This window comes from Macaca mulatta, chromosome 6, assembly GCF_049350105.2.
Source record: "Macaca mulatta isolate MMU2019108-1 chromosome 6, T2T-MMU8v2.0, whole genome shotgun sequence".
Lineage (NCBI taxonomy): Eukaryota > Metazoa > Chordata > Mammalia > Primates > Cercopithecidae > Macaca > Macaca mulatta.
In genome coordinates, this window is record NC_133411.1 from 99,031,892 (window position 1) to 99,103,980 (window position 72,089).

Below are 72,089 nucleotides of genomic sequence, written 5' to 3' on the forward strand. Positions count from 1 at the left end.
GGAACTTTCTTGATAGATTCATCATCAGGATTATTTATGTTGCTTTGTGACAGCAAAATATTGAACTATAAGCATTAGTGGAAAGAACATACATTGAAGAGATCATGAAGATGATGACTGGTTTCTCTGCAGAATTGATGTTCTTGTGAATTATTTTGCTTAAGGAAAATATTATTTTTCCATTAGTAAATTAAGAGAGGAAAAAAATAAATTAAATTAAATTAAAAATTAATTTGGAATTTCATCTTTTGTAAATCTTTAGAAATGGGAGATTTACCCACTTGCACATGATCCTCACTTGTTGAAGAAGAAAGTCTTACAATTACATGCTATGACAATTGAGAGAAAGGAAGACTCAACTAAAATCCCTCTACTCAATCACTCTACACTTTTACAGGCAGTACCTATGTTTTACTCTCTTCATTCACCAGGGCCTGACAGTAGAGAATGGAGCTAGGGAGGTAGGGGGCAGTGGAGAAGTAAAGATATAACCTGCTGGAATGGAGGTATAGACATTAGAGAATGTGTTTTCCTGTCTGTAGTGGCATTTGACAGAAAAATTAGAGCAGGCACCATCTTCGCTTTTATCCTTCCCCTCAAATAACCTCTTGTTACACTATCTTCACAGGGTATGGGGACAGAATAAAGAGGATGCAGGATGGTAGTGATGGGGGTTGGACAGGGTCTTGCTAGAGCTGCAGATATCAGCTTCACAGATCTTGCTGCTTTGCCCCCTTTGAAGATCTCTATTGTACAAAAGGCTTGTCAGTATCCCTGATAACTACTAGGTTGATCATTTAACCCTCTTATCACTTAAGAGCTATCTCTTCCTTTAGTGCTGAATCATCACAGTGTGCAAGAACAAGACACGCCATGTACATGGAAAGGGGGCACAATAAATATGATGTTTAGAGGAAAGCAAGAAATAGACAGTTTTCATTGATCTTCAGTCAGAAATACAGACCTGAAAGGAAAAAAACAGGGATGTGAGAACTCTAAATTAATAGCTATAAAATTTGAGATGTGGTCAGATATTGAACAAGCTCCCCTGTGAACAGAGAAATCTACTCTATGAGAAATACATTGTTAGGCATAATTTGGCCAATAATCAGCACTCTGGATAATTTAGGGGTTTGCAGATTCAAATTTTAGATTGTTAGAAATTATCTACGTTCATTATATAAATAAGAAAATTGACTCAAAGAGACCAAACTCCCAAACTCCTCTAAGAATCCAATGTCAGAGCTGAGAACACTTTCTGCATCTATCTTCGAACTCAGTCCACCATGTCACCTCACCTGTTTCTAAACCTCAACCAGATGTCATCTGAATTGGATCCAAATTATAGCCTTTACCTAGGAAAGTGTAGGTAACCATGACACATTTTACATAGGTTACCAATAAATCATTTCATATAAATAATACTTTTTTCTACCTTTTGACAAAATTATTGTTGCAAAATTGAATACCTTCAGAAAGTAGTTTCTTAGAGGCACAAAACCACTAAGCTACCTTTAAAAGTAAAGCAATAACTAGAAATAATTTACTCTTTTGTACACAGTACTTCTATGTTATGAGAAGCTATGAAGAGTTTGGGAAAAATGATAAGGTTCTACTTGAGAATACTCTGTGTACAATGTAAATGTACTACAGCAATTTAGAAAAACCCTGGCAGGGGGAGATCGGGCAAAGTATCTTATTCCCAGAGTTACAACATAATATTATTATACTAAAAATGTTCAGTTTTCAACCCCCCCTAAAAAATTAGAAGGCATGCAAAGAAACAGAAAAGTATGGCTTATAGACAGGAAAAAAACAATTAGTAGAAACTGTCCCTCAAGAAAACCCACGCATTGGATTTACTAGACAAAGACTTTAAATAAGCTATTTTAAATATTTTCAAAGATCCAAAGGAAACCATGTCTAAGAATTTAATAAAAGTATGAGAATGACATTTCACCAAGTAAAGAATATAAAAGAGATGTAATATATATGCATACATATGTGTGTGTGTGTGTATATATATATATACACACACACACACATATGTAATACACAGAGAAAGAAATTCTAGAGTTAAAAGTTACAAAGATTGAAATGAAAAATTGTTTTCAGGTGTTCGATAGCAGATTAAAGCTAGCAGAAGAATAAATCATTGATTTTGAAGATAGGTCAATTGAAATTATCCAGTCTGAAAAATAGAGAGAAAAAAATAATTTTTAAAGGTACAAAAAGAAGTTAAGATACTTGTGGGACATCACCAGGCATAACAACTTATATATAATGTGAGTCTCAGAGATGAAAGAAAAGGGACAGAGTATTTTTTTAAAATGACTGATGAAAAACATTAATCTACACATCCAGGAAGCCTAACAAACTCCAAATGGGATAAATTGTAAAAGAGTCTCAAATCATAATCAAACTCTTAAAGACAAAAAGAAAGAATCTTAAGAGCAGCAACAGAAAGGGGACTCAACACATACAAAGGATTATCAATAAGATTAAGAACTGACTTCTCATCAGAAACCATGGAGGCTAGAAGACAATGGAGTAACATACTCAAGGAACCAAAAGAAAAAAACTGTCAATCAAGAATTTTATACATAGCAAAACTCTTTTTCAAAAATTATGAAGAAATTTAAACATTCCTAAATAAACTAAAACTGAGTTTGTTGCTAGCATATGTGCCTTACAAATTGTTCTTCAAGCCTACATAAAAGGACAATAGACAATAACTTAACTCTATATGAAGAAATGAACACTGGTAAAGAAACCAGCACAGGTAAATATAAAAGGATATAATATATAAAAGACAGTATTAATGTATTTTTGTTTGTAAATCCTTCAGCAAAATTATGTGACACAATATTGATACTCAAAATTTAGATGTACTTCTATGTGATAGCAATGAACAATCTGAAAATAAAATTAAGAAAATAATTCTATTTATCAATTATTAGTATAATTCTTAGAATCTCCTGCTCTTGCCCTGGTGGGAGTGCAGTGGCTTGAACACAACTTACTGCAACCTTGAACTTCTGGGCTCAAACAATCCTCCCACCTCAACTTCCTAAATAGCTGAGACTACAGGTGCACACCACCACACCGAGCTAAATTTTAATTTTTGGTTGAACCCAGGTTGATCTTGAACTCCTGGTCTCAAGCAATCCTCCTCCCTTGGCCTCCCAAAATGCTGATATTACAAGTATGAGCCATAGCACCCAGCCCAATTCCATTCATAATAGCATCAAAAGGAAAAATATACTTAGGAAAAACTTCAACCAAATAAGTACAAGATCTGTACACTGAAATTTATAAAACATATGGAAAGATGCCCTTTGTTAGTAAATTACAAGGCTTACTAATTAAGACGGCAGTACTTCCCAAATGATATACAGATTCCATGCAATCCTTATCAAAATTCCAAGCGCCTTTTTTTGGCAGAAAAGACAAGTGATCTGAAAATTTATAATGAAATTCAAGTGATGTTAGACAGCTAAGACAATCTTGAAAAGTAAGAATAGTTGGAAGACTCAGACTTCCATATTTTGAAACTTACCGTGAAACTACAGTAATCAATACTGTGTGGTGCAGGCATAAGATTAGACATATAAATCAATGGAATAAAATTGAGATTCAGAAAATGATCCCATTCATCTATATTTAATTACTTTTCAACAAAGGTACCAAGAGTATTCAATGAAGAAAAATAAATTTTCAACAGATGGTGTTGGAAAAACTGGATACTCTTGTGCAAAAGAGTGAATTTGTATGACAACCTAACATAATAAACAAAAATTACCTCAAAAAAAATCACAGACCTAAATGTAAGGCCTAATACTATAAAATTTTTGAATTAATAGGTGTAAATCCACAGGACTACTGATTTGGCAAAGATTTCTTAGATATGACACCAAAAGCACAACAGACTAAAGAAAAAATAGATAAATTAGACTTCTACCTAAATATAAAAATTTTGTGCATCAGAAGACAACATTAACAAAGCCAAATGATCACAGAATTAAGTGAAAATATTTGTAAGTCATCTATCAGATAACAGTCTAATATCCAAAATATAAAAATAACTCTTACAACAGAAAGAGAAATAGCCCAATTACAAAATTGGTGAAGGACTTGAATAGGCCTTGATTCAATGAAGATTTGGAAATAGCCAATAAACACAAAAATGCTTAACATCATTAGTTATTTGGGAAATGCAAATCAAAGCCACAGTGAGATACCACCAAACACCTCCAAGGATGGCCATTTTAAAAGAGAAAGAAATAAAAAATGTTGGTGAGGATGTAAAGTTAGAACCATCATTGAAGGTGGGAATGTAAAATGGTGCAGCTGTGGAATATAGTTTGGCAATTCCTCAAAAATTTAAGCACAATTACCCTATGTCACAACTATTCTTTTTCTCTACGTATATACCCAAGAGAAACAAAAACATATATGCACACAAAATATGCACACAAAATATGTACGTAAATGCTGGCAGCAGCATTATTTCCAATATGCAAAAAGTGGAAACAATCCAAATCTCCATCAACTCATTAATGAATAAATAAAATGTGGTATATCCATACAATGGAATATTATTTAGACAAAATTAATGAAGTACTGAAACATGCTACAACATGAAAGAAACCTGGAGGTATTATAATAAATTAGTGAGTGACAAAAGACTACCTACTATATAATTCCATTGATATGAAACGTTCAGAATAAGTAAATCCGTAGAGACAGAAGGTAAAGACTTGTTTGACAGGGTAGGGGGGAATAGAAATTGGTCGTCGTTGTTAAAGGACATAATGTATCTTTTAAGGGTGAAAGAATTAATGGTAATGGTTGTACACCATTGCAAATACACTAAAATCCACTGAATTGTATAGTTTAAAAAGGTGAATTCAGGCTGGGCGTGGTGGCTCACGTCTGTAATCCCAGCACTTTGGGAGGCCAAGGCGGGTGGATCACGAGGTCAGAAGATCGAGACCATCCTGGCTAAAACGGTGAAACCCCGTCTCTACTTAAAATACAAAAAAATTAGCCGGGCGTGGTGGCAGGTGCCTGTGGTCCCAGCTACTCGGGAGGCTGAGGCAGGAGAATGGTGTGAACCCGGGAGGTGGAGCTTGCAGTGAGCCAAGATCGTGCCACTGCACTCCAGCCTGGGCGACATAGCGTGACTCCGTCTCAAAAAAAAAAAAAAAAGTGAATTCATATTGTATGAAAGTTTTCTCAATAAAAACGACAGAAAAGGAATTATGGAACCTCCATTCACCTGGATTCCCAAGTGACTATGAAAAGCAGAATCTTCTTGTCAACCACATAGACAATAAAGGGGAAATTAAATTTATTTTGAACCACTGAAATTTGGAATTCTTGTGTTAGCACAGTATAAATCAATTTACTACTAATACAGCTAATGAGTAGGAAATGTCCACAGATTACTTGAGAAATCCATGCCCTTGGTGGCGTGCACCTGTCATCCTAGCTACTTGGGAGGCTGAAGCAGGAGAATCGCTTCAACCCGGGAGGCAGAGGTTGCAGTGAGCTGATATCGCTCCACTGCACTCCAGCCTGGGAGACAGAGTGAGATACAAAAGCATCAAAACAACAACAACAAAAATTCATGCTGTGTTAAAATCTCCAAAATCCAATCACCTGACAATATATAAGACTACCAATTTATTTAGCTTTTAAAGGTCAATCCTGGTTTGAGATCAACTCTATATGTCATTGAACATACGGAACTATTTAAAAGTGACGTAGAACTTAGTGAAGACCGTAAAACCAAAAAACAACCTGAAAATCGTTGGAAAATAAATCTATAAGGAGTATCTGTTAGATGTTTCCAAACTTTTATTTACTTATTTATTTTCCTTTGACTTTACTTTTCTCATCATCTTAGAGGACCAAAGCAAGAAGATTAGATACTGGGTAATTACTTTCCTATACATCAAATAATTTCCTTTTGCTGTTTTGAAAAGTAAACCTTTCAAATAATTGTAATATCGTTAATATTGATGTATGAATATCACTGTGTCACATTTAAAGTGAATAAAATTGATACAAATTGAAATTGCAGCAGGTTAGTGAAAGACTTACTATATAAGCATCTGCCAAACTTCAATTTTTGCAAATCACTTTATAATTTCAAAATGTATCCTTTTTCCGACTTTCAAAATCTTTACCTGTCACAATAGTACTATTAGTACACTATTTGTTTAAAGTTTTCTAAGAATTCTCATAAACGTCAGTGTGTTTACGTTAATTATGTGAGGTTCACATGAGATTGATTTTGTAGCTTAATTTCCTCCTTAAGGCTCACAGGAAGATTTCTTCTTGGATTGTATATATGTAGATGAGGATTCTATGCCTCAAGAAGACCAAAATTATGTCCCGGATTTTTCATATATCCTTGAAATGGCTTTGCTAGTGTCACAATTTTTATTCCCAACAAAGAATAAAATTATCTGTATCTGCCATTAGTATCCTAAATTATTGTTGATGTAGTCATTTGTTTGACAAAGCAACTGTAATGAGATATTTAAATATAAATTTGCAAATAAATCAGTTTGCATCACTCTTTTGCTTAAAACACTTCCACGTGCTTAGACTAATATCCATAAAACTTAACATGGTTTACACAAATCTGTGTGTTCTGTCTCCTGCCTGTACTTCTGATCTTACTTTTCTCCAGAATCATGAGCTCATTCAAGCCTCAGAGCCATCCCTTTTCTAGTACATTGTTACCTTCACTCCAGATTTCACATGCTGGGGTCTCACCTTTGTGATCTCAGGTCAAGTAACACCTCTTCAGAGAAAGAATTTTCTCTAACAATGCCAGGAAAAATCCTCCTATTACTTTAAATAACATTATACTGTTTAATCAGATTGATTTACTTACATAAATGTCCTGGGTTATTTATTAGTTTACTTGTTTACTGTTGGTATTAATATTATGCCTCTAGAATAGAAGTCTATGAGGGCAGATGATGTACACTATGTGCCTTGAAGAATGCTAAAATTGTGGGAAGAATAAAATAAATGAATAATGCCTTGGATAACTCTGACATTAGATTTGATGCTCCCCACCCCACTACCTAACACATGCATATCTTTGCACACAACATTCTCCAAGTCGTTCAGCAACTCCTTTGTCAAGATTAATCTTGGACATTCACAGATTAAAGAAACCTCTACAATCCAAGTCACTTCTAAAATATATTAATAACCATTAATTTATACCATTCAATATTGTGCAAATAGCAAAAAAAAAAAAAAAAAAAAAAAGTCTGATTTTGGACCATGGGTTGTTGCATGGAGTCTGCTTGTTTTCCTGGACCTCAGTGAGCATTTTCTATGCTTGTCTAAGGGCAGGATTTGGCCATGTGTGGTTAGTTGATTACAACAAACATATGGGGAAAATGGCTGAGAATGCTCAAATATTAAAACCATATGTTACTGCATAGGAAACTATGCCTTATTAAAAAACAAAATAAAAACTGAGAATCCAGTTAGAAACATACAGTTCAAACCTTTTCTTTCGAAGCTTAACAGCACTCAATTTATTAAAGACTTTCTTTTAGATTGAACAGAACCTTTACATGTCAAACCAGCTACTTAAATAAAAATATTTCCTTTGACTACAGAAGGTTACAAAAATCAAACATCTTGCAAAATTTTCAAAACTGTTTAAAAGTGCCTTGAATCCTGTGAGATTTTTAATATTCTATTTTAAATGCCATGAAGACTTCACAGATTTTATATATACTGTTTATATAAATGGGAAGTTTTTACTATTTTCTCAATTACTATCATACCATCTTCATAGGAAAATGGTGCAGACAAGGAACTTGACTGTCATGCTTAGAAAAGATATTAGTCTTGTAATTAAAGACTAAGAAAATTTAGATCAGAATAGCATTTATACCAGAAGTAATGCTGGGTATCATTGGAAGACCTTAGACTCACACACATTTTCTTCTGATCCTCAGATGAACCTTATTACTATCCTTCATCAAATCTAAGGTGCCATTAATTATAAAATGCACCACCATTAAGAAATAAAAAACGCTGCCAATTTAGCTATGATATAATGCTAAATGTAATATAAACTCCTGATTTCGAAGAGTTTAAAATGTGAAAACATATGCATGTTCAAATCAATAAAGTATGGTGGTTATACAAACTTGAATTTTGGCTTCATGTCTTAAAATAAAATATAAAATATAAAGCACTTAAAGAAATTTTCAAAATGTTGTTTTGGTCCTCTCACATTTTCTTTTTCATTTTGAGGTCTGTTCTCTTAGCTAAGGAGCTCAATGTTTCCTCCTTATTTTCACTCCACACCACCTCCCAGCCCTCTCCATATTCACACAGCCCTTCCTGCAAACAGTCTTTTCTGAGCTTCCTCTTCCAGGTAGGGCCAGTACTCCAGAGTTTTCCATATCACTTTCTCCCTCTTTATTGCCACTGTTAGATATTGATCTGGTAGATTACTGTGGGCTAGGAAATTTGATAGTCACAGATAACCACATGTTAGCGGTTTAACAATATTTGCATTTTAACTGTGGAATCCTAGATTCACAAATTTTAGCTCAAATAAACCAGTCTTTTACAGTGTGTTTTGAAGTATAATTGCAGGCTACATTTTGAAATATACAGACACTTAATCCATGCAAATTATATCCTCATTTTCATTCATATCTATAGGGAGGCAACATGTTATAATACAAAGAACATGATGTTTATGACTCATTGAGACCTTTTTTTTTAACATGCACTATGCAATCTAGAAGTTGCTTAATATCTCTTAATTTTATTTTCCTCATTGTTAAAGTGAAAATCATAATACACACATTTCATAAATTGTATAAGCATTAACAAGATACCAATTATGTAGGATATTTTCTAGTATATAACCATTCTCCAACAATGTAAAATGATATATAGTGATATAACTATATAACATATAAGCATATATTATATATGCATATGTTTTAGACCTATATAATATATGCATATGTGTCTTAGTCTGTTCTCAGGCTGCTAATAAAGACATACCTGAGACTGAGTAATTTATAAAGGAAAGAGGTTTAATTAACTCACAGTTCAGCATGGCTGGGGAGGCCTCAGGAAACTTACAATCACAGTGAAAGGGGAAGCAAACGTGTCCTTCATCACACGGTGGCAGCAAGGAGAACTGCAGAGCAAAGGGGGAAAAAGCCCCCAACGAAACCATCAGATCTCGTCAGAACTCACTCACTATCACAAGAATAGCATGGAGGCAACCACCCCCAAGATTTAATTACCTCCCACCAGGTCCCTCTCATGACATGTGGACATTATGGGAACTACAATTTTTTTTTTTTTTTTTTTTTTTTTTTTGAGACGGAGTCTCGCTCTGTCGCCCAGGCTGGAGTGCAGTGGCCGGATCTCAGCTCACTGCAAGCTCCGCCTCCCGGGTTTACGCCATTCTCCTGCCTCAGCCTCCGGAGTAGCTGGGACTACAGGCGCCCGCCACCTTGCCCGGCTAGTTTTTTGTATTTTTAGTAGAGACGGGGTTTCACCATGTTAGCCAGGATGGTCTCGATCTCCTGACCTTGTGATCCGCTCGTCTCGGCCTCCCAAAGTGCTGGGATTACAGGCTTGAGCCACCGCGCCCGGTCTCGGGAACTACAATTCAAGATGAGATTTGGCTGGGGACACAGCTAAACTATATCAATATCTAACAGGTAAATATGTATTCATATACACATAGTTTCTCTCTTTTGAAACCTCCATCAAATTGTCAAATTATGCCTAAGTAACATTAAACACCTAACCTCTACTAACTCTACTATAAATCACTAGCTGTTATTCTTGATGGTTTTCTATCTAACTTTGCATGTGCTGTTTGTACACACATAAAAATCTTCACCTAAGGATCTAGGCAGCTATAGAACTATTTCGTGTCATGTCAATTTTTTGAAATTATTTTATTCGTCCTCATATAAATAAAATGAATTATCTATATCACTAAAGTATTTTTGAGTATTTGGTCATTATGCTTTTCTTTCTATGCGATTTTTTCTATTTTATTGTAATTCAAAACTGTATTGCTTTAGTAATAGCACAGCCCTACAATGAGACTGTCAGACCTTATGAATCTGTTGATTTATGAATTTCTCTGATAATTCTCCTCTTTCCTAATTTGTTCTTTTCCCTCTTCCCTTTATTCTCCATGTCTTCTGTTTAATTTTGCCCTTAAAAAAAAAAAATGGAACTCCCTTCTCACCTTTTCATCATCTCTCTTCAAAATTCCAGGGTTTCTTCTCGTACTCCAGACTATAAATCCAATGAACATGCATTTATTTCTAACTTGCATTTTAGATAGTTAAGAATTAAAACATATCTATTGATTAAAAATTAATTTTGCTCATCCCATACTTAACTGTATCTTTCCTTATAAAGTTCTATAAATAATTTTTTCAACTTGTTTATGTTCTCTGAAATTGGAAAATTTTTAAACAAATACAAATGCTAAACATTTTAAAAGAAACATATGGACAACTGTAGCAAACTTCTATTGCATGGAAATCCCACTATCTATGGAGAGGTCATTAGATATTGAGACACAGAGGGGAATTGCCAGAAATGAGGGAGATTGGTTTTGACCAGATACAACAACCAGAGTTCCCCCAACAAACTTGGCTGCTCAATTGCTGTCTTTGGAATTGGACAGAATAAGAGAGCATGGGACATAGGTTTAGAGAGTGATTTGATGGGCATTCTAGTATATATGAAGGTAATATGATGTTTAGTACAGCTTAAAGGAACCAAGAAAAAAATGTGAGTATGGATGTAAATGTGTATACATATTTTATATCTATATCTATATCTATATCTATATATATATATCTCTCTACAGTTTTACCATCCTGATTTCTGAAGTATCACTGTTACTTTAAGCCTCAAACCGGTAAGAATAAGCTGACTAATAATAAAGGCAAATACCTTGGTATATTTTTATGTATGTTCTTTAAAATACATTTTGCTTATAAATAAATAAAACCTTTCAGCTTTCTCTGTATCTAAAACAATACTTGTCTAATTATCAAATATTTAAAAACAGTTTTTGGAAAGAAGGGTAAGTCAGAGCTTTGCTAAGTGACATAAAAAGCTGTTTGAGAAGACAGGATATATCATTTTTTAAGTTATATTTTAAATATGATGAAATTTAAATATCTGCAGTACATTTAAATAAATACACATAATAAGCAGATGTTGATGTATTATCAGAGCTGGAGGAATAAGAAAACTAAACAGGTGATGTAGGCTAGGGAAGCTTATATCTAGTGTATAAATTCAAAGTCATGAGGCTATATGACGTTTTTAAAGACAAGAGACTATAGAAAGATTTACAGGGAGTGAATAACAGACCTTGGGCAAGTATTCACATCAAATGATAAAAACATAGAGGAAAAAGTCAAGTTATATAGAGAAAATCTAAGACTATACAGGCAATAGGAAGAAAAATGAAACATTGTTAAGTAACATTGGAAAAAAAATAAAGCATGAAAAATGCAAAGAAAATGGTAGTGGCCAAGGGTCTCAGATTCTACTGTGAAGTCTAAAGAAATGAATATTGAAAAAATATAAATGGATTTGTGATTAGTGACCTTGGGGAATTCAAATTCAATACAATTGTTGAGGTGATATAATATGCTTAGGAAGTAAAGGAATCAAGGAAAAGAGAAATAAGATGGAGCAAGACTGCATAGTAAAGTGAAATCCTTTTAAAAATGGACATACTGGAGAACTATGTAGACAATGGTTAATGTTCAGTGGTTAGAGAAGACTTACATTGTAGAAGGAAGAGGGTAATTGATGGAGGAGAAAGGACAAAATTATGGACTTGACAGTCAGTTTAAATGTTAATGGAGAGTTCCTGAGTGTGTAGGAGCAGCTGCTGACAGGAGCTCAGCATATGCCAGTTTTAACTAGCACCCCTAGTCAGATGAGTCCCAAATACTGTCTCTTGACTTGACCTCTTCCCTGAACTCCAGTTGAGTGGGTGGGCTTGTCACTCAGGGAAACACCACAAGTGATGCAACTATGTTCCTATCCAACTCATTCCATTATTAGTCTACAGACACACATCTATTTCTGTCTGCCAATTTGTCTCTGTTAGCTTCACCAAACCCGTACTTTTCTTTTCACACTTGCCTTCCAAAAATACATGACTTAATACATTGACAGTATCACTGCATGTGATTTGAAACGTAGAACCTAGAAAAGGAAAAGTGTTGAATGGATCAATGAACAAATGAATGGATGGATAGATGCGTAGGTGGGTGGGAGGATGGATAGATGATTAAATTTATTGATTGCTTATTATCTACCAAGTATTATTCTAGTCTTTTCTTATGCAGGAGTGAAAATGAAATAATTTTTCTGCCTTTACAGCCAGATATATACAAAAAAAATGTATATTAATTTGTAATAAACACTAAGAAGATCAACAATGCTTAATGAGAGCATTGACAATTGCAGACTGCAGGAGCTATTTTCTATTGGTTGATCAGGAAAGACCTCCATGAATAGCTGACATTTGAGCCTAAAACTAAATGAAATGGGAGAACAAACTACACTTGATACTTGGGGAAAGAGTTTTGCAGGTACAGGGAAGACCAAGTGTAAAGGTCCTACAGTAAGAATATACTTCACCCGTCTGAAAACCAACGAAAAGGCCATATTAGCTTGATTAAGAGGCGTGAGGAGGAAAATGAGACCAGAGTGACAATGGAAGGCCAGATCATGGAGTACCCTTTTGACCAAGATGTAGTTTTGCTAGATTTAGGACATAAGGGCACAGAGTGTCCAGTTAAATTTGAATTTTAGATAAACAGCTAATATTTTCAATATATCTATGTCCCTCATATTGTATCACACACAGGCATTAAAAAAGTATTTGTTGTTCACTTGAAATTCATATTTAACAAGGTATCCTGTATTTTATCTGGAAACTTTAACGTGGTGACATCTTTGCATTTTACTCTGACAAGGAATTGTGCTGAAGTATTTTGAATGAAGAAGTAGAATAATTGCTTGTATGGCAAATAAATAATAAAGTGGTAAGGATAATCACATGAAGACTGGCAAGAGGGCTATTGTTACAGTCAAGGCAAGAGATGATGGTAGCTTGCCAGAGCGGTAGTGGAGAAGAGAAGGTAGCAGTAGAAAGTAGTGAGGAAGTTACCAGTAGTAGAGGTGACAGATTAGATTTGTGATGAAAAAGAAAGAAAAGAGTCAAAAAATATTCCCAGATTTATTGCCTAAGTAACTAGGAAAACAGAGCTGACATTTCCAGAAATGGAGATGATTAGAGGAGGAAAAAAATTGAGGCATAAGATCTTGAGTTAAAAATTTTGATTGATGTGTATTTTCCCTACCATAAATTTCATCCATTTGAACAATAGCATTTCATGATTTTTAGTAAATTTAGAGTCGTGCAACCACAAATACAATCTAATTGCAGAATATTTTCACCCCCGCCGAAAAAATTCTTTTAGCCTATTTGCAGTGATTCCGTGTATCCACCTCAGTCCCTTGGCAACCACAAAATTACTTTCTGTCTCTATAGATTTGTCTTTCCTGAACATTCCATGTAAACGTGAAACTAGGCCTCATAATTCCTAAGCCTCATAAAATTTAGAAAGCTTGGCCATCATGAAACTTAAACCCCAGATGGCCACGGATAGCCCCCCGATGTTCCCAGAACCCAACAGAAAGACAATTCCGGGAAATAGCCTCATGAGGTCCCACCCTGATAACCTCATTGGGTCCCACCCTGACTCAATGTCCCCAATGTTCCCGGAATCAGCAATTCCAGGAAAGAACCTCCTAAGGTCCCACCCCAACCAATCAGAACAAGATACCTTGCTCAGGCCATAGACAGACCCAATTACCACGCCCCTAAAGCTTTGTTTGAATTTCGCGCCCTAAGCTGTGTTTGAACTTGTGTTTGCCTATATAAACAACCTGTAACAAGCACTTGGGGTCCCAGGGCCAACTTAGAGCTTGGGACCCTAGCGCGCTAGTAATAAATAACTCTCTGCTGTGAATCTCGTGTCGGTGATCCTTCGCGGCGACCCCTGCCCAGGAGGGAATCGACAATTGGGTTCCAACAAACGGAATCTACAATATATTGTCTTTTGTGCCTAGTTTCTTCTACTAAGTATTATGTTTTGAGGTTCACCTATGTTATAGCATATATCAACTCTTCGTACCTTCTTATTGCAGAATTGTATTCCATTGTATGGATAGATCACTAATTGCATTGTTTCCAGTTTGCAGCTATTAGAAATAATGCAACATTGAACATTCATGTACAAGTCTGCATATAGATGTATGTATTTACTTCACCTGGGTAGATTCCTTGGAGGAAAATTTCTGAGTTATAAGGTAAATTTATGTCAATAGTTTGGTTTTGAGCTAATCTCCAGTAGAGATTTTGAGTGGGTACCTTCCATATGGATCTAGAGTTCAGAAAAAAATGTAAATGTAAAATTGGAATTTAACATCATAAACATGATTTTGAAGTCATTGGGCTGAGTAAGGTAACATAAATAGTGAATACAATTAGAAAAGAGAAAAGGTCTAAAGATTCACTCTTGGCACACACTAATTTAAAGGTTAGGAGATAAGGAAGTTTGATGAAAAGAGAAAAAGAGCAAACAGAAAAAGGGTCTAAGCAGATACTTTTTGTGTCCTATCATATCTCCTTGACCAATTTTTAGGCTCAGCTGAGCTGTGGTGGACAGTTTCAGTACATGCTAACAGCCTTCCAAGTTTTTCTGCTTTACTGCCTCCAGACTTCTTACAAAGTGGAAAAGCTCACTCAGCTCTTGTGGTGGTGTATGGAATCAAAGACCACAGAGGTAATTCTTGGTAAAGAGAAGATGGGATACGGGGATTACAAAGGCCTCAGTCTCCTATTCTTTGGCAAGATAATTCTGAGACTGGCTCAGCCCATAAACGATCCAGGAGATTTTGCTGTAAGCAGTTTCAGAATAACAAAAAGACTGACTGGAGTTGATTCAAGAAAAAAATAATGGAAAGAAAAGAGAGGAAATTGAGATGCCTCTAGGATCTATTTCTAGGAGTTTTGCTGCAAGGCAGAGGAAAGAAATGGCATGGTAAGTAGACAGAGATAGGCAGTGAAGACAGTTCAAAGGAAGGATTTGTGTTAAAGGTGGAGGATGTTACATTGCATTTGCACAGTTTAAGGGAACAGTAAAGATGCAGGAGATAGAGGGAGAACTGCTGGAGTGATATCTTTGAATAGATAAGAGATGTGATGAGGGTGCAAGTGCAGAGTTTTATCTTAGAAATAGGGAAAGGCAGAGCTTTTGGATATAGATATGAATATACTGGTACATTTAATAGTGGAAACATGTGCTCGCCTCTTGACTCGAAGAATAAATTCCTGTCCAGATAGTGGATAGCCACCTTCTATTTGAACCCACCAACAAGAAGGAATTTTTATATTTTAAAAAGAAGCCATTCTATTTCAGACAGTCCTAGGGTACCACAATTTCTTCTCCATAGTATTGAGCCAATGGGTAGACAGTAGAGGTATAAAGTCTTAGGAATGGATGGTAGAGGCACATTTGTTACAGAATAAGAAACAACAATTATAGCAGATGAGGAGGGTAGGGCAAATATTCTCATCTACCAGCCAAGACTAAGATTGGAAAATACTAATGCAGGAAAACAAAATCCCCTGGGGAAAATATAGTTTTGGCAGTCACAAGTATTAACAGACAAATTTAACCACAAAGCAAGTACAATGTAACTTCTTCAGCATAAGTAAATCTATTTTATTTTATTTTATTTCACATTTGAAATTCTCATTCAACCTTATTGAGTTGGGTACTGACATAAAGATTTTGATTCACAAGTCTTATTGGAAAGGTGTCTCAAGTAAAATCACATAATAAATTGTTACAATAAAGATTAGAAAACTGCTCACTTTAGTTCTATTTCTGCCAGTCTCAGGCTGTATAGTAATTCTTGTCAATTCTAAAGAAAATAATGACTTATGTTAACATTTAATTGTTACCTGCTATGGTCTCACGTTGATAGGTGACAGAGGTAAAAATGTCTCCTTCCTGATGGCATCATTTCGGCGAAGTATTCTTTAAAAACTCTGAGAAAAAGTATATGACAACATACTAGTATTCAATGACTTTATCTAAGAGGAGGCGGTGAGATCATGACAGAGCAGGAGTCCCAGGAAAGGGGTGTTAAAGTATAATGAGGTTGAGTAAGGGGCAAAATTTCAGACAAGAAGCCAAAGTCCCTTCACTCCTTGTAAATTTAGTCTTATGTCTGTACAGTTGGATTATATCAGGGCTTTTCAAACTCTTTTCATAGATTTCTTTGTAAGCCACATTAGCTGGAAAGATCTTCATGGAGAAGGAAGTCAAGATGAATGATCAGAGCTTTAATACTCTCACTTATATTTCAACCACAGATATCTTTGGAAAAGTAAAAGGGGTTCCATTAATTTAAAAAACTTATATGTGGAAAATCACTGTTTTATATGATCTCTAAAAGTCCTATCAAACAATTCCATGAAAAGTCTCTAAGGGCCCATTGTACTCATTGGTGTGATCCAAACCGAAAATGTGTCCTGGGGACTGCATCACAGATGCCAATTTAGATGATAAGTAGTGGGAAAGGGGCAAAAGGAGGCAGTGGTCTTTGTAGGGACAAAGTAGACAAAGGCATTGGATGAGAGAAAGACAATTTGCTGAAATGTAAAGGCAGAAAGGAAGTGGAAATATATTGCAGACAAGCTGCCTAAGATCACATTTTGTCTCTGAAATGCCAATTAGAACATCCAAATAAAACACTATGAAGTTATAATTATAAAATATGTCTACATATATACAGACATATTCATATATTTATGTGCATGTTTTATATAGGCACCCACACCTTATAAAATTATATTAAGAGAGAATAGTGAAAACTTATCTAAATGTGTGGCCCATGCCATCTAAAAGTAGTCCAGACAAAAGATAAGATAAATACAGCTTATAATACACACCCAAAAGAATCATGATTGTGGGGGTAATTCTAGTATTCCTTTTATTTATCATTTAATCCAATTTGAAGAGTCAAACCTGTCGACTGAGGTTTGACTTTTCCTCCCCATACACAGTATTAAACTTAATTATAAGTTGATTTTTCTTGTTAATGAATTCTCCTTTGAACAAGCTAGCATTTTATTTAAAGCAGTTCTCAAAGCTATCAATGATATCTCCAACAAAACAAAGTTACAAAAGTTTTCTCATTAAAAAAAATAGGTAAACTACTGTTTAGACAAGCCTGGAGGTATGATGTAGGTTTTTGCATTGCATAAATAAATGCCTTCGTTTTCCATGGGTTTCTTGCTCAGATTCTAATTTTTGATGCCAAGGGTCATACAGTCTGTTTTACATGGATAAGTCAAAAAAAAAAAAAAAAAAAAAAAAAGGCGATATGTTCTATTCTTAGAACCCCTACTTTTCCTACAAGTAATTTTTTTTTTAGTGGGAAGAGAGTAGAATCCATCCTTTCCCTACTCACCTTACATCATTTTTTTCTGACTAGATAACAACAAAATAATTACCTTTACAAAAAATACAGATTTTTTATGCTAAATACAAACTTTGGTTTATCTCATGTGTATACAATTAGTGTGTATATCTTTGGAATTATGGTCCAAAACATAAATTTTTAATGTATTTTATAAAAAACATTTACACTTTAGCCTGCTCTGACTACATTCAACTGGTGCTACTGTGTTTCACAGCAAGACTAACTTTCTGACTTTGAAAAGTGTTCTTCATGTTGCTTTTTATATGACACCAATTTCATTGTGCACCAAAGGTGACTGAGAAACATTTTATTGGTTAAAAATATTACAATAAGTGACTGTCCTCCATGCAATTTCCAAATAAGAATCAATCAAATCTTGTGTGGCGATGTGCAAATTTTCAGTCAATTTTAACTGGCTTGGTTCTTCCGAAGGTTAAGGTAGTTTAATGGTTGAAAGCACATTGCAGTGCAGCTAGCTGCAAAAGTCAAAGGCTAGAGGATGAGGATTTTATTTCCTTTTAGCTTTTGCCATGTCTGTTTTCTGTCCAATCTGCCTCTTGCTGCCATTTAACCCATGCTTTTAAAGACAAGAGGGGTTGAGATCTTGAGGGCCTCTGGCTTCATTTTAACAAGGCATCGCTAGCACTTTGGTACATAATTTGTCATAAATGTCAGAGGTCACTGGGTGTTCGAAACCTACATCCAGCACATGGTCATTATGACAGCAGTTATGTTTCAAAGGCAAAGGATGTTTTGTAGTATTTACTTTAGTGTGTTGGTGCTATACCTCAGAGTATATCTGAGAAGATTCTACTTTAAATGAAATCATATTTGTGGTTATCTGACTAAGAAGCAGTAACAAAAAACAGATGAGCTTTCAAAAGATACTCTATTTGGTTATTCTGAAATAAAATGTACACCAAGTAGTACTTTTTCATTTTTACCTCATGTTCAAGTGCTGATAATGAATTTTCCAGCTTCACATTTCTGAGAAGAGTTATAAAAATAAAATTAAGCAAATTATTAAAATGTGCTAATGTGAATTTCTATACCTAGCTTAGATCATTTAAACTGCCTAAAATTATAACAGCTATAGATGAATCTCTATGCAACAGCTAAAGATCATTATCTAATAGCATCATCAGATGGAACAAATACAAAGTAATAGATTTCACTATACCTCTAAATTTATTAGTTTAAATTTTAATAATTTCTTCATTATTTTACTCTATTTTTTACTTATGCTATTTTATACTAAACATTTTTCAACAGGACCTGACACCTAAAATTGAAAAGCAAGATTCAAATCCAATTATATTTTTATGAAATAATCCCAGCAGAATTGGTGAAGAACTAACACTTTATGTTAAATGAAGAGGTTCATGATTTCTCAAAACACACTGAATTTTAAGGCATGAGTTTAGCAACAAGAAGCCCTGGACATAAACTAGTCAGGCACCTATGATAAAAAAGATAAAAATGTTCTTAAAACTGGTTGAAAATAAAAAGTGAGAGAACTCTGGTGCCGCCCTGAGAGAAGTGTACTATTAAATGTCTGAGCCTGTAGGGAATGTGAATGATTATTTCCTAATACAGCTGATAAAATGGGCTAGGAAAGATGCTGATACAGCTGTGGGGCCTGGATCTATCCACATAGCTGTGGGGACATCAACTCTGTTAAAAATCAACCAAACTTCCTGGGAGATTCTTCACTAGTGTTGCTCATAATTTTATCTCACAAAATATAGAAAGGGTAACAAGAATTGTTACTCTGAACTTCACTTTGAAACATAAGGAAGAATTGCTTAATGATCTAGCAGTGACAGCAATCTTGGGGGAAATTAAGACATCTTATAGTTAGAATTAAGTTTAGCTGCATGCAACAGAACACTCAAATTAACTAGTTTAGTGCATAAGATTTCATTCTTTGCTAAAAGGTACAGAGGTCAGCTCACCAGGATTCGTGTAGCGAGATCCCAAGTGCAGGTCCCAGGCTCGTTTCAGCTTTTCATTCAGAGTAGAACAGGTTAAGAGCACAGATAGCCCAACTTCACCACTTCCTAGTTATTTAATCTTTGGCAAGTCACTTCATCTCCCTCTGCCTCAATTTCTACATCTGTAAATAGATTTATAATCACTAACTATAAATTACTTTAATGAAAATTGTTAATTGGAACTGTGGATAGTAATTTGTAATAACTACTCAAAAGTAATAGTAGCTAATGTTTAATGAGTGCTTCTCATTTTCAGACTCTATTCTTAACTCCTTACTTGCTAAATAAGGTACCAATTGTATAATGCAGGATCAAAATGCTGGCCCAGGCAATGCATCTGCATGATTCCTGCTCTTAAGTACTATTTAGGATGAAGAAATTGAGATCCCTAGTTTATATGATTGTTGAGAAGCATGTATAAATTAATACATATAAAGTGTGAAGAATCATTCTTGCTACATAGTAAGTACTAAATATACTGCTGGCTATTACTTTATCTTCTTTATTACTACTGCGTTTCTGATGTGTTCATCTTCACCCTAGTCCAAGATGACTGCTAAAGCTCCAATCATTTCATCCTCATTAAAGAAGCTTATGTCACCTTCCTTTAAGGACACTTTCTGCATATACATAATCTCTATTTACATTAAATTTGTCAAAATTTAGGCCCAAGAACATGCTTTGCTACAAGAGGCTGAAAATATGGTCTTTATTATGTGTTCTGGTAAAATTTGTGGACTTTTTCACTCAGAAAATAAAGAAAAATATTAAATACTGGGGAGACACAAGCAGCAGTTTCTGCCATGTTACCTATGAGTTCATAAAAGTATAAAAATTGTCTATTGGAGATTCTCAAACAGACATGTAGGTTTTTAGAGCATTTATTTAAAAAGTAGGCAAAGTATAGGCATGATGTGATGTCTAGAACCTCCTCCTTTGCCTTTCCACCCCCAAAAATATTTTTAAGAGAAAAAAGGATAAACAAAACAAAAATTAAACCTATGTATAAATAAAGAATAAATATCTAAGGGAATAAAGAAGGAATATCTAAAGAAATTATATGGATTTTTTGAAGAGCTCATCTTTATAAATAAAAGAGAATTTCATAGACCTCTAAGACTAACACTAAGAAATGAATGTCAAAGGAGAGATAAAGTTTTATAGATAATATTGAAAACAAGAAAGTCAGCTTTAGCTGTCCTTGGTATACAAAAATGAGCCAAAAGACAGAATCACTCGGTTTGGGAAGATGGAGGTGAAATCCACAACTACCCATCTGTTATTCTTTATTTTTAGCCTCCAATGTAAAGACTCTTGATATTGAGAAGAGCATAACAAACATCATCAAGACAGTTACATGTAGCTATTGTGCCTTTCGTGCATGGTGCTTTGCACATGCTGTTTCTCCAGTCTGGAATACCTTTCTTATCTTCTTCACTCAGTTAACTCCCACACAACCTTCAAGAAATAGTTCAAACAATTCTAGAAAGCTCAGAGTGAGTGGGAGAGTTTCAAGAAGACACTTCTGTGCAATGAGATCCAAGATCCTTCTTACACAGGGGTAGGGTAGGGCCAGTTGAACTCAACCAGATAGGTCAGACTCAGAATTTTGGTTCCATATGCCAGAGCTCCTCCTAAACAAGGAGGCCAGAAAAAGGTACATCTAGCATATGAGTAAATGTCAAAATGAGGACAAAATGGGAGACAAATTCACACATCAAGTCCAGTGAGCTGAAAACAGGGCATAAGTAACCCTTCATATTAGGTAGAAATGTCAAAAAAAAGTAGAGCAATTAGGTAATGAATCTACTTTGAGTTTTAGCGATTTCCACAAATGTCTTTGGATGTCTTCAAATGTCTTTGGATATCTTAAGTTGTCTTTTCTATTTGTCAGTTTCAGTTTTCTCAGCTATAAATGGACTTTCAGGACAGGTTATGACAATTAACTAAGATAACACATACAAAGCACCCTGCTTTGTTTTTGGCACAAAGTACTTGTTCAATACTATGTAGCTCTAAAAATCATGAATGATTGAATACCTTGCCTAAAATAAAGAGTGGAAATGAATCAACAGTTTCCCAATTTTCAAAAAGAAGATGGCATTATCTTCACTTGAATAACATGCATACCCAAATTTGAAGTAACTATGCTTTCTTTCTACTTGACTCCCAAACCAGGTCCTCCTGAACTCTCTGCCAGTTTCTTCACTTTTTCGTCTCTGTCAATGTCTTCACCTTTCTGGGTTATACAGGCTCAAATATTTAAAGCCCTGTTTGATTCTTTCTGCCTCATCCTTGCATTATTCACTTGTCAAGGTTTATGTAGATTCTAAATGCTCTGTGTCACTCACATCCATTTCCATTAACGGAGTTTGAGCCCTCACTCCTTTTCTCCTGAACTGTTTAAAACCATCCTACCTGCTCTTTCACCTCTTTGCCACCCCCATAATAATGCATCCTCCAGAATTCTTCCTGTCGAATGTCATCTCATTTACTTTAACACATCATTTCAATCTGTCAGTATCATTGCAAATCCTAATTCTGTCATCTACAACTTATTATCCCTCCCTCACTGTATCCCTTACCTTTGCTTTCTATATTGTTTTCCAAATTATATAATTTAAAAATATGCAATAAAATGAAGTAAACTATTTGCCCCACATAGTTTGAAACCATTTGCAAGAGTGATATCAATTCAAACCAACTTAATAAAATAAATATGTATATGTTTCCTTCCTTCTCCAAGGTGGTACAGTGTGACAAAAGTATTTTACAGTCTTGCCAGGGATACAGGACTGGTTTACATTTCTAGATTTTCACTTGGTAGTTATTTGAAAAGGTATTTTAAGTTCACTGAGTAGGCAAAATGGTAATATTGATAACTGGACTATGTTTTAATGTTAACAAAATTATTGGTAAAAGCAATCCAGCTCAGTGTTCAGAATATGAGTGCTTAATACATTACAATTCAAAAAATTTAACCATCATACTAAATCTACAGAAATACAAAGAGCGAGACACAACTATTGTTAGAAACTTACAGCCCAGTTGAGAGAGATTATCGATGTGATAAGAAAAATGCACATATATTAATACAAAAAGCTGAATGTAATAAATCCTAGTGAAATGCAAGGGGATTCAAAGCATGGAGAGGTCACACCAGTCTCGAGGATAGGCACTAGTTGATTGTTCTTGAAAGGGACTTAAGGGCAATTGATTTGAGGGGAATTGGTGAAAGTTTTTAAAGAGGGAGTTGAATGATTAGAGCTAGACTTTAATAAAACTCGACAGAGAAACACGTGGGTTATATCATAGGCTTAGGAAGAGAAAGCCAGTAAAAATATATTCAAATTGCATTTTTCTCTTACTTGACTCCTAAGCTGCATTTGAAGCTATTGACATTACTTCTTTTTTGATCGAGTTCCCAATCTCTTCTTTTTTCTTCAAGTTACCTCTCTCTCAAGTTCTTGTCAAAAATCTTTGGTTATTTTTCAGTCTTATTTCTGACACCTTTTTCTCTACTCCTGTTTAACTATTGATGTCTCCAAAGTTCTTCATAAGCCTCCTTTTATATCATTCCATTTACACTCTCTTTACATAAATTTATCTGGATCAAGGCTTCAAATCCTGTCTATATCTTGGCAATTCCCAGCACTAAATATCTTTGCAGAATGCTCTTTTGACCTAGAGATTTGCCTTCATCTGGCTCTTAAACTTCCACAACTGAATATTCAAACACCTCTAACTCAAGCAACTCACCATCTTTAAAATGAACTCTCATTTATTCACTTATTCCACAAATAGTCTCTGAGCTTGTATTCTGAACTATGTGCCAGTTGAAGGTATTAGTATTTGGGCTTCACCATCAAACAGAGAGATCAATCCTTCTAAAATGGCATTGAATTCACACAGCCAAAGGTTTTTCAGTATGGTAATTCTGATCTTGACTCCCCTCTACTACCTTTTTCAAATCCTTCATTTGCTTGCCAATGTCTTCAGGATAAAATTCAAACTTCTTAGAACAACATTTTCAAAACCAGGACAAATAAGTGATCTAGTCCATACTTACCTACTCAGATCTTTTTTTGTTTGTTTGTTTGTTATATTTTGCACTTTATGTAACTTGCAATTCACATATGAGCAATCCCAACAAGTAGCAAGGGCAAGTCTTAATCTTTGCCCTTGCTATTTCCTCTATCTGAAAAGCTTTCTCCTCATGATTCCTTTCCCATCTAGCTAATGCCTACTCACTCTTTGAAACTCAGCATTGGCTCTTCCACAATCATTCTTTTATTTCTTTAACCTGAATTATGTGCCCATCTCTATACTCCTATGAACATTTTGTATACTCCATCATAGCACTTACCTAAATCTATGACAAATATTTACTTTTTAATCTCAGTTCGAGTTGTTTCTGAGCTAATGGAAAATGGGGACTTTGCTGTTCTTCTCTCATTTTCTGTGCTACTTATCATGTTATTCTTTCTCAGTTCCAAATCCACTCTTCTTTCCCTGCTTGGTAATATTATATATAGCTGGACCATGTCAACCTTTCTCCTTTGCCCAGTGACTCAGTGTTAGACCTGCTAGTACAGAGGTCTGCAGGAACATAAGCAAATATTAGAAATAGACTTTCCTTAGTGACCAGCCCATCCATATCCTCCGACTGTTTTCTTGACCACTTGGTAAGCCTGTTGTAGGGACCAGGTCGGGCTTGTGCCCTCCAGCAAGTCTCTCAGTCCCTCAAAAGGGACATTCCTAAGGCTGAGTGACACACTGCCCCACAGGTTTCCCATCCCTTCTATGGATCACTTTTTTCTTCAGCAAGTTTCTTAACCATCAGCAGGCCATGTGTTTCTGTGATAGTCATACTTTCTCCCATAAGGTCTGAGTCTGAGTTAAGAGAGAATTCCTCTTGTAAGTTCTTAGTTTCTTCTTGTTCCCTCTCCCTTAGCCTTAGATATAGTAGCTGCTTTCTGCATTTACTATTTCACTTGAATTGGAGTCCTTTTTTAATCGTATTTATTAGTTAACAATTCTTTATTTTATATATACCCTGTTCATATTATGGGTGTAGTTTTCTTCCCCTGGCTGGACTCTGACTAATATATTTCTTGGCACAATGCTGAGTATGGATTGAGAGCCAAGGAAATTGGGGTTAGATTTCTGACATAATGATCATTGAAAGGTGCTAAAAGTCTAAACTGCTAAGTCAGCTGGAAGGGCTAGATGTGAGGATCATTGAGAATTCAGACTTTACTGAAGATGGTAGCTGACTACAGATGAGGGGCAAGATGGAGCTAGTGATAACCAGCACCAAAATTTTGAGGCTGAGACACTGGGAGAATGGTCTTACTGTTAAAAGAAAGAAAGAGGCAGCTAAGGAGTTGGATTTCTTTAGAGAAAAAGATGGTAATTTTCAGTGACTTATTTTTTAAATAACACGCTTATTTTTTGAGAGAATAGAGTTTATTTTTTTGCAGTGGACGGAGAATATGTGATCATATCAATCATTTTACTCCAACTGGTAAAACACAATCTAAAAAGCTCAATAAATGTCTTACTGGGCAAGATGTCTCCTTCTTGCTCACATAGCAGCTCAATGTCAGCTTTTGGCTGAAGAGCTCCGACATGGTGATTTGGGGACCCAGGATCCCTTCAGCTCATGGCTCTACTTTCTCTCTGGGAATCCTTGGTTAGAGCTTCTGCATCTGCTTGCAGATGGGGGAAGAGAGTGAGAAAGAAAAGTGGCCAAATTCAAATACCTGTGGCACGATCAAGTGAGAAAATAAAGAAGAAAGAAGAGCCCATACCACTTTAGTCTTTTTTGATTATATTAAATATCCAGGTTTGTGTGAAGCAATCCCAAATGATACTGATATCACTGTACTATGAGCTATAAGAGAAATGTTTTAAACTTCCCATTTTAAGGAATAGTTTTTTTATTATCATGGCTTATAATTTGGGCTTGTTTGTAAAATTAGTTAATTAGCTTGTTTTCAAAACAAGGGCTCTATTCAGTGATTGCCAGGTGTATGCCATGAAATTTAGAAGAGTTTGCCTCTTTAAATAAATGGGGGCTACTGACAAGGACTACTCAACTTGTGAAAGTCCAACTTGCAAGCATCCTTAACATCATTTCAGGACAAAAGTCACCTAGCCAAATTTTTACATATATAACAATATAACAATAACAACACTCACTGAAACTTCACTATATGACACGTCATGTCATGAAGCATATGGATTATTTCACTTAAGCCTTACAACTGCCATGAGAAATACTGTTTTAGTCTTTATTATGACAGTTGGAAATGTACTTTTTTCAAAACTGGGAACAGACAGAACTTCAACTCTGTATTCTACTTGAGCCTTTTTCCTTTCTCCACTTAACTCCTCATTGCACTGTAGCTTATAGAGACTTCTTTGGAGAGTTACTATTTGGAGACAAGTTGTAAAAAAAAGAATGTCACAATTTTTCCTGCTGAGAACATGCTTTTGGTTTTGCAAGTAAAAATTCAAAGTTAATTCCCACAAAGAAATAAACATTAAAATAAAAGTTAATCTGCCTGTATTACTGTCATAAATATAATAATATTTTTGTAGAATGAGACTTGATGAATATTTTCTGTATAAACACAAATAATAATGACTAATTCCTATAAAACATCTATGTAGTTTCCCTTTGAATTTGGAATTAAATATAAACTCTTTAAGAGGAATTTTTCTGTTTAATATGGCTCTTGAGCCATATCTCCAAATTTACTTTGAGTTGTTCTCTCATTTTCTTATTTTGCTTCAGTTGTAGTGGTTGTGTTGTTTCGTTTTCCTATGAATTCTAGAATTTCCAAGCTCTTTCCATTTCAGGGACTTATCACATAGCTGCTCCTTCTCGGAAAGTTCACTCTTTCAACCTTCCCTTGGCTGTTCCTTCCCATCTTTCAGGCCTGACTTAAATTTCACTTCTGAAGTGAAATCTTCCCTGTACGCTAGATTCTTCTAGTATTTGTGTTTCATAACACTCTTTTAGATTACTTCATAGTATTTATCAAAATTTATTATAATATATTTATTTTGCTTATTTATTTAACATAAAAGCTTGTACTTGTCAGGCCTCTGAGCCCAAGGCAAGCCATAGCATCCCCTGTGACTTGCACGTATATGCCCAGATGGTCTGAAGTAACTGAAGAATCACAAAAGAAGTGCAAATGCCCTGCCTCACCTTAACTGATGACATTCCACCACAAAAGAAGTGAAAATAGCCAGTCCTTGCCTTAAGCGATGATATTATCTTGTGAAATTCCTTTTTCTGGCTCATCCTGGCTCAAAAACTCCCCCACTGAGCACCTTGTGATCCCCACTCCTGCCCGCCAGAGAACAACCCCCCTTTGACTGTAATTTTCCTTTACCTACCCAAATCCTATAAAACGGCCCCACCCTTATCTCTCTTCACTGACTCCTTTTTCGGACTCAGCCCGCCTGCACCCAGGTGAAATAAACAGTCATGTTGCTCAGACAAAGCCTCTTCACACGGACGCGCATGACAGTACTATTAATTCAATCTTATATTCATTCATTCAACAAATCTAGAGAAGGAATGAGAAGGATAAGATTATAATTGGATGTGAAAAGTCAAGGATTTTAATATGTGTAAAAAAATGAACATATTTGTTCCAGTTTTTTCCAGCTCTGTATTGTTATGTAATAAATTATCTCCTAAATTAGTGGCTGAAAACAACAACCACTTTATTATACCTCATGTTCTGTGGGTCGAGAATTTGGATGGAGCCTGGCCAGGTGAATTCGTTTTTCCATGTTCCAGGGATGGCTGTTACTTGGCAACATTCAGCTGATGGATGGGCTGTAGCACCTAGATTGAGAATAGAAGATGGAGGACAAGGCTCACCTGGACTTGGCGACTGGATCCTCTTTAACACAGAGGCCTCTGGTTGTTCAGGCTTTTTATATGGCAGCTCAAGGGTCCAAGAACAAGTGTTCAGCAAACAGAACAGAAATATCATGGCCTGTTGTAAACTAGCTTTGGAAGTCCTAAGTGTCATTTCTAGCATACTCAATTGTTCATAGTAGTTGAAAACCCAGCCAGATTGAAAGAGAGGGGAAGTTGACCCTATCTCTCCATTGAAAAGTGTCAAAGAATTTGCAACCATGTATTAAAACCTAAATAGTATTCACATTCTCAAATGCTATGCTAATTGAGCTCTGGATAAAAGAGATTTGGAAGTCATTGCTATTCTAATTGAGCTCTGGATAAGGAAGTCATAGCCTTACTCCTAAGGGGTATATAAGAATAATGGGAAATTGGCCCATAACAGTTACAGTTCAAGGAAGCAAAACATATTCCACAGAGTGTAAATACATCTTTACATGGATATCCGAAACATTCAAGAAAGAGCATCTCTTTCCCTCTCTTGTCTACTCATAAAATCTTATTCATTTCTAGATTCCAGATTAAATGTCAATCTTGTAATCTAAATTAATCACCAATTCAGATTAAATAGTAACACTTTTAATTTGAAGTCTTTCTAAATCTGTCAGTCAGAACAAATCTACCATTCTACTCTTCTCCTAGAACACTATGAAAGTATATTTACTATATGATTTATCATCATATATTCAATGATTCCATATTTTTTTTCTGCTAGACTGTGTGCCTAATAATCATAGTGCAAGCTTTTGATGTGGCAGAATATACACTATATAAATGGATATTCAATAATGAGTACTTCTTTTTAAAGTTTTTTTTTAAGAAACGAGATAAAAGTGAAAATAATGAGTACCTTATAAAACATAAAACACAGCAAATACGATCCATAAGTTTAGCACAGAAATCTGAACCATCAGTTGAACAGATTTTTGTGAACTACAGAGTGTATTTATAACAGCAATACCAGGAGTTTGAGACCAGCCTGTGCAACATAGTGAGATTGTCTCTAGAAAATAAAACAAATTAGCCAGATGTGGTGGCTTGCACCTATAGTCTCAGCAACTCGGGAGGCTGAGGCAGGAGAGTCACCTGAGCCTAGGCATTTGAGGTTGCAGTGCGCAATGATCATGCTATTATGAGACCTTGTCTTCAAACAAACAAACAAACTCTTAGAGCAATAACTGGCACACGGTAAGCATTTATCAAATAAACCTCATGGTTCTTTGTATTTCAATCAGAGCAATTGGCACACTTAGATATGAACATGCCTGACTTTTTTTCTGTATTTTGAGATCTTAGAAATCAGCAATCTTGTCTCATACAACTTGCTATCCCCTATAACATTTTAACAATACTTTATAATTACAATTCGCATTTGGTTTACAGAGTTTTTTCATGTTTATCATTTATACCCTTTTAAAAGATGCTTAAAGCAGTGGTCAGATGTTTCCACCTTGTCAAGATGAGATCTGAATATAAAGTTATCCATTCAAAAAAATAATAACCTTTTGGGAAATCTATATAAGTAATTCCCCAAGTAATTTCTGAAATTCTGTGTTTCTGGGAATTCTATACAATTTTGAATAGGATATTCATTAAAATAAAACATACATACTGAAAAAGGCACAAATAATAAAGGTCTCCTAGACTAACTTTTATAAATTGAACGCAGCTGTGTAATCACAACCTGTATTATATATTGATAAAATTATTTTATAATTAAAATATATATTTGTATTAACACATCTTTTCAAGTGTAAAATTACCTTTGTTTTGGCATTTATATTTTAAAGTCAAAAGCAAACGCTCTTCAAAGGCAAAAGAATTAAATTGCTAAAATATAGTAAGTATATCTGCTCTTCCATAGTCTTGCCAAATGCATAATCGGGAAAGGTGCTTTGTGTCAGAGTTAAGTGTTTGCTTTAGAAGTCAATGACTAAAATGTTTTTAAGATTTATCACTTGTTATCTCAGAAGAAAAATCTACCATTTCTATAAGGCCTTATCAAATAAGCTGTAAGCTATATAACACATGTATTAACATATAGTAGTATAAATAATGATAAAAATATGCTTATATTCTACACTTGGATTTTCAGTAATTAAATTCACTCATTGTATTAATAGAGTTTCCCTAAGAGGCTAATCACCACTCACAACACTGAAAAAGTTAATAATGGAATTTAAATGACACTTTGAAATTGTGGTTGAATCCCTCATGGACATTCAAGTTTTATTTCCCATCAAGACATCTACCTAGAGAATCTTCAAGATTATAAAACACACGTACCTTGATATTTAGTGGGGAAAAAATATGTTTTTTTTCTTTCTTTTTTTAATACTTCCTCTTTCCAACCCGCATTTGGTCAACTTTTTTCTCCTCATGTAGTGTATACATTCTGAATGATACCTCTTCAGACATGGATTTTCTTTTTCCACATAACAGCAAGGAAAATAAAATGGTATGCAAAAAAAAAAAAGATATTCTGCCTAGAAATTTAAAGTTGGTATAAATTTAAAGTTCGTCGGAGTAAATTGTGTGTGAGTTTGCATCTCACGTAATGCACATGTTCTCTATACAGCATGAGTCTTATAAAATAAACAGTTTTTCTTCAGACTTAATTAAACAGAATCAAGTTTCAGCCATAGCATTTAGTCTTGGATTTCAGAATGTTTCTTGTAGAAAGTACTAGGGAAACAGAACGTACAGAAAAATCAAGGAATGGCAGGTAGGTAGCCACTAATTAATGAAAAAAGGCCCTAAATAACTCTAAATATTTAGGCTTGATAGTTTAAATGTGCTTACAGGGGTGGCTATTAGCCTGTTTGAGAGATGGTCAGTTCATTCAGGGGACAATGCATGTCCCTCAGAGACACCGCTGTGAAGAGGAACAAAGAACCGGGGCAGCCTCACCCTAACCCATTCTCTACTGCAACACCCCTTGTTCACAAAGCCTCTTTCAACTGTCCTTTATTCTAGATGTTTACTTTTTCTGATTCAGGTCTCTTTTTGCTATCTCATGCATTGCATTTCTAACCCTCCAGCAGGCTGGACCCCAAACATGAGCTACCCACAAAGGCTGCCATAGAAGAAAACAAATCTCAAGACACAAATTCAATAATTTTGTATAAACACTTTGTGAATTTTTCACTTTTTACAAAACAATAACCAAACGCACCCTTGTGCAAGCTCAAATAAAGCTCTTGGAGAGAAATATACTGTAATAACAAGTTAAAGTTATAGTATAAGCATTTAGAGGATTCCTTCATCTTAATATTTCAAATAATCACCTATTGGCAAATATTACCACCTGAGTAATAGAAGAAGGGTAGAGCCAATATTTGTTGTGTTATAAAATTGCTATGTTTGGTTTTGAGTTTGATTTTTAGGTTTTTGTTTTTATAATTCAAAAATTTTTAAATGTGTGAATGTGAGATAAATGAATGTGTATATATGATAATACCTTATAGAATTATTTGTACACATAATATTTTCCTAGAATATGTGGTTTTATATATATAAAGTTATACCTGAAAATGAGTGTGGTGTGGCTTTTAATTAAGGCTTCTTCTAAGTTATTAATTAAAAAAAGAACCAATAAAACAATGAATTTCTAATTTTTTGAAAAATATCATCATAATCTGGTCAAAAATATTTACAATGCTATTGCCATTGACAGTTGGAAATGTCAACAGTAGCAAAGATTTACTACACAATTCTCTGAAACATTTATATAAAATTGAATAGATTCTATTCATTCTCAACATTTGAGAAGAAACTACAGTATAATTTAAAATACATATTAAATAATAAGAAAACTAAAGAGTGGTAAAACCTATGAGAAAACTTTATTTTTAATTTGGATTAAATTACAGGTCATTGAATCTAGTAAAAATTACTGACTTACTATTCCATATTTTTATTTTATAAAAAACTTGCTAAATTAAATTTGTTTTAATAAGAGGCATATTTCAAGCCCTATAGGAATCCATATCATAGTAATCAAGATTTATAACAGCATTATACAGCTTTAACGCTGTGGATTTCTTTCAGGCCCTTTGACGTAAAAAGTTAAAACAATTTTCTATATCAAGGGGAAATGTTACTATTTCCCAGACGACCACCTTTACTTTAGAAGGGGAACATCACACACTGGGGCCTGTTGTGGGGTGGGGGGAGGGAAGAAGGATAGCATTATGATAAATACGTAATGCAAATGAGGAGTTAATGGGTGCAGCACACCAACATGGCAGATGTATACATATGTAACAAACCTGCACGTTGTGCACATGTACCCTAGAACTTAAAGTATAATTTTAAAAAAAGAAATAAGTAATAAATCATTATTAAAGATTTCCTTAAAAAAAAAAACAAGAAACATGCTCATATTCAATCTATTATTTACACATTTGTTTTAAAATTACTTAAGATTTTATCTCCCTAATCAATAATAAAAGAGTTACATAAACACATTTTTAAATTTCCCCGTTTTCTTTAAACACATAGCTCATGTATGTATTTTTAATTGAGACAACGCTGCTCTTCCAAAATCTCAAACACTTTTAATAAAGTGCATGTGCATGCAAGCAATGATGACCCTTAAAAGCAGTCATAAATTTAGTCGCTGGGAAATGAGAAGGCTTCACAGATGACTTAATTTGCTGTGGGAACCTGTGCTTCCTCCATGTGTAACCTCTGCATTTTGCTGTCTGTGACCTTCAGCAACATCCACCTGCTGGAAGCCATGTTTGATTCTCTGACCAGGGAAACGCCTGCTTGACAGCAGAATGGTATCATAGGACAGTGTGATGGAATTTTTCTTTCTCTGTCATCATTAAGGGGGTTCCCCCTATGGTGAGGGGAATGAAAAGTACGATTTAATGTTCTCTGGAGAGTGGCGGGGGGAAGAAAGGCTCAAAGCTTCACATGCTGCTTTCGGAGTGGGTCATTTCAGTCCTTGTGGCGAATGGGATGTCCCAGTGGAATTTGCCATAGACTGGTCTGAAAAGAAAGGGATTAAGACCCTTTTAAGGATGGAAATGTAACAAAAGGACCACTTTTATGATGTAGCAGCATAAAATAAGGGCTCTATTGTACAACTGATTGCTAAAGATCTTTGAATTGGGTAGCCTAGCCTGGTAGGCCCTGTTTCCTGAGGGTTTAGAGGCTTGTACAAATGATATGTCTATACTAGAATCTGAGTTCTGCTCTCATTTAGGGGCAAGTAAGAGATTATCAGTTTGTTCCTACATGATTTTTTTTTCTACACCTACCGAAAAGTGGCCTGTAGGGAGATTATACTCTAGTGAAAGTTGCTGCTAATTAAAACAAGTAATTAGTGTTCCTCCAGGCTTTGCGGTTTCACTCACTTTTGCCCGCCAGACAGCATTAGTTTAAAAGCAATCCAATTTCTAGCAATAACAGACTGTAAAAAAAGTCATTTAACAAGTACATAAGTGTAAGGTTACAGTTCAGGCATTGATTTATCTTTTCTGGGCTATTTAGAAATACTGTAGCAAAGTTGAAGAGAAAGAAAGTCAAATAGCTTTAAAAAAATAATGTTAAGGAAAGAAAAAAGACCACATGCCTCAGTCCATTCACCAAAAAAAAAAAAAAAAAAAAAAAAAAAAAGACAAGCAAAAACTGGGAGCATATAAGACTTCCTAAATTGCATTAGGAAACCAAAATTGGATTTAATGCTGTTTTCTCATAGAACCCTCACTTAGCATTTTGTAAACAGATCATTTCATTAAGTCCTTTTGTTTCTTCTCCCGCCTTTGCTGAAACAGGGACTTTTTATTGACTGATTCTCATTGAAATGAATTGGAGCAGTAGAGTTGAACACAACACGCTATTACCTCCTTTTTTTTTTTCACAATTCCAAAATGACTAGCATGGTTTTATTTTGCATATCTGGTGGGAGGATTTAGTTAAACTAGAGAGATCTTGAGAGAGATTAAAATATTTTATTATAAAAAGATATAACAGAAATTAATATTAAAAAAAAACCATACCTACATTGAATCATGCCCTGATAAATTCTTGTCTAATTGCTCAGTTTTTGTAACCTGACATCCTTCTATAATTGCTGCCTTTGCTGCTTGAAATGATCTATTTCTGAGGTTGGTATCATCAAAGACATGTGTGCTATTGTGCAAGCAATTCAACATAGCTCATCATTAAAATCAGCTGTAACTCTACTTTCCCTTTAACAAATGAATTCATAATACTTTAATTAATGCAAAATTTTCAGATTTGTAGTTTCTCCAATGCTTATTTTTTAAAAAATGCTGACTATTCCTCTACAAGATAAAAACTTTGCTATGTATTTCAAAGAGCGCTATTGATATAAATAATATTGTATGTGTGAAAGTCATTTATTATAAACTGTCAATGCCACAAAAATGTTTGCTGTTATCCCCTTTTCAACTGGTGGATTCCAAATTTAGTGATCTTTTTCAATTAATTACAATTAATTATTAAGTAGCCTGAATTTTATCATTACAGGTTAATATAAGACTGTATACTTATTATATTTTAAAAATTAATTTTAGAATGTAAAAATGTTTTTCATAAAGACTGGCAGCTTTTTAAAATTAATAAAATAAATTTTCATCATGTGACTTATAAACTCTTAACTGTACTTTAAAGTTTTAGTATATGCTTTTCCTTTCCTCAAATTTATTTCCCATCGTATTTATAGAAGAGTTTGGAACACCAAGCTTAAAAAAGAAATTTTGCATGTAAGGGTCAGTAAGTAGACTTTATCTGAATCTCTGCTTAACTTTTAAACATACTGTGAGAAGAGAAAATAACTTGGTGATAACTTATTTTCCTAGGAAGGAATATGTGAAATAATGAAGATGACTTTCATTAATAAGTGCATTCCATGTATAGATCATTTCCCCGATAGAAACTTAAAGTTTCCGAAAATCTAAAATCAATTTATAATTCTTGTAGAATGTCAGCCATAGTAAGCTGAAAATGTTTCCTTCATATTATACCTTTTTCCTGATAATTAGAGCTATGCTCAACTGGCATTTTAAGATAGTTTTTGTTTTTTGTTTTTTTTTTTTCTTTTTGTTTAATGGTAGAAAACCTTCTTTCAAAACCAGTCTTTGACAGTATTTGATTTTCTGAAATTGAATTCAGGCTACTTCTATCAAGTCTCCTTTTGAGCTAAGAACTTGCTTTTCATTTCATAGTTGATGAGCTGGAGAATGCGACTGGCAGCACAGGCCTAGGGCACCAGAGGGCAGCCTGCACAGATACCTGTAAGAATGGTCAGCACTCTTCATGGATGGTGATGGAACCATCAGGGACACTACAAGAGCGTTCATTTTATGTATTAAGCCAGATTTGCACAACAATACCATTATAATACAAATGTAATCTTTAGAAGTAATTTTAAAGCAGCAAATGTATAAATGCCAACTCTCAAGTAAAAGCAAACAATTTTCCTAAGCCAAATGTCTTTTATAAGAGATTTCAATGGTCATTTGAATTTAGTTTAAGGATCATTTGACCTTATGATTCACCCGATTCTTAAAAGCACATCTCAAATATAATTGTCTTCATTTGGAGTTGATGTATAGAAAATAAAAACAGTGAAATAACCCTTAGTGATTTGTTCTACTGCTGTGCAGTGCTTTTGTCTAACTACAAGAAACTCTAAGTACACAATTATCAGTATTAAAACTGATGTCTCCAAGAGTTCAATGTTAATTTTACTTAAAAAATGTATACTGAAAAAATGGCTTCTCCATATTCCTTGTAATATGGCTATTTAATCTAAGTTCACCCAGCTCAGCCATACAATCTTTTGAAAACAGAGATGATTAGATCTTTATATAATGTAATAAAGATCAAAAGTGTTTATGAAATTTAATACAATTAAATTTCTTTGAATTTTATTAATATTTTACTAGATATAGGGGTAAGTATAAACTTTTATTGTACCAATAATTCGGGAGTTTCTGTAAGATATAAGATATGTAAAAGATTGGACAATCTGTTGAAGCATGCTATCTAAAGATCAGTCTTGTGTCATTCCATAACAGGAAACACCTCTACCATCTGTGGAATTTATCCTCTACACAGAAGAACTGAGCAGGAAGACTAGAATTAGCATTTATGAAAAGCTGCAAAATGCCAGGCATCAGGCCAAGCACTTTACATATATTGTCTCATTAATTATAACAATTTTGAAGATAAGCACTCAGCAGCTAAGACAGATTAAGTAAAATACTCCACAAAAGTTAACTGAAGGGGATTTATTTTAAAAATCAACATATTTGTTGAAAAATATTTATGGAGTACCTACAATGTACCAGCCATTGTGAGAATCACACTGTGGGCAGCTGTGGACAAGAAACATGAGCTCCCTGCTGTCTGGAAACGTACATCCTAGTAAGGGAAGAGATGCTACACACATGTAGACAAGCAGGTAAATAAATATACAATATACTGATAATTATATAAAGGAGTTTAAGATATTTTATAATCAATTGTTAAATAAATTTGTTCACAAACTGATGCTGAGTTTTTCCAGATTATTTTGACTTTTGCAGCCTAAATTTGGACTTTTACATTTGGTTCTATTTAATTCTGTACATTTTAGTCAGTTTTTCTCATACTTTAACTTCTTTTTGATCCCTGAGGTTTTCATTCACTGAAAAGGTATGGCCATGCAGACCATACCACTTATGTTATGCAGACCCATGCCAAATGGTACTCACTTTTTCCAGGTAAACTTTCTTCTTAAGAGATTTTGAACGCTACTTCAACCCTCACCCTAGAGAGAAGTTTTGGTGCCAATTTGGTCTACTGGCTTTTGTCCCATGCTGTCTTGACTTGCCCCTTTTTCTCTTATGTAACTCGTCTGATTCTGTTTTATGAAGGAACCCTTTGGTTCCTTGCATTTTTTCATCTTCAATATTATAGCCACCATTCACTAACTGTCTCCTATGTGCCTACCACTATTCTAAATATGCATTTCTTTACAATTGGGTCTCATGTAATCCTCCAATTGACATACAAGAAAAAGTATTGCTGTTATCACCATTTTGCAAATTAGAAAAATGAGGTACAGAGAGATCATATCCCCAAGATCATACCTTCAGTAAGTGATAAAGCCAGGATATTTAGAAGAAGCCAGTTCAGTGATGTTACTCTTCATTTCATATTTCAGAGTCTTTATAGCACTGAATCCATATTCCAATTTAAAATGAATAGCCATGGAATCCAGACTCTTTTTCTCTCAACATTTTTAAAATGTTACCCTGAAGTCTAGGGTACAGGTTAAATTATGTTCAGTGTTTGTTGTCATAGTTGTTATAAATTCTGCATTAATAATATCACAACATCTTGCATTTCCAAACACCACTTTTCCAAATCATGCTTCAATAGCAGGAAAAAGGCAGAGTAGAAAGGGCATGGGCTGTGCAGTCAGTTATGGTTGCATTCAAATCTAGCTCTTTTGTTTTACCTATGTCACTTTGGGCAATTTATTTAATTTCCCTTAGGCTCGGTTACTTTTTCTTCTCATTAAGGATAATATCTGTTTTGGGGGATTGCTATGGGAATCAACTTAACACAAGTAAAACTGTTTGGCACATGCTTTGCACTCAATAATTTTGTCTTTATGTTTACTTAGAATTGAGATTGAACTTGTGATTCTTTTTATTTTTCCGCAGAAGTTTGAGAGAGATTTTTTTCCCCAAAAGTTGAGTCATTTTGTCAGATGCTCTGTGTTTAGTTTCATGACTTACCATAGTCTGCATAGAGTCTGCCATATATTCACTCATCATTCATTCACTCATGTATTTAGCAAGTAAGGCAGCAAGCAAGCATATGTAATAGAATTATTATGCCAGACTCTGTGCTAAACAGTGATTCAGAGGTATGTGAGAGCAATCTAGAAGTTCACAATCATATAGTGACAGAGGTATGAGAGAAATAAACAAGGGAGCTAAGTTTATATTAAAATCTGAATAGAGACAGTATTATCCAGATCTTCTCCCTGCTAAGGTGATCTGTACTCAACAGCTCCTTACATTTGGTTTCATCCATAGTTACCTAAATGTCCTTATAAGATTCATTTCTTCTCTGAAATGCCATGCCTCTATAATCGTGTCATGGTTGGTTCTCTTTTTAAATTCTTACTTAAATGACATTGACTACATTCCCTCACTAAGGTTTATAGAATTTATTGGAAATAGAATGCCTAATTTACAACCAGTATCACTTTGCATCCTTTATAATAGGTCAGGTTTGTACATAACATAATGTTTTCAGTGTGGCCAATTTACCTGATACCTAGCTGGAAATTTTTGTAACAATCATTTGCCCTATTTTTTTCTAACACATTTTGGGGACCTCCTATAACCCCTTTTATTTTTTCTTCATCATTTCCTTTGTTACTCAAAGTATCTAATAGTTTTATCTGGGCATTCCCCCACTAAAACCTTCTATTAAAGTAATATTTTTAAATACATATCACATTGACCTGAATATGTTTGGATACATACAGCAGAATACTCAAGCAGCCGCAATGTGATACACATTAATACACACTTGAAGACACACTTGAACTTCAGTCATGATATCCTTGGGTTGAACCTCTGTAAAGAATTAAGGTAGAAAATTTGGCATACTCTTGCCTGTTGGGAATAAGTTTACATAAGCAAAGACAGAGCTTTGGTGGCAAACTACCACAGTCAAACTTACAGATGACATAAAGAAGGCTTCAATTGTTGACCTTTTCTAGCATTCTCTACTTCCAATATTCTGTTATTCTTTCCTTTCAGTGTATTTATACCATATTCTTTGTATTATCACCTGCCTCTATCCTAGTATGTAAGTTTCATGAAGAGAAGAAAGTTCGGTAACTATTGTGTTACCAGGATGTTCCTCAAATAAGAATGAATGACATGAACTGGTAATATAGCACTGAAAATATAGTAAGAGTTAAATGTTTTAGTTAGTATCATATAGTATTTGGAGAGACACTTTCTTTCTTTCTTTCTTTGGAGGCAGAGTCTTATACTGTTGCCCAGGCTGGAGTGCAGTGGTGCGATCTCAGCTCACTGCAACCTCCGTCTCCCAGGTTCAAGCGATTCTCCTGCCTCAGCCTCCGGAGTAACTGGGATTACAGGAGCATGCCACCATGCCCAGTTAATTTTTGTATTTTTTTAGTAGAGACAGGGTTTCACTATGTTGGCTAGGCTGGTCTTGAACTCCTGACCTTGTGATCTGCCCGCCTTGGCCTCCCAAAGTGCTGGGATTACAGGCATGAGTCTCCGCGCCCGGCTGGAGAAACATTTTTTCAAGGCGAAAAGATGTATTCTAAATTAGAACCACATATGGAAATTAGGATTCTTGCCTCCTCCAACTCTAAACTTACGCAATTGTAAAACCCCTTTGCTAGAAAATGCCAATATCATATCTCTTTTGGAGAGACACTTTCTAAAACAGATATGATATTGGCATTCTAGACCAAAGGGATTTTACAATTGCAAGAGTTTAGAGTTGGAGGCAAGAGTCCTAATTTCCATATGTGGCTCTAATTTAGAATACATCTTTTCGTCTTGAAAAAATATTTACTATCATGGAAAATTTATTGCTATAGCTGTAAAATAATGATCAAGCTGTAGAATGAAGACTAGGAAGCTCAAGTTTTCTTTCATTCCATCTTTACAACAATGATTTTATTTATTCATGAGTGGAAGGTTATGGCACTGAGAATAGAGATGTAGATGCAGAGAAGAAAAAGGTTTAATCATTGCTCTTGAGCATTCTCTGGCAAAATAGGATAAGAAAACTTACAATTGAATCAGAATGTATGAAGGACTAGCATCTAACTAAATGTGGCACAGAATTATGCTCCTAACAGAGATTGGAGTAAGGGAAGATAAAGTAAGTAAATCTCCAAATGGAGACAATTAATGAATTGAATTTTTAAAAAGTAAAGAGAAGTAAGGCAGGATGTTCAAAATGATGAAATTCTAACATGCTCACAATAATACTTTTATCACGTGGACTAATACTTTCCATGAATTAATGTTGATTCAAGCAATTTAATTCATGATTTAATGTATGTGTTCTTTGGTCCTATACTAAAGAACAACTTGCAACTCATGAACTTTAAGTATAAACACAAATAATACTCTTGTTTCTTATTTAGTTCATGCAAATATTTCAGCAGCACAATGAGAGCAACGAACCATATTTTGAAGCCTCTGCTCCCTACAGGTAAAAGTTTTCCTCTTTATTTCCTTAATGATTTCAAACCTGCAAAAGTGTCATCTGTATTCCTTATGACCAGTTTCCTTTGGCTAAATTCAGACTTTTTCCTACATAAACTGTTATCAACATAGCCACCAAAATTGTACTCAAAAGAGATTCAATATTCCTCCACATTTTCCTATTTTTATGACTTCCCTTGCTACCACACACAATTGACCACAATCTCCTCGTGGACAATTTGTATAGACTTACCTTTATAAACTTCCTTGTTTTCCTAATGTTTTCTAATTGATTCTCACTAGAATTTAAGCTCCAAGAAAGCAGTGTTCTCACTTGTTTTGTTCACTGACATATCCCAAACTCTGAAACAGTGCCAGATGCATATAGGCACTCAAAAAATACTTGAAAACAATACATTGTTCACTTCCCACTTTGTAGGAAAACAGGTAGAGACTGCTAAAAACATGAACAATGTATTTTTAATCCTTCCTGTCCTTTTCACTAGATGTCAATTTCTTTTTTCAATGACATTATATGAGAAAGATTGTTTAACGTTAGGATAGAAATACATATTCATTGCAAAAAATTTAGAAATAAAACATGTATAATTTCACTCTACCAAGATAAAACTACTGTTTATATGTGAGCATATATAGTTTCAGGGTTTTTATCTATGTGTATAGAGTGGATTAATATTTAATTAGATCACAGATATACAGTTAGGAACATGATAGAATAAATGGTGAATACAGAAAAGTTCAACTGAGATCAAAGAAAGAGACATACTTTTTCACATGCTAAGTGAGATTTAAAAAAGATCAATTTTAACATTGTTAACTAAGCTTGTAAAGACATTAAAATCTGGTTACTTTAGCTAACTTTCCTGGTAGGATGTATGACCTCATTAATCACTTTAGAAATCTGAAAATTGATTTAAGAGGCTGTCTCAGAAAGGCTGTCTTAGTTAGTTCAGGTTACTATAACAAATTACCCTTGGCTGAGTAGTTTAAACAACAAACATTTATTTCTCACAGTTCTGGAATCTGGAAATCTGAGATCAGGTGCCAGCATCATCTGGCAGTGAGGGCCATCTTCCACGCTGCAGAAAACCAGCTTTTCCTTAAAACCCTCTGCTAGTTCTCTGGCGTCTTTTTCTAAGGGCACTAATCCCATTCATGAGGGCTCCACCCTCATGACCTAATCACTTCCCATAGGCCCTACCTCCAAAAAGCATCACTTTGGGGATTATATTTCAAGATATGAAATTTGGGGGGGAGGGGGCACAAACAGTTCATAACAAAGATAAAGCAAGATGTTAATTTATCCTTCCCACTTAGGATGATAGGGTTAACAAAGAAAATAGTGCACCTACTTAAAATTTTTTTTTAACTTGCTGTTGTAATTTAAAAGCCATTAACCACCTACTCTTGTCTCATAATCATTGGAATTGTTGTTGATTAACCAATGAATGCATAATTTATTCTGAAAAATAAGCTCACATGGCCAGTTTTCAACATGTTTATAAAAATTGTATTTATTAATTTTGGCTGGGCATGGTGGTTCACACCCGTAATCCCAGCACTTTGGGAGGCTGAGGCAGGTGGATCACAAGGTCAGGCATTCGAGACCAGCCTGGCCAACAGAGTGAAACTCCAGTGGCGGGTCTCTGTAATCCCAGCTACTCAGGAGGCTGAGGCATGAGAATCACTTGAACCTGGGAGGCAGAGGTTGCAGTGAGCTGAGATCGTGCCACTGCACTCCAGCCCAGGTGACAGTGCAAGATTCCATCTCAAAAAAAAAAAAAAAAAAAAAGTACTATCTCCTAAAATAACTCAAGTCTCCTCCAAACTTCCCAAAGATGTATTTTTCTTCTTATTTCTATGAAAGCACCCATAGTTACCTTGAAAGCAGGACTGAAGCTCCCTCAGCATAAAGAGCACTACAATTGAAACCCACAGGCCAAGATCGAATGCCTCGTTCTTTATTTTTTCACCATATGACATTAAACAAGCAACCCATTTTTCCAAGTTTTCCTGAGCCTGGAGCTTCACCAATGAGAAAAGTAGGTGAGGTCATCTCTAAAGACCCTATCATTCTTATATTTTATAACCTTATAATAAATCACTTTATATTACAAAGATCTTTAGGGTTCTGTGTAGTTAAATGTATTTCATATTTTAAATTTTTGTTGTTGTCATTTTTTTTTCTGTATGTTTTTCTATAACCACTTTGATTGACAGGAGTCTCTTTACCTGTCCTTTGCAATGCTGCGTAATCTTTAGCAATTAGGTTAGTCAAACTGACATAAATCATGACTTCCCTCCTACTACAAATTTTTATGTGAAATGTGTACAACTAGAAACGTGGGCTATGGAAGTTTCACACAATTCAATTTTTCCATTATAAATGCAATCTATTTACTTTAAAATTTTTCTAGCGGTTTAAACTTTGCCTGAACCAGCAATTTAGAGCAGCCTCTAAAAAAAATAAAATTAAAGAAGGTAGCATTCATATTTGTGCTGACCTCCAACTCACACTGTGTGTCTCACAGTGAGTCTTAGCATGAGACATGTGATTGAAGGATACTCCCGTGAAACAGCTGCTCAGAGGGAAGGATGTATGATCTGAGTCCAGTTCAGAAAAGACAGATGTCCACCTGGAAATCCCTCAGTCTAGTAGAAATGACAATCCTGTGTGTTGTTGTTTCATCCAAGAAGCTCAAAACCGAATGGGCATACAGGCAATATTAATCCTTTGAACCTTCAAAGGGGCCACTGCTTTGTGATTAAAGATAGGTCCTAGTCACCTGGTCCCATTAGTTCATGAATGATGATGACCTTTTTAACAAGACTCTGAAGTCAGCTTTAAAGTAAGGCACCAAAATGGAATTTAATAAAACACAGAACCTAGAAAATTGAAAACAGGAAAAAGTTAAGGTACTCTAACATTACAGGACTTGAAAGCATTCTTCTTCTTCTGCCATATCAAGCAACCTAGTTTTAAAAGACCCAGTAAAGAGAAAAATAACAGTGATAAGGTAATGAATATTTTTATGAAATGGTTACTGTACGTTAGAAAATGTTTTGAGGTCTTTATTAGACCAAAACAGAATAATTCAGTTTTAATGCCATAACAAACATTACATTTAAAAATGTAAGTTGAGTTCTGACAGGGTGTAGCTTTATATAATCTGTAGGTACTTAATACATGCTTAGGGAGAATGATGAGAATATTGATCACTATCTATCAATAGTGATAGAATATGAAAACAGAATATGGCAAAAGGAAGTTCTTCCCTTCTGTTTATGTAGTCATACTTATTTACCTTATTTTAATTAAGAAAGATATGTTAACTTAGAAAACCAGAATGAAACTAATATAACTTTCAGAATCATCAGTATGAAGAAAAACTTTGTTGAGGGCTTATTTTATTCCCCAAAATTCAGAAGATTAAAACCATTTTTAATTTAATGTGGCCATATTATTTCCAACCTGAATTTCAAATAAATTATATGACCTATTTCAAGACATATACAACTGTTTCAAACACACTTTGAAACAATTAAATAGAAAGTTTGCGCCTTCTTTGAAGAATGTGGTGTACACTTCATTTTTTTTTTAGTTTAAAATTATGCCCATGGTTGAAAATTAATAAATAAAACTTCTAGATTTTAGTTTAGTAACCAACTGTGAAAAATAACCTCTCAGAACTGTATCAGGTTTTTTTTTCCTTCTTTTGCTCTTTCTTTCTTTTTTCTTTCTCTTACTTTCAATTGTATGATAAATTCTGGATTATGTCTTACTAAGGCTTCAACACTACATTTAATGAAGTTGTTGAACTTTTAACCTTTGAGTTCAACACACTTGAAAACTACCACCAATATCTACTGCACTTTTTTCTGTAGTTCTGTGTCAAATATAGTGAGGGTCTTTTCGTGTAGGGGACTATTTACACAGGTTCTTTGTAAAAACAAATGGAAGGCATTTCATTTTTACTGGTCTTTTTTAAAATTCTGGAAGAAAAACATGCTGGGGTTCCCTAGAACAACCTCCTCCCCTATCCTGCTCCTCTATTGGTAATTGCTCTACAAATAAAGAGTTCCTGAGTGTCAGCTTCCAGTGAAAAGTCATTTATTCATAACCAGACATCCAGCTTCCCAACAGAAAGGATTGTTTTTTCCGAGATCGTCTCATATCTTTCAAACTCATCCTGTCTATTCAGCCATGCATTCTGCCTGCAAGGCAGCACAAGCAGCATTTCTTAGTTTCATAACCAAACAGTAGCAATGCTTTCAAAGGAATCAAAAGGAAGGAACTTTTTTTTTTTTAATGTAGGATTTATACTTACCTTTTCCTCTTTGTGTCATTAAACCGTTATAAATGTTGGCCCAAGCTCCGTCCTTCGATAGGGAACCAAAAAAAAACAGGCAATTCTCTGTCTTATTTGTTAGAGGAATAATCTGATGAGCAGTGAACACTAGAGGGGGAGCTTACCCGTTCAGGAGCGTGAGTGAAAGCTTCAGACCCTCTGGGAGAGGATCAGAGTGATACCAGAGCTGCTGACTTAAACAAGGCAAGCTAAGATTTGGTCAGCAGAGGTTCCAAAGTCAAAAGGTCAAGAATGGTAGGTAGCCAATTTATTGTCACTTTCCAAAACGGCAAGAAATCAGTGACATTGAGAAATTTAACTGCTGCTTATACCATGATATGGAATATTTTAAAAATCTCTCTGGAGGCAGCTATACCATGAGGAGTAGGATTACAGAGGCTTTCTCCCCTTGACTAGGACTCTCTGTCATTTAAATGTCTAAGGAATGATGGAATGAATTATCATAAAATTTTGACAAATTTGATGGCTCAAGCAAGAGGGGAAAATAGGCATTCCGATTATTAGGTTGTAATAAGACATGGCATTTAAAATGAGTTTACATGGCAGTTAGACAGACCTTTGCTTTTTTCCCCTTGGTTTAAAAACACTGGGATCCTTTTATTTGGAAAGGAATTAACTTATTTCAGTTTCTCTTCTCTCTAGTTTATCAATTATGAATCCTATTACACCAATTATACATTTCCATCCCTTGTAACCATAGTCCAATTGCTTTCCACAATTTGCCTAAATTTAAAAAAAAAGAACATACCTTGAAAGCAGTAGAATATTTAAGTAGAGATATTTAGTATAATTTTGGTAGAAAAATATAAGAAATATAAGTTGTTTTTTCATTTGTTATTAGGTTATTTTTTTCTGTATCATCTTAAAACATCTAGATAAGATGCATTGATTTAGAAGAACAAACTATACTTTTCAAAAAGAAATAAAGCAGTAAAAGTGATTAATCAAAGAATGGAAAAACAACAGTAATTTTCTCTGATGCCACTCACCCCTACTTCTTTACCAAATATAAACTTCTCTTTCAAATAATCTATCTCTCTAAGTCACATGAGCAATCCAAATTATTATGTTTATATTATTTACTAAAAATGTTTGGCTTAAAAAAGATAATTCAATCACAATCTGCTCTTTGGAAACATCGTGAACTTCTAGTTAAAAATTAATAGAGTCTGTGGCATTTTAAATCTATGTACCATTAGTATGTTAGAAAACAGATATTTCTGTAAAAAAAAAAAAAAAGAAGAAGAAATAAAGACTTTTTTTAAGAACTATGTTTAGCATGATTTTAACTTTGTCAGACTCCAACTACTAAAAGCGGAAAGAAGTCCCCTGACTTTAGAAAGTGAGCTCTGTATAGATGGCCTGATAACTGATCACCTGACTTTACCTAAACTTGCTTGAATTATACGAACAAAATAATGTGGATGATGAAATTTTTCCCCAGCAATACATAAAAATGTAGATTTGTCTTTGCTTTCCGAGAGACGTTTTGGAACCGTGATGACCAGATCTTTAGAATTTTCTTCTGATTCTAGTAGTGCAATCCCCAGAGGTTAGTCAAAAGCTAGTAGTCATTTCCCACAGACCTGGATAGCAACAATTACTTAGACAGTTTTTATTTCCATAGCTAAATAAAAGAGCAGAGGAAGTGTGAATTAAATGTAGTTATTCTAAGTTTCTAGGGTTTACCTCATGGAAGCCAACTGTTGAACTGCTAATGAAAACCGATTTTGAAGCTGCTGAGCTGGCCTTCGAATGCATCCTTCATGCTCTGCTCACAGGTACCTGCAAATTGTGTAGGTGGCCAAGCAATGAAGACATACCTTGAGCTTGGAGTATGCAGTTTTGGGGTTAAGCAATTTGGAGGAAGCAGGAGCTGGCCAAGTAAATGTAACGTTTCCTTTGTATCACTGGAACTAGAGCCATTTTGCTCACCCAATAAAAATGTCTAGCTAGGCCGGGCACGGTGGCTCAAGCCTGTAATCCCAGCACTTTGGAAGGCCGAGGTGGGCGGATCACGAGGTCGGAGATGGAGACCCTCCTGGCTAACGCGGTGAAACCCCGTCTCTAATAAAAATACAAAAAATTAGCCGCGCGTGGTGGCGGGCGCCTGTTGTCCCAGCTGAATCCGGGAGGCGGAGCTTGCAGTGAGCCGAGATCGCACCGCTGGACTCCAGCCTGGGCGACAGAGGGAGACTCCGTCTCAAAAAAAATAAACAAATAATAAAATAAATAAATAAATAAATGTCTAGCTAATAATTTTGGTCACATCACAGAAAAAAAAAAATTGCCTGTTTAAAAAAAAAAAACTTCTAAATCATCTGTGAATATTAATTAAACTGTACTGGAACGTTTCAATTCCTTAAGTCAGATCCAAAAATACAACAGAAAGAGAAAGGGGACAGGGCCTATCAGTAAACATAATATGCTTAGAAATTATATCCAACATTAATCACATTTTTCCTGAGTCCCTTGGACTGTGCAGTGCTTGAACGCTTTCTGACCAATTATTTCCTTTAATACATGAGACATTTTTTCTTTTAATTTTTTAAAATTAAATGTACCTAAATTTAGAATTTTTCTCTTATTCTAACTTTATGCTTAGTAAGATAAGATTTTTTCTTATTCAATTTCAGTTTTTTCATTTTCATTTTATTTTTGGAAGGTGAAAATAATTGATATAGAAAACAAAATATTATCTCCTGGGAGTGGTAGCTCACGCCTGTAATCCCAGCATTTTGGGAGGCTGAGGCTGGTGGATCACCTGAGGTCAGGAGTTCGAGACTGGCCTTGCCAACATGGTGAAACCCTGTCTCTACTAATTATACAAAAATTAGTTGAGCATGGTGGTATGGGCCTGCAATCCCAGCTACTCGGGAAACTGAGGGAGGAAAGTCGCTTGAACCCGGGAGGTGGAGGTTGCAGTGAGCTAAGATGGCACCACTGCTAAGATGCCTGGGTGACAGAGCGAGATTCCGTGTAAAAAAAAAAAAAAAGAAAGAAAGAAAGGGAAGGAAGGAAGGACAAGATATCTGGCATGTTTATTTTATGCATGTCATTTACTATATTAAATGTGTTTCTCGCATTAACTTTATTGTGCCAAAATTGCAAAGATGAAAATATTACAGCCAAGTCATTAGTTAAGTCTCTAAACATCATTTTAGACACATAAATAAGTTTGACACCTAGAAGTATGAAATAGAGAAAACACAAAATGATTACTGTTCTTATAAATTGTTTAATAGAAAATTAGCTAAGTATTATGGTTACTTGACAAAAAAAAAAGTAATAAATTTTCCTACGGTTTTTATTTATAAGAATAGATTAGTATAAATGTCTCTGATAATGATTACCAATCCAGAATGAGAATCCATGTCATTGTTCTTTAAGGTTTTTTAAAATATCATTCCCAAACATTTCATAAAAACAGCCTTCTGTTTTTTGTTTTTTGTTTTTTTTTTCCTGTTGCCTACTTACAGCATATTTTACTTTGAAACATAAAATGAAAGAGAGAGAGAGAGAGGTGAGCATGTATTTGTAAAGAAAAGTAATAAAAATATCCAGAATCTACAAATAACTTAAACAAATTTATAAGAAAAAACAAACAACTCCATCAAAAAGTAGGTGAAGGATATGAGCAGATACTTCTCCAAAGACGACATTTATGTGGCCAACATAAATGAAGGACAATATAAAAAAAGCTCATCATCACTGGTGATTAGAGAAATGCAAATCAAAATCACAATGAGATACCATCTCATGCCAGTTAGAATGGCTATCATTAAAAAGTCAGAAAACAACAGATGCTGGAGACGATGTGGAGAAATGAGAACACTTTTACACTGTTGGTGGAGTGTAAATTAGTTCAACCATTGTGGAAGGTGGAAGACGGTGTGGCAATTCCTCAGGGATATAGAACTAGAAATATCGTTTGACCCAGTGATCCCATCACTGGGTATATACTCAATGGATAATAAATCATACTACTATAAAGACACATGCACACGTATGTTTATTGTGGCACTATTCACAATAGCAAAGACTTGGAACCAACCCAAATGTCCATCAATGATAGACTGGATTAAGAAAATGTGGCACAGGTACACCATGGAATACTGTGCAGCCATAAAAAAGGATGAGTTCATGTCCTTTGTAGTGACATGGATGAAGCTGGAAACCATCATTCTAAGCAAACTATCACAAGGACAGAAAACCAAACACCGCATGTTCTCACTCATAAGTGGCAGTTGAACAAAGAGAACACATGGACACAGGGAGGGGAACATCACACATTAGGGCCTGTCAGGGGGTGGGGGTCTAGAGAAGGGATAGCATTGGAAGAAATATCTAACATAGATGACGGGTTGATGGGTGTAGCAAACCACGATGGCACATGTATACCTATGTAACAAACCTGCACGTTCTGCATATGTATCCCAGAATTTAAAGTATATAAAAAAGAATATAAATATTAAAAATAAAAAATTTTTACTAAAGATTTGAAATCAAATGACAAGTTTGTTTCTTTACATAGAATTGTGTTAGGAAATGTGGTTGACAGTGGAAACGCATATGTCTTTATTAGCAAATTGTTCTCACAGAGGTCAATACATACTTCATTGATTTATTGATTCAATAAATAAATATTGAACACCTACTGTGTAGCAAGCGCTATATTCAAGTCTGGCTTATTTTTGTGAACATGGCAAGAAAAGTGAGCAATTTTATGAAGCTTATACCATAGTAGAGGTTTAGGTAAACAAATCCACAAGTATGACAAAGCAAGAGAAGGTTACTATTGCATATAGAAGGAAATCCCTTCACCCAGATTTCATTAATCTTGAAAGATGGTCAAGATAAGTGGTAAAACTGGCCTGAATGAGTGAAAAAATAATGTAGAAAGAAAGAGGAGGGGATTTGAAAAAAAAGAGACTATTACTAAAGGAAAAATGAATGTGAGAATGCAATAGTCCAAAGAAGAGGAATGGGGTGAAAGTAATAGGTCCCCAAAGGCCATAATATAAAAGGAAGTTGTTAGCCATGTTATGAGTTTTACTTTATCCAGAAGTAATGGAGAGCTATCGAATGGTTTTAAACAACAGAATGATCAAACCAGATTTGCATTTCAGAAAGCTTCTTCTTACAACCATGTGGGGAATGAAGGGGGACAAAATTTAAGGCAAGGAGTTCATACAGGAGAGATGATTGTAGTCTAAACTAACACAGTGACAGTGATTATGGAGAGTAGCAGCCCTAGAAAACAGCTATTTAGAAGGTAGAATGGGCAGAGGTTAGTCTTGGCTTGGATGTGAGAGAAAAGGGAGAAGTGGTAGTCAAAGATATAAGCAGTATACAAATCATACCAAATTATTTCAATGCTACATATAATTTCCTTATATGTGCTAATCCACTATATACCCAAATATAAGGAAATGATACCATAAAGAAGAAGGTGTCATAAATAGAAGTTTATTTATCTAAACATTCTCCATAATCTCAAATACCATGATGATACTTTGACATGCAATCAGTTTTTCTCATTTTTCGGGGAACACAATTTTTTCTTAACCATTTTACTTTTTACCGATACTTTTCAAGTTTAAAGAAAATTGCTATGTTTTCTATAAAATTACGTAAAACAAAAATGTCCAAAAATAAGAAAAATTATGGCCTGTATAGTATCATCAATATTTGCCAAATGATCAATTACATAGAAAATACCCAATAACTTACAAATAAACTTTTTTCCCAGTCTTAATAATGACAGGGTCAAACCAAAAACAGCACTTTGTGGAGAGATATTATAATATTTAGAAATGTTGTTTGTATAATTATTTATGTAAGTATACATTAAAATATGTGCATTAATCTTTTAATTTGGTTCTATTTATCTATTGTATCATTCAACAAACCATCATTTTATGAAATATAAACATTTATGCAAATTTTATATGAAATTATAAAAATCAAGGGAATTATAGGCTTACAACATTCCCTCATTCTAGGTTTATTATTTTTAAACATTGTTGGAGAGAGAAAAAGAGAGACAGAGACAGAGAAACAATTTAGTTAGCACCAAATAATTCACCTCCATTCTGAAAAACTGACCTGGGGAAAAGATGAGAATAACCAGGCAATAGTGAATGTAGATATTTGCCTAGAACACTTGATCCCAACATTTACAGTTTTGATAGCAGTATGCTTTTGGTTCCGTGAGAAGAAAAGTGAGGTCAGAATCCACTGATCTGGCAGTTTCTTTGGTTTCATAACAAACATCCCAGTGGTTTAAGCAAAAAGTAGGAGTAGAACATAGGGCAGGATGAGAGTGTGGAATTTTGTTAATTTCCTGCTCTTGATTTGGGTGTCTAATACACACTTTTCTGAATTAAAAAATGTTTTCACTGCCCTGAAGTCAGAGCAAAATCAATATTCTTTGAACCACTTGTGTCACCCTAGATCTTCCAGGAATCAAGATGAATATGGGCAGGTGGGGTGTACCATGGACTTGCTAGTTGGCCATTGTTGACATTTTTTAAGACTGTCAAATACAATTACATCTGAAATTTTAATTGATAAATATTTCTAAAATATACAGCCAAGTATCTCTAGCCTGCTGGTAGGAAAGAAGTTAAGTGGAGACTACTGGCTATGAAAAATATAATACAGAAGATTTATCTTGTGGTGGAATTATTCTAATATTTATGAGGACAACTTATATATTACAAAGAAAGTTCCTTATAGGTAAGATACCATATACTTTTCCAGTTTATTTCACATTATTGCTGTTTCTTAGTTTTATTAATAATAGTACCGTTTTGTTCTTAAACACATTTAACACTTTGCAAGCCACTGATTTCACTGGGTCTTTTGCTGGGCACCTTCATTTCTTTCTCAATCAATTTCACTTAAGATTTTCAAGTCTCTTAAGCCTAGGTTTGGATGATAAAACACATGGTTACCCTCCTAATAGGACTTTAGGATCATAGATGCTTGGGCAATACGGGCATATAGTATTCTAGGGTGAACCTCGTATTTTCAGACATTATAAAATGACATAGGGTTCAATATCAAATGGTGACATGATGTATTTTGACATTCAACTGGTTCTGAAAATGATAACACTAAAGATAAGAAAATCCTAAGATAATGAAATTATGTAAAAATTGTGTGAACAAGGCACTAAGTATGTATGCTTTGTGTAACTGGTGAAAATAAACCTTTGGTTACATAACTTTTATTGGTTATTCTCATGATTGCATTATATTTTGAAAGTTATGAAAAAGTAAGATCCAAAAGTTTCTCTGACTCGGGTCTCCATGAATGGTATTAGGGATTTCTAGTCTCATAAAAAGTAAGATTAATGTTTGACTATCAGCACACTATCTTTTGTCATCCTGCACAAAACTTTTAACTTTGGAATATCGTTTTACACTAGTAAACCATTGGGAGCTCGTACTCACATTATCCTCAGCTCATCCAAATGAGCTCACTTGGTTAAATGGTGCAAATTAAGGAGCAAGTTTTATGAAATTTGTAAATCTTAAGTGAAAATGATAAAGAAAGAAATGAAGGCGCCCAGCAAAAGACACAGTGAAATCAGTGGCTTGCAAAGTGTTAAATGTGTTTATTTGCACTTTCAAAGTTCAAATTTCCTCATACATTTTCATACTGATGGAGATAAAATGCTAAAGTCTTAAATCCCTCTATGCCATGCTGAGTTGCTAAGGGCTGTTGAGTTTTTGTTATTTCTCCTCTCGAGTTAGCTCTGATTATGCCTGCTGAGTGAAAAATTTGTATTTGCCGACAGAAATAGGAACCACCCCACGTGCACTTGCACTCAGCAAATGCTCCAATACATCACAAAGATTTGCTCAACCCACCTTCAGAGGCCAAATCGAGCATGTTATTTTCTGTTTAGATCTGATTCTGGAGCCTATCAGTCAGGAGTGTTTTCCAATCTCTGATTAAAGCAAGGCCTACAAAGCTGGAAGTGTTCACACACAGTCTCATTAGAGCACTGGATAGAGTGACCCAGGCCTTCTAACACAAAGCTCTGAGTGAACTTCAAATATGAGAGTGCATCAATCAAATCCAAGCAAGGCTTTTATGTCATTTTTCTACTTTGCCTTTAAAGTCCTATAGGAATGCCCTTTCCAGCTGTACAGCCGAAATGCATTCAATAGAAACAAAAAAGCAAAGACCCCCCCAGCCCCCTGACCCCTCCAAATGGGTATAATTTTTACTTCCCCCACAAAGCATTAGAGAGTCTTCTGGCATTTTAAATTATTTAGCATGTTCAACAATACAGCGGAGAATATATTCGCATCACTCAATGGCTCTGTATTAATTATTAGTGCCCATTTGAAAGGGAAACCAATAAGGTCAAAGGCAATGAGATTGCATATTGTATGTTTTAAATAGAGGTAGCTGAGAGATTGGGGGGAAAATAAAGCAATGCTGATGGAGCTTTTTTATGCCCTGTCCCTAATTTTTGCTTTTTTGGAGTTGTCTTATATCATTAAGAAAACAAAAAAGCAAAAGAATAAAATGAAAAAGGATCACCAAAACTCGTGGCAAGAAAGATGATAAGGCATAAGTCTGAGAAAGAGGAGTGAGGCATTTAATGTTTGTTTTACATGCTGCTCAGGGCGCTAGAGTCATTTTCAAAGATACATTTTTAAAAGATACGCATAACGGCAAACAATATAAATTTGTCCACTAATATCATTAGAGGAAAATGCATGAGTGCAGTTAGTAGTGATTATTAAATTTAAGAACTTTTGCTCCAAACATTGTGCCAAAAAACATTATACCACAACATCAGTATGAATTGAATAAAATGAGCTTTCGAATCCTGAAAAACAAAATAATTTAAAAGGAGAAAATATATCGTCACTACAGAGTAGATAAAATTTCCTGAATTTTATACCTCTTTGTGAATAAGTCAATGGTTCAACTATGGAAGATAATTTCTATCTTGATCCAATTAGAAAAAGCGATGTACCAAAAGTATAGTGCATGTTGTAATATAGGGCAAATATATCGTTTATTCAAGGGAATTCCCTGTATGTGTACATTTGTTTCCATTTCTAGTATTTTTAGGCAAATACTAACCACAAATAGCACTTCACCCACTCAAATATATTGCAGCATGTAAAAGAGTGCTTGAATTTAGAGCAATATATATATATTTTTTTTAATTTAGCATGTGTTTCTTTACAGGGCTTCAGATGTTTGGAAGAATTATGCAGATTTTATAAATGAGTACTAGAGCATTATGCTACTTGATAGTGTCCCATCTGTGCTTCCCCTGTAGTGTTTGACAGGGCATCTGTGTAAATTGCTTTTTTTTAAGTTAATTAGTTTATTACATAAAACTTAATACGCTACCTGATAAAAACTTTTGTTCATTTCAGCACTTTTCCCCTCTGGAGCTGATGTTCATCTTTAGTTCTCATCAGGCCTAACTTCTTCCTTTGTAGGTTCCTAAACTGAAATAACAAAATAATGCTGTTTTCATCTCTATTTTATCAGGCATATTGGATTCTGCTTGTGTGATAATAAATATTAAGATTGTAACTACTAATTTAAGTTGATTACCTCAATATTTCACATTTTTTAACATTGCTTCCCAACAAAAATATTTCCTAATATACTTTTAAAGAACATTTTAAGAATTTTTTTTTAAAGGAAACCAACTTCCCAGAGATCAAATATACACAGTCAAGAAGTGTGTACAACCAATCCTTTTCTCTCGAGGGTATTCCTGCCTCCAGTTAAACTGTTTAAGTTATGTCGGTATAGGACCACAAATCTTGTTGAAATGTAACAAACAAAAACAAAACACATTATAAAATCAGCTTGTCATTTGTATTTTGTTTAGTAAAAAATATCAGAAATATTAAATTATAAACTACATTTTTCACTTTCATCTCAATATTTGTCCTCCAGAAAAGCAATGTGAACTGATGGAAAGAGGCATCCAAGACAGGAAAGAAAAATACCCAAAAAATTTTATAGGCAATATCAATCACTGGGTAAAGGAATAAGTTCTGAATCAACATATATCAGCCGTGTAACACTGGGAATTTTTTTTTCACAACTCTATACTCCACTTTCCTTATCTTTGAAATGATCTCATAATGATATTTACCAAATAGAGCACTTGTGAGTATGAAATGAGTTTATATTTGTCAGTGCATAAAGCAGTATCTGGCATGTAACAATTACTCAAGAAATAAAAACAACAACAACATTGGCTATTATCTCGATATATCTGAAAGAAGTCACTGTTGTTTTTTCAAAAACTAAAATACCTATTTTTATGTAAGATAGAATATTTAATTCCAGAAGACTAATCTTAGCTATTTTGTGAGATATATCGCCTTTTAAGAATAACCAACAGGATAATGCTTTAGAAATAATCCTATTTTATAAATCTTTTAAATTGAAGACTTGGCACATAGTCGGCCAGTTTCGAATTACATAAAAACTTTGATTTTTGATTTAGTGCTGTTATTTATTTTTCTATCATGATGGTCATTGTATATGTGAGATCTTTATGTCTTAAATACCATATAGGTAGACATTTTTATACTTATAAGGCCATAAAAATTATTTGTCCAGTGATACTATTTATTTAGTGAACACTGATATTATAATCGATCTATAATATGATGTGCTAATATGTGTGCTCCATTGTGCTCTCAGTCCAATAGATTATTATCTAGATTATGTATATTACATATATAGATCATATATAATCTATTAGACTGAGATTATAATAATATAGATTTGAGTTTGATCTTGAATTTACCTTACCTAAAGTCTTGGAAAGCCTGTCAATGAGGTGTGCTCTTGTTCATCTTAAAAAGTCAATGCAAGTGAACCAGCTAGAAAGTAGAATCTGGAACAACTTTTCAATAAGTGAAAGTCAAAATCAAAATGTCAACTACTCTGACTTGGATAAAATTGAGTTATCAACTAAACCCTCACACTATATAAATGGATAAGAATTCAGTAAACTCCAAGAGGGTTCTTAAACTCACATATTATATCTATTCTGTCCAATACTATAAAAAGTTTAAAAATTGTTCTGTAGGATGGAAATACTTGTAAGCATCTTGCCTCAAGGTTTAAAATACAAAAGTTTCTAACAGGTACTTAACGCGTAAGAAAAAGAAAATAAAATTTGACACCTGTCATAAAATCTATTGAAGAAAGAATATTTATAGTCATAGCTTCCCTTTCCTGTGTGAAAAATGATGCATAACACAATCTTAATTGAGAAGCAATAGTGATAATTCACATTAAGTGTACCAGATATTCTAAAATTTGGTCTCTACATTTTCTCTTCTTTTCTTGGTAATATCACCTTAACAAACACCAGAAAATGAAAATCACACACACACACACACACACACACACACACACACACACACCCCATTATGAAATGTTAAAATCAAATTAAAAATTCCTAAAGTTTGGAGAGATTTAAGTAATAAGAAATATTTTATGGAAATCAAATCTATATATGACTTCCCAGCCATTGATGACTCTTAATGGCATGTGAGATTGACAATTACTTAGTTTTCCCTTGATAGAATAAAAGCAGTTATTAATCACATACCTTTGCTTGATATTCCACATTGTGCTATAAGAGCTACTTGAAGATGTCTGGATTCCATCCTTACAATTTATGTATTACAAACAAATACTGCTTTGGAAAAGTTGGACCAACTTATTTTTTCTAAGCTTTATTCTATCTATTTGGCAAGATGTTCAAGCTCGTTGGTAAATATGTTAAAATTAATGTCCTCTTCTCTAAAAGCAAAATAAGTCATAATCACAAGTCTGAGATCATTTCCATGTTTTAGCCAACCTGATTAACTTCCCTTTCTTTAATAAAATTCAACCATAGTTTAATTTTTAAGATGGCATACCTTTTCTAAAGTAATACTCCTTAATTTTATATTTGTGAAAATGTATAATTCTGTGTCTCTCTCCAGTATTGTCACTATGAATTGTTTTATCCAAAAGATAAGAAAAGAGACTAGTTTTTCAAAAACAAAAACTGTTAGAGTAATTGGAACTGGTCAAATGAGAAATCAAATATACACACCGCCAGTAGCACTGACAAAGCAAAAAGTATCCAGCCAAAGTTAAAGAATTTCCTATATTTACTAATCATTATTTTTTAGACCAAGTTTCCACCCACCTACCCCCACCATTATATCAGGTTGAAGAGTCTAAAAGAAGATAGACCCAAAAGAGCAGTTTAAAATGCTTTAATTTTTTTAAATGTGATACTGTTCTTTTTAAGGGTTCTTTCATATGTGATCAGTCAGAGATACTGACTTTTGTGAGTTAACACAAAAGTGAAATCGCACTTTTAAGTGCTGTCTCTCTTTGGAGATTTAATGTGCTTTGTAATATCTCTGAGATCAGTCAGGGAGAGACGAGAAGAAAGAAATTTGATTTTGAGTCTGGACCAAAGCTCGGTGACTTGAGAGGCACCTAAACATAATGAAAAGGAAGAAGTTTCAAAGAGAAAGTTGGCAGCTATGACCAGAATCCACAGGGCTAGCAGGACTGACATCAACCAGAGGCAGATTTAGAGGGGTACCCTATGATCTCTCTTGATACCATTGACACTTCAAGACCCAGTTTCATTGGGGAACAGTCCAGTAAAAGAACATCTCCAAAGAACACAGCATGGTTGCAGTATTGAGAAAGACATGAAAATGCAGGCACCAAGGGCCTAACGCTGTCCTTTTCTCCTCCAAAGATCACATACATCTGGGGAAAGCAAAAGTCAACATCTGAAACGTGCTTTTTTCAAGCTTGACTTAAATGATATAAAGTTGGCCGTATAATAGCTAGATGCTTACCTTTGTGACCTAGGTTCAGTCCAATCTAAGAACAAGTTATTAGCTGATTCCTGGTAGTCTTCACTTACCTCCTGGTGAATAACTTTCTACCTCATCTTTTTTTTTTTTTTTTTTTTTTTTAATTAAAGTAACCATCAGCTAAACGTGTGTCAAATATTGAAAATCAGCACAGAACACCCCCATTGCTTTCACCCTCATTGCTTTGTTTCCAATGTTTTCAATGATCTATGGATTTCTGACATTTCTGAAGGTTGCAATTTATGCCCAAATAGCTACGTATGAAATGTAAATTCTAAACTTGGTATAGAAATATCTAAACACAAAATAATAGCAATAGTGATCATTAAATTAAAGAAATCATACAAATATTTTAAACTAGAATGTGTTTGTTGACAAAAGGGGTGAGTGCTTAAGTTCCATAGGTAAAGACTTACATACCCATTCGGCTTACACAGTATAAGAAAATAAAATATTTAGAACAGTGACTGTTAACCACATGTGAGATTTGAAAGTTATAGACCAAATAGATTTATCATGATGATGTCTATGATAAGATGGCATCTCACTCCAGTGATGTGGGCTAAATTAATTGAATTGTAGCTACAGAAAGTTTTATAAATTTGCTTACATTAGATTTATTTTCAAAATAAATAAAAGAATTGAGTTACTTGTCAAAATAAGGTAAAAAAAAATACCACATTTAGCCTAGATACTGAGAAAATACTTACAAAGACCTAATAATTACCATTTCAATTTTACTTATACTTCTTCATAAAAATTACTGATTTAGGATATATCTTCATGACATCAAAATATCTGATCAATTTGACATAAAGATTCACTTAAATTTAGTAAAATAATAGTCAAATGTTTCATAGAACATTAAATGAAACATTTTGTTTTAGGGGGTTATGATAGCATTTTGTGCGTACTTTCAAAGTTCTTTAACTTAGGCAGAATTTTAAGAAACTGAAAACTTCCACACAGAAAAGCCAATATTGTACTTTTACTATTATCTAATATATCTTTTTGGTGGAACCAATTCTGGAGAAATTCTTGAAAATTCATATTTTTGAGGTAACAAAAATTTGTCTTTTTTAAGTTATGAAATAAGGTGATATAGCAATATGTGATTTTAGTCCTAGCAATAATCTGAATTTATGGAATTTCTTTCCCTATTGTGAAAAGTCAAATAAGATTATCTGGTGGTGTTCTAAATACTGGCAGGAACACATAATTATACCACAAAGTGTAAGAAATTCATATATTAGAAAGGTACTTTTTAGTATATAGGCTTCAGTTATTTATAAACAAATGTTAAATATCAATGATATAGTTAGTAAATTAAATTACAAAAGTGTTCTTTTGTATATTACACGTATTAAAATCAAATCAAATTCGTGTTTTTTAGTGTTCCAACCCTTTGTATCTCTTTTAGAAATGAGCTTTTAAGCATTTCTTTTTCCTCTTCAAATCTGAAAAAGTATTTTATGCTAACCTGGAATACCTAGACTAAATGTAATCCTTGGTTATATTTTGAAAAGGCTATATTTTGGTCTGTACAAAACTAGCACTCTCAGGAACCACATACCCTAGATACGCGTTTATAATTTTGGGCATGCACTATTACTAGCCAACTCAAATTCTATCACAAATAAATACGTCCCTGTTAGTGTAGGGTATGCCTTTTCTATCCGTTACTCTAGACTTCAAAGAGCTAGCTCTAGTTTTAATATTCTGTGAGTTTCCTATAAATAATGCTTGTGATTTCTTTGTAAAATATCTGTATATACCAATCATGTTTATATATTCATAAATGTAAACTAACAGGAGGAATCACGATCCTATGGCAAACATTAAGAGTAATAAATGTCTTTCCTCTATTCTTAAAAGAGAATAATTGTTTGTATACATGTATCCATATGAATCTGATGTCAATTATTTAATCCCACAAACATTTTTTCAATATTTACGTACCAGGTTCTGAGGATCCAGAAATGAACAAAACAGATGAAGTTCCTATTCCCATAGAGCTTACATTTCTAGTGAAAGGAGATAGATATTAAATAGATAAAGGATTACTATATGTCTGTTATTGATAAATTCTATGAATAAGATGAAGGCACGGCACAAGAATATAAGGAGAATGTAGTGCACTTATGATTAACTTTATGATCCAACAAATATTAATATAATGGTCTTTCTCCAGTTGGGTTTCCTCTCATGACATGTCTCCAGCTCAGTAGCAGTGAATTTTGTTTTGCCTAGAATATAAAGTGGAAAGAAATAACAAGGGAATTTTAGCCAGGGAAACGGATTGATGTTCTATGGCCTAAAATAGTTCCTAATGATAAAACATTTAGATTCCAATTCAACTAACACATATTGGACATAATTATATGAAGGAATGTAATTCACATATACATTTCCCATTATTTAAATGTTCATTTTGGTGTCTGCTATTCTGTAAGTAATTGTGATTTATACTCCACAAAACATTATGTGATCAAACAAGTTAACATTCTTATCCTTGAATCTCTTTTATTGCTATATTGTTGAATACACCATTACAAGGCAATGAATTTATTAGAATAGTATTGATCCATGTGCTCTCTTTAGCTTGGTGATTACTAAAATCACTGATAAAATATGGGTGAGTCTTGGTTTCCAAAACGGCCCAGTGAAGAATTCATTTCTGAATTTTAGTTACTTTATTATTAATAGCTTTATCTTTACATTCCAACCTTTAAAATGACCCATTGTTTCAAATTAAACATTTTTCTCAAAATAGTATTGCACTTCTTGATTTCACAATTTTTTTTTTTTACTAATATATGGATGAGGATGATAAAAATATTCTGGGAATTAAATCATATCAAATTGTCTCCAACATAATCCACCAAAAGGAAAATGATTAATAAATAAAGAGATTTATTCACTGTCACCAATTTTTTAACTCATACTCCTTAAGTTGTTTATGTAGTTAAATAAAAATATGATTGTCATGATTTGTAATTATTACTTTCAAAGTACACCAATTTATTTTCATGAGCTAAGTTAGTAAGCCTGTAACTTCTCAAGGTGCTCTTTGAAACAATTCAGTTATGACTATTGGAAAAAGAAGCAAATGTATCAAGAACAGCTGCTTTTTAGGGCTAATTTTTCTAGGTAAATATCTAATTTAAAGGGAAGATATTTCCTAAAATATTTCCTACCCAATGATTGTGCATTCAGGAGCTCCATATCCTATAAGCTTTGGTTGCCAAAAAAACTCATTTGAAATTTTAGTAACTATATTTAGTACAGGATTCCATGAATGCAAAGCAAGCATACCACACATACCATCTCATTAGTTCTCCATATAATCTTTAAAACTATTTTAAATGTATTTTTTGAAGAGCTTAATTTGACCCTGAATCTTCAGCTCCTTCAGAGGACATTTGAAAAGCTGTGAAAGAGACTTTTTTCATTCTGTAATTCTGCAATATTCCTGTTGTACCATATAGAAAAGAAATTAATATAATGTTCAAATGATAGTTGCAAAAACATGAAATATGGGCTTAATTTAATTATACTTAATTGATATCTTAAACATCAGTTTTTGTTATGGAAAAAATCATGTTTATAGATATGTTTAAATTGCTATCTTTCTGCATTTTTACTGCCCCAGAAGACAAAAGGAATACCCCACAACCTTGTTTAGAGGAGGGCATGAACGAAGACTCACACAGCAGAAATTATGCATGTTTGAACCACATTGAATGCAGAAATTTCTAGACTATTTATTTTTCTTTTCCAAAAACATTTACATTGAATAAAATTAGCCATAGATGGTGACAAATTTTGTGTCACTCTTAATAGATGTATCATCTACTGTTTGAGGCCAAGAAATGAGTAGTTTCCATAATTAGTAAGGGAAATTGAATAATTGGACTGTGGTTTGTGAGGAGGTTTTTTTTCCTCTAAGAAGGAAAACCATGTAATCTGTAAGTCACAGTCAAGTGGGTTTACTTGATTCATTCTTTTTAAGCACACGATTATCTCATGTTCATTTAACGTAAGCTACAAAATAAATGTTCAAGCATGGAAATTTTTCCCTTTCACCAGGATATCTGAGGTTTTTTTTTTTTTTAATTTGACTTAAGAGTTTTATTATAAAATATACTCTGTATTTAATTTTAACATAAATTTAGAGAAAGGTTAAGTAAAATAAAATTGTCCCCCTAATAAACAAAAACATTTGAGAGTCCATATATGCATAATAACACTGTGAAAAGATAAAAATAATTTGACTCATATTTTCCTCTGAAGCAAAGATTTTATTTTGAATGAGCACCATATAAAAATATTACATTCACAATATTATGACTTTATCCATTTTATTCCCACAGTTTGTTGTATAATGGAATGTATTCTGGCTGGGGCAAAACTTTCAAAAGTTGATGAACTAAGCAAGTATATCCATTGCTTTTCAATCATTCATTCATTCATCATTTCAGCAGATATCAACTGAATATCTATTGTGTCTCAGATGCAAGGGATATAATAATTAAAAAGACAAAGTTCCTGCTAAAAAGGAACTTGCAGACTAATTCAAAGAAGGAAATGGGCAATTATCATACCTAATTTGAACTTGAAGAATTTGTTCTGTCCGAATTTTTCCTTATGATTTTAAATATTCAGCGGGAGAGAAGAGAGATTGGTCAATGGGTGCAAACATACAGTGAGATAGAAGGTATAAGTCTTAATATTATAGCTCAGTAGAGTGACTATAGTTAGCAATAATGTATTGTATATTTCAAAGTAGCTAGAAGAGAGGGCTTGAAATGTTCTCAACTTGTAATGATGAAGTCAGGTTATCTGGGATATCATTCTAACATAGAAATGATAAATACTCAAGGTCATGGGTATCCCAAATAACCTGACTTGAAATGTCCATGACCTTAAGTATTTATATGAGTATTGAGTATTTGCATAAGTATCTTGAGTATTTGTATGAGTACCCAAATAACCCGACTTGATCATTACATATCCATGCATGACAAAATATCACACATACCCCATAAATATGTACAATATTATGTATTAATAAAAAATTGAAAAAAAATGTTAAGATTTTAATTCATCTTGGGTTTTTTAATTAATTCAATAAATTGGTACTAGTTTCCTCTGTCTAGTGAATGACATCCCCCCAAAATACCCAAATATCCATTGTCTCTGTTACTTTTTCAAATTTCTGACCCAAGGCTGGTTATGAAAAATGTTGAGCAGATCAATTCCTTCTTCAGATTCTCTCTAAGAGACTCATCAACTTTTAAGATGTTGTTGAATCATCCATGAGCTTAAAGGAAGGGGATTTCAAAAGGACCTGTGGAGTCCTTTAGAAATCAGAAACTAGAAAAAAAATATATAAAGATATCCTATAACACCAACTTTGGTGGATTATCATTGGTGTTACATTTTTAGAGAATTTACAGAGTTCTGAGTACTGTGAGGCACATATAATGCATACAACACTTTCTATATAGGAATTATTTAATTAATTGTCTTGCCATGTATATAATATAGTACTTGACCTCTGGAAGTTTATTTTCTTTGAGTCACATATGTAGCTATATATGTTTGTGTTTATGTATATGTGTACGTACACATGTATATAAAAATAGAGAAGTAAAAGTTCTAGGGTCTCCAAATTTTAACATTTCCAATAGCTTTGCCTGGCTCCTACAATAAAGTTGTAGCCCTTTCTCAATGCACTATTACCAAGAGTTGGCAGCAATAATATGTCTGACAGTATTATAAGGTCATTCTCAGAAATACCATCTCAGAGAAGCACTAGCCTTGGGCACATTGTTTGAGCATGGTAGATGATTAGATTATAAGAATAAAAGTGGGGCAAGGCAAATTGGGTGTTAAGTATGATTTCATTTCTAGAAATATCCGAGTAGTTTTATGTCACAGCTATATAATTCTTAAAGTTAGAATTTTTTCAAAATATTTGATTTTTAATGCATATTTTTGTTAACTTCACTGAGAAGTTTTCTTTTTTTTTTTTTTTTTTTTTTTTTTTTTGAGACAGAGTCTCGCTGTGTGGCCCAGGCTGGAGTGCAGTGGCCCGATCTCGGCTCACTGCAAGCTCCACCTCCCGGGTTCACGCCATTCTCCCGCCTCAGCCTCCGAGTAGCTGGGACTACAGGCGCCCGTCACCACGCCCGGCTAGTTTTTTTTTGTATTTTTAGTAGAGACGGGGTTTCACCGTGTTAGCCAGGATGGTCTCGATCTCCTGACCTCGTGATCCACCCACCTCGGCCTCCCAAAGTGCTGGGATTACAGGCTTGAGCCACCGCGCCCGGCCTGAGAAGTTTTCATATAACATTGTCACTCACTGTATTATTTTATCATTACACATAATATTATTATATCCAATATTTTAAGAATGCACTCACTCTTTGGGGAAAACACACCTAAATTTGCTTTGCATCTGCATTGCTATATAATTTGTATTTTTGAGTGGAGTTTTACTTTAGCAATACTATAAGCAAAGAGAAGAATAATTTTTAGCAATCCCTCTATTTTTCATGGCTACGATCACTGCTTTCATAGCTATCCTTCTACTGTGTCAGTTAATATTAACTCCTCTATACCTCCCTACAATAGCATAATGCAGATACTAATTTTCTGAGGATAAAGATTGAAGTTTGAAATCATTGATTGTAGTCACTATCTAGTCTTTAAATGAGAACATCAATAATGCAGACTAAAAGTGAGAAATAAGTAAAGTTTTCCTTTGATGTCACCAGTTTCTGCATTTAAAAAAAAAATATTTTCTTATCTTGGTGACACCACTTCCATCTCCAGATGCTTAGTAACTTAAGGATCTCCTTATTGACCTTCTTACATTTATTCTTATAATGTTCAGGGAGACCATCTATGGCATAGGTAATAACTATGTTAACTGTCTGCCAGGTATTTGCATTTTATCACATTATCATGTTTTCAGCCAACAGACTATGTTACTAAGGATGGTAAATATTTAGGGACTAATCTAAAATCTTTCAGAAATCGATAATTTGTGGGCAGTTATGTGTATAGGGAGAAATGGTTTTCTTCAGTGGTTCAGCAAGCATTTATTTGGCATTCACTATGTGCAAAGTACTAAAATGGCTAGAAACATGGAATATTCCACATCACACACAGACACACTGCTTTGGCAACAGGGTCTCCATTATACATTCCAAATTACCTTGATTGTTCTATTCATAGAAATGAGTTGATTTAGCTATGCATACAAATTTTAACAATCTCATAATACTACACATCACAACTTGAATTTTTGAAAAGACATTGTGATTTTTCCCCCTTCGGGCCTAAATACAAGGCTTACCTGATTTAATAGGAATGCTTGGTTTGTGTTCACTGTGAAAATATTTCAGTCATATTATCTGATCTTTTGCTTATCGAATATTACTAAATGTCTGCTGCCATTTTCTCTTTTTGCTCCTAACTGAATAACTGAACTTTTAAAGGGGTGGTATCATAAATGGAAACTCAGCACCTATGTATTTATATTTTGTTTGGAGAGGAAAAATGATGAAAGTGAATAAAAAGGACATAAGTTTACTATTTTCTTTCTTCCTCTGCAGACTGAGGATGATTTTATGAAAAGGGAAACATGAATGTTTCCCAAGAAGATACATGTTTATTATATCATGGTTGTGCCTATAAATCTGGCTACCATTAGCGATGATACCCCTAAAACAACTATAGGAAAATTAGGGAAACTATCTTTTCTCTGGACTGGGGGGAACCTGGTTCTTCAGGCTTACTCTTCTGAGTTGGTTTCTTCACTTTGAAAGCATCTCTTGCTAATATTTACTCTTCAAGGGGATACTCTGATAGATGGCAGAGAGGGCTGCCTTTTTTTTCTGCTCCCATTACCTCTCACAGAAAGAGATGTGTTTCCTCTGCTTCCAACTGAAGTAATTGTCCCACTTATCACATATTTCATTGTGGGATAACAAATTACCATACTGATAACTCACCTTAATAGCTACTTGGCTAGGTAAGTATGCCCACTTTATAACAGTATTTTCTGAAAATTTTGATGGCATCTTGAGAGATTATTACAAGTGTTGTAAGTACTTTCAGTAATTCTATTCTAGATGTCTGTTTCACAATCAGATTCCAGTGTCCTGCTCCTTATAGGAGTGATACAAGAAGACGAAGGCAGAGGGAAAAGTGTGTTGACATGGGCATAGAAAAATCAAAGGACAAAGAGGATTGGTGTTCACTGCTTGCATTTAATATAGTGATGAGAACAACTATACCATCCTGGTGTTATGCTCTCATCCAGTATAGATAGTCCAGGAGAGGGAGATTAAAGATGGCTAAGTGGCGTGTCTTATCGGAAGGTTCCGACTGACACAAACTCAAAAGCTTCATGATCCAGAAAGGCATAGGGACAGGTGGAAGTTTCCTGTAGCCTCAGCAAGAGGCAGAAATACTAGTGTTCTGTGCAACAAAGAGGGTAAAGTAGCTGGTAGAAAAAGGTGGTCATTTGGACATTAAGAAAGGCCAAGTAATCCTGAGGGGAATAATACAGGAGATAAGTGCTTGATCCAAAAGCCAAAACCTATTAGGTAAATAGATGTCCCAGCAGGTGCCAGGTTAGGTGACAGCAATGGTGGTGAGCAACACACCCATACTGCAAAACCTTACCATTGTGTAACACCCGGAAATGTAGATAAAGCACAGAGATGGATAGAGGTTACCCTGACTGACTTTATCTTCCAAATGAAGGCTTAAATTAAAACTTAAGTTCAGTTATAGAAAATTAAAATATTACACTTTTTTTTTGAAACAGTCTCGCTCTGTCACCCAGGCTATAGTGCAATGGTGCAATCTCGGCTCACTGCAACCTCTGCATCCAGGATTCAAGTGATTCTCCCTGCCTCAGCCTCCCGAATAGCTGGGATTACAGGTGCGTGCCACCACGCCTGGCTATTTTTTTGTATTTTTAGTAGAGATGGGGTTTTGCCATGTTGACCAGGCTGGTCTTGAACTCCTGATCTCAGGTGATCCGCCTGCCTTGGCCTTCCAAAGTGCTGGGATTACAGGCATGAGCCACAGCAAACGGCCTAAAATATTACATTTTTTACATAACTCTGATTAAGGACCGAGATTCATTCCTGCTACAGCACTGTCATTCTTCGCTGTGGTAACTTCTGCTAAATGAATAGACAAAGGATTGGGTTACAAAGAAGAACAGTCCCCAAAGTTATATTTAAATGACATGTTCAGAAAGTGGTGTAGAAAAACTGCCATGAATTATATATGGGGCCTTTTGCTTTCAGACCTTCACACAAATATGGGAAAAATGGTTTAATCAGACCGTGTAGCATTAACCATGGTTTGTTCATAAAATTGCATTATGAAAGAATCTATATGTTATGTTTTATGAATTGTGATTTCCTAATCATAATTTTGCATCCGTATCCCTGATGCCAACATGATGCCATGAAACGTACAACTCAGCCCTTTCCTGTGTTAAAAGGTAAAATTTTTTCTTTGATTTCCTTCACAACTACAAACACCATTCCCAAGTAAGTTCTAAACTCAGTCTTTGGTCACTTAAAAGAACTATTTGTAGTTTAGGAAGAAATGTCTTGTTTTAATAAGAAAATGTAATTTATTGCTCATTCAACATATTAGGAATTCTAACTTGCCTCTCCTGAAAAAGTGTGGGAGTTCACATGCCCAGTAGCCCCTCCCCAATTGCTAGTAAGGCTATTTCCAGTTTGTTTAAATGAACCACAGACAGAATTGTCGTTATATGTATGAGAAGGAAATGGACATTTACATTATATGAATTGAAAACAAAACAAAAAAAGTATGTGCTCAACCAAAATGAAAAAATTAGACTCCACCTAATTTAATTATTCTTTTTTTTTTTTTTTTTTGAGGCGGAGTCTCGCTCTGTCGCCCAGGCTGGAGTGCAGTGGCGGGATCTCAGCTCACTGCAAGCTCCGCCTCCCGGGTTTACGCCATTCTCCTGCCTCAGCCTCCCGAGTAGCTGGGACTACAGGCGCCGGCCACCTTGCCCGGCTAGTTTTTTGTATTTTTTAGTGGAGACGGGGTTTCACCGGGTTAGCCAGGATGGTCTCGATCTCCTAGCCTTGTGATCTGCCCGTCTCGGCCTCCCAAAAGTGCTGGAATTACAGGCTTGAGCCACCACGCCCGGCTAATTTAATTATTCTTACTGAAAATTTCCTTAATAGAGAACAACTCTTTAAACTGTGCAACATCAGATAATGCAATTGCATTTTATGGAACAGATTGAAATGGATGATATTAGACTTTTACTAAGAGAAAGCTTTAATTTTGATAAAAGCAGTGTCAGGGAGAGTCCGAAGGCAACGGATGCCCTAAAGTAACATATAAGCAGAGAAGATGGGTTGGAGGGTAAGGTAATGCCACAGAAAGAGAGTGTTGTCTTGGATGAATGTCCTTATTAGTCTCATTAGTAAGACATGCTAGGACCAGAGTGATTAGAGTGAACTCAAATAGTTCTAGTAGACACCTCAAATTTACTACCACGATTCATTTATTCAACATCATTTATTGAGCTTCTACGATCTCTCTTGGTATTCAAGATAAAGCAGTGAACAAAATCAACTTAATTCTCTGTTCTCAGAGAACGTACAACTTGGACAATAAATATATCAGCTAAAAATATATTATGTCAGAATTAAAAGAGCTTCAGAGATACAGAAAGCAAGGAAAGAAAGCTAGGAGATTGTTGGTGGGTTTCTAATTTTAAATTGGGCATTGGTGGAAGGTATAGAAAGATGAAGGAGTGAGTGAGCCACACAGCTTTGCTGGGGAAGGGCTTGTTGAAATATTTGAAAAGCATGATGCTGAATCCAATTTCACTCCAGCTACATAGGTTGGCCCTCATTCATATTATGTACAGTTCAGCTGAATGCTGGGATGTACAACTCTGTTCTTATAAATTCATGTGTCTATATGTAATACATATATGTATGTGTATATATGGTATATAATTATAAAGAAATATGTATTCGTATTTATTTTGTAAAATTTTTTTCATGACAAAAATTTCAATTCATCTAATAGACAGGAATGAGGCATAATGCATTATACCAGAAAAAAAAATCTCCTTTTCTTTCTACAGTATTATTCAAAATAAGAGTTATAAAGCTTATTAGAATGTTTTTTAGTGGGGGGTGTAATTTAGAGACAAAAAGGTAACACCAATTGTTTTATCTCATTATATCATTTTAAAAATAAACTCTCTAATTTAACAAAGACCTACCAAATTTTATAATTGAGAACTATATTGGTCTTTTAAACTTATCTTTATTTTAATTCTTCCAATGAAATGTATGACAATTCTGCAATATCTTCCTAGTTAAACAAAAAGCATGATATATATTTGTGAAATTCAAAGGACATTGTCAACCCCAATGGAGTTAGATTGGCCCAGATTTGCAACCTCGTTTGTCTTCATAAAGACTGTCTGTTACACCTCACCTTACACTCTACAGAAATGCTACATGCAATATTAAGAGATTTTTATAGAAAAAAAAACGTGCAGCTTAAGAAAAAATCCTTTCAGTAACAAATCAATGTATTCCAATACATCTACTCAGTAGCTGTAGCTTAACTACGGTTTGGGAGGTTTCATGAAAGAGAGAGAAGGAAATGAAGGCAAGAGGAGTGGGAAGGAAAATTTAAAAAAAAAATGATACTGCCTAGCTACAAGCTGCAGAGGGAAATTAATATTCAAAAGGTTAAGGTGTCTGTGAAATGTATGTAATGAGTAACACTCATAGTTTGTTACTATAGGTTCATTGCCTCTAATGTTGAGGACGGCACATGGATAATTTACGATTCCCATTGTCCCCTCTGCAGGGATTAATTCTGAATTATTTATGTACCTATATACGCACAGAACTGAAACATTTTAGTTAAAGTCAGCCACTCACTCATAGTCTTGAAATTATGCAGCCCTTGTTGCTAAAAATGATGTTAGCCTCTTGTGATTTAAGTCATAACATTTTATTTTCAGTCCCACTGAGAGAGAAGGCATACAGGAGCAGGGGAAAGATATATTTTTCTAGGGTAAATCTCAGAATGCATTTTTTAAAGATGTAAACAGATAATGGTAATTTCGTTGAGTCAAATTATTCTTGTAGAGAGCATGTAAATAAACCTTTATTTAATTCGTGATTTGTGATTTTGTATTGGTACACTCTAAGACTTGTTTTTATGTGGGTATCTTTAAATATAAAGCCCTTGCATTTCAATAAAGGGAACTCCACCTACGTACTGATTAATCAAAGAATAAAATTTCATTTTTGGAAAAGTGTTCTAATCCATTCAGATTTCATACTCAACCATTTCATTTAGTCAACTGAATTCAGAAAAAGTACTGTTTCCACTTAAACTCCAGTGATTACTCACTGCTATTAAAGACTCCTTTGACTATATCAGAATTAATGTTTTAAAATGCAGGTATTACCCCCTTTTCTCAAAAATAACAGATTGTATTCTGAGTCCAGAATACAATGTGTTTGATAGGGGCTAACCTTATCAGCATAAGAATATCTTACAATTTTTAATGCATTGAATTTTAAATATTTCATTCAATATGCTTTTTTTGCAATTTTGGTATAAATTATAGGTCCCCATATATTTAATCAAATTTATTTAAGTGAAAAAATCAAAATGTCCCATATGCAATTATTTTAAGAGAAAAATCTGAATGGAAAAAAAAATAATAAGTCTCTAAACAACTGACCCCAGCCCTTTGGAATTTAGATTGTCTAGTCTCTTCTGATCTTAGAATTTATGTCTCCCTAATAATTAAGGTTCATCTCAAGTAGACATGCTGTCACATGAGGTATTGAGTATGAAAATAGATAAGGAATTAGAAGTATTCAAAGAGAAAAAGAAAAAATATATATATATGCACACATATAAGACATCAATTTCTCTTTTAGCCCCCACCCCATACAATTCAACAATTGCTAATAAATTAGGAGGAGGGGCATATTGATGTACTGCTTGACTATAACACAAAGAAGTGTAGTTAGCAAAAAGCTGCAGTGGGTAATGAACAGTATTTTAACTCGGCAGTTTAACCTCCGTGTCTGTCAGCTGTGACCTTTTACCAACCCCAATGAGAGTCTGATTTCTCACTTTTGCTACTCACTGCTGGATGAGTGAATGTAGAATTTGACAGCAAGAGGTTTTACATGAAAAGGAAAGGTACTTAAAAAGCATGTTTTGTGATGATAGGCTACATTTATTCACTGTTCATTACGCTTGGTGCAGCAGCCGCGTTGGTGGATTGATTGGGTGTGAGCAGCTTGTCTGCTATGGAAGTGAAGAGGCGTTATTGACCTGCATGGGAGCTGAAGTGACCTCTAGATGACCTCCCTTTCACCTGAAATTGACCTTGAAAACAACGTAGGGTTCACTCCCATTTAAAAAGGAGGGAAATTCTTCTAACAGCATGTGATATATTAGAATTGATATATTAAGCATTTCCTTTCCTTCCCCCGCCTTTTTTTTTTTTTTTTTTTTTTTAAACTTTTACAAAGGTAAATGCTTGTAGGGGGTAAGGCGAGTGTTGGCTTTTAAATTTCTAGACCCTGCAGCTGCTCTGTTTGGTGTTTGCACAGATTTATGGAGAAGGCCAACCAGACTTTGGACTGCTTGATGTAAAATTTTACCATTCATCATTATTGATTAGAGTCCACACTCTATGACAGAGCCCAAACCTTACTATGACAATTGCTATTTCAGTTGTTATGAGCCATAATGGGCCATAGGGATGATTTAAAGGAGCACAATAGCTATCTGTAATTACACATGAATAATCCATGAATTCTACACCACAATGCTTATGATCAGACCCTAACAACCAAGGCTTGAGACATTTATTCTTGTTCTCTTTTTGGCACCTGTGCCAAAAGTTGCCAATTTATGAAAATATAAGCACAACAAGCTTACCCTCTCCCATGTTCAAAGTTAAGTTTTAATTCTTGGTTAAAAATAGATAACACCCTTGGAAAGAGATAAAATATTGCATTTTTACAGACGGTTTTATCAGTAATTGAACTTGCTTCTTATTAGAAAAGGATGCCCATTATTGCTTCATCAATTAGTATCAAGAAAATGTATTAGAAATTTGGTATAATGGCTGACAGAATCAGAAGAAAGTAGAACATTTATTATTATTGTTTTTGCTATTTCAGCAAACATTTTACTTGAAGTCTTTATTCTCATATTTGGCCAAAAAAATAATTTGAGGAAAAAAATCAAGATCATAGATCAGGTCCTATGATACAATGGAAATTTGATAACTCTTACAGAAGCTTTACACTAACCTAGAAATTTGTATGACATGCCTCGACAGTAAATTATTCTGTAATTTTACGTTAAATGAGGAGATGGAGAAACTATTTGCCCACTGAGCTTATGCATATGTGCAGACCCTGAGGCTCAGAGTGCTGGCACAAACATATAACAAACTAATAAAAGATCACATTTATTAGTGGCTTCTCAAGATAGTTCCGTATCTAGAACATATCTCGGAGAGCAGACCACCCTGTGGATATAATAATTTTAAGGGTATTTTTAGGAATGGCCAATTTTTTCGTTGGTACTTTCAGAAGACTCCAACACTTATAGATCCCAAACTGGGAAATCTATGCTAAGTTTTTGTAAGCTTGCTTTTTCTAGTTCTTAGAATTTTTGTAACCAACTGCTTGATTTACTCCACTTGGAGATTTTAATTTCCTGACAATTTATAAAGCAACTTTTGGCAGTGGTTTTGGTCTATCTAGCACATATTCCAGAAAAGTGTCCCGTCTGCCTGGTTTATGACAGTATTTCAGTAGTTCAACCTATTTGGAGCATAATAGTGTTGTTTAACATAGATGCACTTTTCATACTGT

The 72,089-nt window shown here is 34.4% G+C and overlaps 1 long non-coding RNA gene across 1 annotated transcript; it reads right to left on the bottom strand.

The window, feature by feature from the left end:
- Positions 1-10,282: 10,282 nt before the first annotated feature.
- LOC114678853 (uncharacterized) lies at positions 10,283-44,294 on the bottom strand. The gene is made up of 3 exons (XR_003730440.2): positions 44,171-44,294; positions 16,112-16,198; positions 10,283-10,332 (listed from the first exon to the last, which is right to left on the bottom strand). It is a non-coding gene; the product is annotated as an uncharacterized LOC114678853 (long non-coding RNA).
- Between the last annotated feature and the right edge of the window lie 27,795 nt (positions 44,295-72,089).